This window comes from Hemitrygon akajei, chromosome 3 (genome assembly GCF_048418815.1).
Source record: "Hemitrygon akajei chromosome 3, sHemAka1.3, whole genome shotgun sequence".
NCBI classification, from domain to species: domain Eukaryota; kingdom Metazoa; phylum Chordata; class Chondrichthyes; order Myliobatiformes; family Dasyatidae; genus Hemitrygon; species Hemitrygon akajei.
The window spans coordinates 195210214-195279183 of record NC_133126.1 but is presented as its reverse complement, the minus strand read 5'-3'; the positions used below and the strand labels follow the sequence as shown (position 1 = coordinate 195279183).

At 44.4% G+C, this 68970-nt stretch overlaps 2 protein-coding genes and 1 pseudogene across 2 annotated transcripts; 1 reads left to right on the top strand and 2 right to left on the bottom strand.

The window, feature by feature from the left end:
• Positions 1–19874: 19874 nt before the first annotated feature.
• On the bottom strand, positions 19875–27689 carry LOC140724629 (extracellular calcium-sensing receptor-like; the record flags this gene model as incomplete). The annotated part of the gene is made up of 5 exons (XM_073039052.1): positions 19875–20776; positions 20870–20993; positions 21887–22114; positions 24401–25234; positions 27408–27689. Coding segments are annotated over 5 exons (2370 nt in total), but the record flags the coding sequence as incomplete, so codon positions are not given.
• A 28-nt stretch (positions 27690–27717) lies between these two features.
• LOC140724628 (E3 ubiquitin-protein ligase SIAH1-like) lies at positions 27718–32502 on the bottom strand (annotated as a pseudogene).
• Positions 32503–33115: 613 nt separating this feature from the next.
• On the top strand, positions 33116–57520 carry LOC140724627 (vomeronasal type-2 receptor 1-like). Its single transcript, XM_073039051.1, has 8 exons — positions 33116–33579; positions 40681–40972; positions 41165–41998; positions 42829–43000; positions 45588–46480; positions 48819–48892; positions 49006–49213; positions 57140–57520. The coding sequence occupies exons 1-8, from the start codon at positions 33116–33118 to the stop codon at positions 57518–57520; spliced, it is 3318 nt and encodes a 1105-aa protein (XP_072895152.1).
• Positions 57521–68970: the final 11450 nt, after the last annotated feature.

Here is a 68970-nt window from a genome sequence, read left to right as displayed (position 1 = left end):
GGGTCGAGCTGTTTATTTCTGGGTTGTATCTAACTCTTTGACTGGCAGAAGGCATATAATTGGAATAAATGAACACCGCTTTATTTGGATGCTAGTGACTAGTGATGACCCCCAGGAATCGGCGCAAGGTCCACCACTTTCCACATTAAATGTTAATGATGCGTATTAAGGAATTGACGGTTCTGTGGTCAAGTTTTCGAAAGATACTAAGATTTACAGAGTGGCATGTAGTGTTGAAGAAGCGGGGAGCGTTGAAAACGACCTGGATAGGTTAGGAGAATGCACTGATGAACAGTAGTTATAACACGGTGTTTCGACGAGTATGAAGGTGTATACTATATCGTACACGGAGGCGATTTCTGCAGTTGCAGATGGGAACGGACTTGGGCGTCCTCGTGTAGTAATTTTTAAAGATTAACTTGTAATTGAGTTAATAAGGAGGAAGACCGTTATAGTGTTCGTATTCTCTTAAAAAGGGATAGAATAGAGAAAATAGAAAAAAAATCTAGAGCTGAGGCTTTGTGTTGCAATACTCGGACAACGTTTGGAGTATTGTTTGGGCCTCAATCAGAGAAAAGTTGTTCTGCCATTAAAATAAATAAAATGAGAAGAAGTATTGCATTGAAATTATTGAAAGGCTAGATCGGAGGACATGGAACAGATGCCTCCATTAGTAGGGGAGTCTAAGTATGTAAACTACTGTCTCACAATAAAAGTGCATCCCTTTAAATAGGGTTACGGCTACATTATTTTATCAAAGTCGGCTGTGGGTGGGAAAGCATTGGGTATTTTTAGGCGAAATTATAAAGGGCATCGAAGGTTGGGATTCTGCAGTTCCCAATACTCCCTTGTAATACTGATGTGGTAAGAGACTGGCAGCGATGCTTTGGACACTGAGCACACAGTGGAGTTACTACTATTACTACTTATTTCTTGGGCTCATTCTAGACACAACCCACAATCATGAAGGCCTCAGTTCTCCCGTTTCATTCTGGAACTTAGTCGCAACTAGTTTCCATCTATCTGCAACGTCTTCTGGCTGAAAATATATGCTACCACTCAAGAAATTTGCTATTGCATTCTCGCTCATTCTACATATCAGATGTGCATCATGGGGACCTCAGCTATGTCTGGCGTTTAAAGGCTAGGTTAAGCTGTCACTATTTCAACTGCAATATAGTATTGACTGTTGACCTTAACTCCCACCTGGTTATGGCCTTCTTCTTATTGTTTACTGGAACAGCACGTTCTTGGTAACTATAACGCTATATTGTGCACTAAACTGCTTTCCCTAGTGCAGATTAAATGCACAGTTGCAATGTATTGAACCCTTTGGAACGCCCCACTGAACCCGCCTTTGCTCACTTCCCACCTCCAATTTACAAAAACAATCTCACTCGCTCTGTAGCACCCCAGTCCATTCATACCTGCACACATATTCACGGATAGACTATCCCCTGTGAATGCAAAAGGAGTAACACCATTCCCTAAATTTCCTCCATCACCACCATCCAGGGCCCTGAACAGCCCTTTCAGGAGCCTTTCACATGCATATCTCATGGAGTTTTTAATTGCATCCAGCACTCCTGTTGTGGCATTCTCTACATCGGTGAGATCGAAGGCAGACTGGGTGACCCATATACCAAGTACCTTCATTCCATCCATCTTGGTCATCAGAAGTTCACGACTGAGAGCCATTTTAAATACCCTCCCACAAGCATCTCGCTCTGTTCTATGGTAAACGGTACTCAAAACAAACTGGAAGAACAACACATCATATTCAACCTTGGTAATCTACAACCCAGTAGCACTAACACTGAATTTTCTACATTCTTCTCTGTCCTGTCGTCTCTCCTCCTGGTGTCCGGGCCCCTAACAAAATGTACCTCCTTCCCCAACAGCCTCATCTTCTCACTACCCATTCACACCTACCAATGGCACGCCTCCCTTCAGTTTATTTCTGCCTACACCACTTCCTTGTAATAATAGCAGTTCCACTAATATATGCCACTCGCAGCAGCCAATCGCAGAACGGACGAAGATCACACAGGTTCTCAAAATGAGTAGCTAAGACATCGACTCGCTACAGATTGGTGTATGCAGCGGCGCCCGATCAGTGAATGGAATTGTTGAGCAAAGCCGAATTAAAATAAAGCAGGTTCATTGTTGGAATGGTCATTGTTGGAGTGAATAGAGTTAGAGAGGGGCTTTTGAGGCTACAGTGAGATAAAGCGAAAGTCGTTTTCCTCACAGTTTATTTTTTTGTTTTCCTGCTTAATATTTACTCAGTTAGATCAGCACTGAGGAGTTGCAGGTTACGTGCTCTTGCGGAATATGGGACGGAAGCGAAACGTCCAGTAACCCTGACGACTAAAGCTCCGTGAGAGGCATCCAACTGCAACTTCTAACACTCCGAGTTGGCCTTGGAACTGGAGGAACTCTTTATAATTCGGAAAGCTGAGGGAATGACAGGTGGGATAAAGATATAGCTACATCCAAGGTGCAGGACACAAGAAACAGGGAGGCAATAAGGAAGGGTAAAGTTATAACTCCAAGGCTCTGTACCCTTGGGGCCACCCCTCTCAGCTTTGGATACTCTTGTCGAAGATGACCTACCAGAGGAAAGTCACAGCAGTCAGCTCTCTGTAACTGGGGCTGGCGCTGTAACTCAGAAGGACAGAGGGAGAAGAAGCGAGCTGCAGTCATAGAGAATTATGTAGTTAGAGGAACAGAAAGAAGGTTTTGTGGCCGAAGAGATTCCCAGGTCATATGTTGTTTTCCGGGTGCCATGTTTCGTGACAAACCGTATCGAGTACTCAGCATGTTTCGATCGGGGAAGGGAGGTGAATAGACAGAGGTCGAGGTCTATGTATGTATCAATGAAAAGCTATGAGAGTGACGATTTTCAGAATATTGCCATCAGGAAATTAAGTGCTAATATATACGGCAGGGCCTGCAGAGTAATGATTTCAGGACGGCTACAAGTGCCACGAGCTAGTGAGGTCCAACCAGGGTCCTATGTTGGTTCTACATTACCACTCAGCTCTGAAACTCAATCCCACGATTGATGAAGACCAATGCACCGTAAGCCTTCTTAACCACAGAGTCAACCTGTGTAGCATCTTTGAGTGCCCTATGGGCTCGGACCTCAAGAGCCCTCTGAGCCTCCAGACCGCCAAAAGTCTTACCATTAATATATATTCTGCCATCATAGTTCCCCTATCAAAATGAACCACCTCGCAATTATCTGGGTTGATCTCCGTCTGCCACTTCTCATCCCAGTTTTGCATACTATCAATGTCCCGTTGTAAACGCTGGAAGCCCTCCACACTATCCACAAGACCCCAAACTGTGTGACATCAGTAAATTTACTAACACATCCCTTCACATTCTTGTCCAGGTCATTTATAAAAATCACAAAGTGTAGGCGTCCCAGAACAGATCCCTGAGCCACACCAGTGGTCACCGGCCTCCATGCGGAATATGACCCGTCTGCAACCACGCTTTACCTTCTGTGGGCAAGCCAGTTCTGGATCCACAAAGCAATGTCGCTTTGAATCCCATGTCTCCTTAATTTCACAATAAGCCTTGCATGGGGTACCTTATCAAAGGCCTTGCTAAAATCCGTATACACGACATACGCGGCTCTTCCTTCATCAATGTTCTTAGTCACATCCTCAAAAAATTCAGTCAGATTCGTGAGGCACGACCTGCCTTTGACAAACCCATGCTGACAATTCCAAATCATATTATCCCTCTCCAAATGTTTATAAATCCTGCCTCTCAGGATCCTCTCTTTCAAATTGCCAACCACTGAAGTAAGACTCACTGGCCTATAATTTCCTGGGCTATCCCTATTCCCTTTCTTGAATAAGGGGACAACATCGGCAACCTTCCAATCCTCCGGAACCTCTCCCGTCCTCAGTGATGAGGCAAACACCATTGCGAGAGGCTCAGCAATGTCTTCCCTTGCTTCCCACAGTAGCCTGGGGAAAATCCCGTCAGGTCCAGGTGATTCATCCAACTTGATGGTTTCCAAACCCTCCAGCACATCCTCTGTCTTATTGTCTACATTCTCAAGCTTTTCATTCCACTGCAATTCATCCCTACAATCGCCAAGATCCTTTTCCGTAGTGAATACTGAAGCAAAGTATTCATTAATGACGTCCGCTATTTCCTTCGGTTCCATACACACATTTTCATTGTCACACTTAATTGGTCCTACTCTCTCACGTCTTATCCTCTTGCTCTAAACATAATTGTAGAATGACTTGGGGTCTCCTTTAATCCTGTGTGCCAAGGCCTTCTCATGGCCCCTTCTGGCTCTCCAAATTTCATTCCTAAACTCTTTTCTGCCAGTCTTACGATATTCTAGATTCATATCATTCCCTAGTGTTTTGAACCTTTCGTAAGTTCTTCTTTTCTTCTTCTCTAGACAGACAACAGCCTTTGTGCACCACGGATCATGTACCCTACCAACCTATCCATGTCCAATTGGAATGTACCTACTCAGAACCCCAAGCAAATATCCCCTGAACATTTGCCACATTTCTTCGGTACTTTTCCCTGAGAACATCTGTTTCCAATGTGTGCTTCCAAGCTCCAGCCTTATGGCCTCATAGTTCCACTAACTGCAATTAAACGTTTCCCTCACTTGTCTGCCCCTATCCCTCTGCAATGCTATGGTAAAGGAGACAGAATTGTGGTCACTGTATCCAAAGTGTTGACACCTGAGAGATCTGACACCTGAACAGGTTCATTTCCCAATCCTAGATCAAGTACAGCTCTCCTCTCGTAGGCTTCTCTACATATTGTGTTAAACAACCTTCCTGAACACACCTAACCACTCACCACATCTAAACCCATCACTCTAGGGTGATGCCAGTCAATATTTGGGAAATTAAAATGTCGCATCAAAACGACCCTGTTATTATTACTCCTTTCCAGAATATGTCTCCTTATCTGCTCTTTGATGTCCTTGTTACTATTGGGTGGTCAATGAAAAACACCCAGTAGAGTTATTGGCCCCTTCTTATACCTATCTTCCACCCACAGAGACTCCATAGACAACCCTTCCGTGATCCCCCCTTTTCTGTAGCCGTGACACTATCTCTGATCAACAGTGCCAAGCCCCCGCCTCTTTTGGTTCTCTCCATATCCGTTCTGAAACATCTAAAGCTGTTGCAATGTGTGGCAGGAACGGACCCAAGTGCAGGACACAGGCACCTTGAGCAGGTTAGGATTCATATGCGGACCTGACCATTGACTTAGACACCGAGCCTGGACTTGGACTTGAACACCGAGAGACAGAACCAAACAACGACAGACAATGTGTATCGCGGCTTGCAGCAGAGACAAATGGCCTTTAATTTTCAGCCGGACAAAAGACGATAAAAAGAAACAACGACAGACAAATTGTATCACGGCTTACAGCTGGACGGCATGCTCTCGACTCGACACAGAAACTACGGATGGCTGGCTCTCGACTCAACCCAGGAACTGCGAATGGCAGGCTCTCGACTCGACTCGACTCGGCTCGACTCATTCTCGGCGGCGCAGGTTCAGCATAGCCGCACTGCTGAGGTGACAAACCAGCAGCGAGTAGTTGTAAGCCGGAGTTTATATGCTGCCGGTTCGAATACGGATCAGGTGCCCTAATCAAGCAGCCCATTGGAACACAGAGAAAAGTAAATTAACCGAAATGAAGAGTCAGCCGACCGGACCGTGACAAAAGCCTGGCACTTTAAGTAGCCATTCCTGCTCCTGCACCATTCAAGTCTGTAATGGTCACAACATCATAGATCCAAGTGCTGATCCACACTCTAAGCTTATCCGCTTTATTCATGATTCTCCTCGCATTAACATACACACATCTCAAACCATCGTATTGAGCGCGTCCCTTCTATATCACCCGGCTAGACTCCCTTTCGAACTGCCTCTAAACTTTCGCTATCACCTGTCAACTTCCCTTTCCTCGGTCACATCACTTCGGCCCCCACCCCCCGCAGTTCTATTTTAAACTCTCCTCAATAGCCTTAGCAAACCTTCCCGGTCGGCATCAAGTGCAACTTTTCCTTTTGTACAGGTCACACCTGCCCCAGAAGAGGCACCAGTGATCCAGAAATCTGAATCACTGCCCCCTGTTCCAATCCCTCAGCCACGGAATTATCCTCCACCTCATTCTATTCCTGTACTCCCTGTCACATGGCAACGGCGGTAATCCCGAGGTAGGTGTCTTTGAGGTCCTGCTTTTCTACTTCTTTACCAACTTCCTGTAGTCTTTTGTTCAGGACCTCCTCCCTTTTCCTACCTATGTCTTTGGTGGCAGTATGTACCACGACCTCTGGCTGTTCTCCATCCCACTTCAAGATATCGTGGAGCGATCAGAAGCATTTCGGACCCTGGCACCTGGGAGGCAAACTACCATCCGCGTTTCGTTCCTGTGTCCACAAAATCGCCTATCTAACCCCCTAACCATAGAGTCCCCTATCAGCGCTGCCATCCTCTTCTTTTTCCTAGCTTTCTGAGTCGCAGGGCCAGACTCTGTGCCAGAGGCGTGACCACTGTTGCTTCCCTCAGGTAGGCCGCCCCCTCCCAACAGTACTCAAGCAGGAATACTTATTGTTAAGGGCGACAACGACTGGGGTACTCTCTAGTACCTGCTTCTTTCCCTTCCGTCTCTTGACTGTTACCCACCTCCCTGTCTCCTGTGGCTCCGGCAAGACCACCTGCCTGTAGCTTCTCGCTATCAACTCCTCACTCTTCCCGAACAGACGAAGGTCACCGAGCTGCAGCTCCAATTCCCCAACGCGGTCTCGATGAAACTTCAGCTCGACGCACCTGGTGCAGATGCGGCCGTCCAGGAGGCCGAGCGTCTCGAGAACGTCCCACATCTGACACCGAGCACAGAAAACCGGCCTCACACACATACTGCCTGTCTTTATTTTAAACAGATTACCTACCTGGCCTCGACCCTTTATCGCCGAAGCTCCATTGAGTCAAAGCTTTCCTACTCTGTCTCCCACTACCCTGTCGGCCGTGCTGTAAATATGTCTTCCTTTTAAACTCTTCCCGCTGTTCTCACTGGCCGACCTCCATGAGCTTACGCAGTTGTGCCCGGTTAAAACTTTTGAAGAAATAACCGTCGACTTTTCAACTCCGCTCGCTTTTAAATTCTTCCCCATGTTTTCACTGGGCGACCTCCACGCGTTGAATAAACTTCTCTTTGAAGCGACGGAAGTTGAGAGAGGCCATGAGAGTTACTTATCGTGTGGATAGTCAAAGGTTTTTTCCTAGCGGTGAAATGGCTAACACAGAGGGCACATTTTTAAGTTGCTTGGAAGTAGGTACAGAGGAGATGACAGGGGTAAGTGTTTTACGCACAGAGTGGTGAGTGCGTGGAATGAGCTGCCGTCGACGGAGGTGGAGGCGGATACGCTAGGGTCTTTTAAGTCACTCCTGTATATGTACATGGAGCCTAGAAAATTAGAGGGCTGTAGGTAATCCTAGGTGATTTCTAAAGTACGTACATGTTTAGCACATTTAGGCCGAGGGGCCTGTAATGTGCTTCAGGTTTTCTATGTTTCTATGTTTCTAAAACTGTTCACAATCCTAAAGTTCCTCACTAGTATCATCTGCCAAACAAAGCCATTTGTTCTATCATCTAAATCATTGATATATAGCATAAGAAGAATCGGTTCCAACACCGACCTCTGTGGAACACAACTAGTCACTGGCAGCCAAGGGTCTTATTTATCCCACTCGCTGCTTCCTACCAATCAGCCAATGTTCTGGCCATGTCAGGTACTTTCCTGTAGTACCACGGGCTCTTAACTTAGTAAGCAGTCTCACCTGTGGCACATTGCCAAAAGCCTTCTGAAAGACAAAAGATGCAACATCTGTTGCATCTCCTTTACCTATCCTACTTGTATTTTCCTCTGGGAATTTCACCAGACTCGTCAGGCTGTATTTTACCTGAAGGAAACCATGCTGACTTTGTACTATCCTGTCCTGGGTCAACAAGTGCTCGATCACTTCATCGTATATAATTGACTTGAACAACTTCCCAACCACTAAGGGTCTATTATTTACTATCTTCTGCCTTCCTTATTTCTTAAAGAGTGGAGTACCATTTGCAATTTTCCAGTTCTCTGGCACCATGCCAGAGTCTAATGATTTTTGAAAGATCATTTCTAATCCAATCACAATCTTAACGCTACCTCTTTCAGAGACTTGGAGTGCAGATTCTCAGGTCCAGGTGACTTATGTACCTTTAGGGCTTTCAGCTTTTTGAGAAACTTCTTTCTCGCAACAGTACGTGCACCCACTTCTCTTTCATCACAGACCACAACATCCGACATACTGCTAATGTCTTCCACAGCGAAGACTGACGCAGAATACACGTTTAGATCACCAGCCCTCTCCTTGAGCCCGTTATTATTTTTCTTGCCTCATTTTCCAGCGGTCCCATATCCACTCTTATTTCTCTCTTATTTTTAACATATTGGAAAAAAATGCTATGCAATGTGATATTGCTTGCTTTCGTATTTCATCTTTCCCCTTCCAATGGTTTATAGTTTTTTTTAAAAAAAAATCTTCCCAATCCTGTATTTTGCAACTAATTTTTGCTTTCTTGTATGCACTTTCTTTTGCTTTTACAGTAGTTCTGACTTCCCCTATGAGTCACGATTATCCTATTTTTCTATTTTAGTATTTCTCCATTTCTGGAATACGAATGACCTGCACCTTCCTCATTTTTCCCAGAAACACACGCCTTTACTGCTCTACCGCCATTCCTGCCAGCAGCTCCTTCCAAATTACTTCAGGCAAATGCTCTCTCATACCATGTAATCACTCTTACTCCATTGAAATACTGCTAAATCATACCTCAGCAAATTTCAAGTTGAAGAAAATTATATTGTAATCACTGTTTCCGAAGGTTTCTTTTACCTTAAGCTTCCTCCTGAATCTCCCCGGGTTATTTACATAACACCCAATCCAGAATAACTGTTCCCATAGCAGGCTCAACGACAAACTACTCTAAAAAGCTATCTCTTCGGCATCCAAAAAATCCACTTTCTTGAGATCTATTACCAACGTGATTTGCCCAATCAACCTGCATATTAAAATCCCCGATGACTACCATAATATTGTCCTTTTGACTGGCCTTTTCTACTTCCTGTTGTAACCTCCTGCCCACCAGCCAGCCATTGCAGGGAGGCCTGTTTTTTAACTGCCATCAACGTCTTTTTTATCCTTGCAGCTTCCACACTCAACCCACAGGGACTCAGCACCTTCCGATCCTATGTCACGTCTTTCTACTGATTTGATGCCATTCTTTACCAGGAGAGCCACACTATCCCCTCTGCCTACCTTCCCATTCCTCTGATATTCAGCCAACTGCAACCATCTTTCAGCCACGATTCGGTAATGACCACAGCATCATACCCAAGAATCTGTACTATTGCAAAAAGATCATCCCCTTAATTCTTATACTACGCGCTTTTAGATACAAATACAAATACCGTATTGCTAGCTTGTCTGATTCTGCATCGTTAATGATTTGATGCTCAGCTCGTTGACTGCAACTAAGTCCCATCACCTGACTGCTCTTCCTGACAATCTGACTGCATGCTATTTTTCCTTTCTTGCCATCAGTCCCATCCTGACGCCCTTCACTCCGTTTCACACACCCGCCATGTTAGTTTAAACCCTCGACATCAGCTCTAACAAGCCTGCCCTCGAGAATATTAGTCCCCTCGAAATCAGGTCCAACCCGTTTTTTTTTTTAACACATCAAGGCTCCCCCGGGGAGTCATCCCCACAAAAGTGTCTAAAGCGGCATACTTGTTATTCAGGGGAACAGCCACATGGGAGCTCTGGTCAAACTTCCCATTTCCAATTCTCCTTCGAGTCACACAGCTACGCGCTTCCTGCAGCTTCGGGGTGACGACTTCCCTGCAGCTTTGATGAATTATATTCTCGCTGTCCCTTACAAGCCGAAGGTCATCTAGCTACTCCTCCAGATCCCTAACACGGTCTTCAAGCGGCTGCAACCAGATGCACTTCACGCAGATTCCGTTCCCCCGGAGGCTCTGTGTCTCCCTGTTCTACAACATGCAGCACGAAGTGCACACCGCTGCCATTTCAATGTTACAGAAAGAGAAGGGAAACAAAGGAAACCTTAACAGGCGCTTTACACAGAGCAGACGCGTCTTCCAAAACAAGCCCTCTTTTTAATTAAACCTTTTTAAATAACCACCGCCGACCTGCGAGAAATACCTCTTGGTTGACGTCCCTATTTGGGCACGTACAATGGACAAACGCCTGCAAAGGGTATCCTTTCTAAGTAACTGCATCCGACCTGCGTAAAATACCTCTTAGTAGAGCTCTATTGACGCCGCTGATAGGCCACGTACAATGGACAAATGAATTCGAAGCCCCATTTTTGAATGACCGCTGCCGACCTGCTAGAAATACCTGCTGGTAAAGCTCTGTTGACGCCGCTGATAGGCTAAGTATTGCGATTACGACTGGGGCCGACAGCCTCCCAACTCTGCGGAAGTATCCTCTGCTCCTATTACAATGACAAAAACAAGCTGATTTGACCTTTATCAGCAAAAGACACCTTTACGAGAATGAAGTGTATACTGACCAACGCTAAACTAGGCGTGAGAACCCGCTTCAGAGTACTGAACTATTACCTGTATCCAGTTATGTTATATGGCTGAGAATGTTGGACAACACCTAGTTGCATGAGGAAACGAATTGAAGCAACAGAGAGGTGTTTTTTTGAGGAAGATCCAAAGAATATCATGGAGGAAACGAATATCAAACAAGTATGTCATGAACAGAGCAAGCACAAAAAAAAGAAATAACGTATGAGATCATCAAATGGCAAAGTAACTTCATTGGACATGTAATTAGGAAATAGGAATTAGAATGCACTGTAATTATGGGAAAGATTGAAGTCAAGAAAGCAAGAGGAAGGCAAAGGCAAATGATGATGGAGACAGCAGCCAGCGAACCGGAAATAAATACCAATGAATTCATCAACTTGACACGAAACAGGAGTGTGTGTGCCATGGCAGTCAAAGCTCAATCTGGGCATGGCAGCTGATGATGATGATGACGATGATAGCACATCTCTCTGCATGCAAGTAAATGTACAAGGAATAGTACAGCAATGCAGAATGATATTCCAAAGCATAACTTAATCCTTACAGTCATGTTAAAAAAATATAACATGACGTTGCACAAGACCGAAAATGAAACCAACCGAAAGACCATAACAATGCTGTTAAAAAAACAAAGAACATACCACTCATTGAAGCACTGATGAAATAGAGGTACGTCAAAAACTGCTCCACAACCTGACGGTAATAATAAATGCAAAGATGGAAAGAACCACAGAATGCTGATGACGAAGCTGACATTATTACCTAATATTTCATATCACAATAATAGAATATGTGAGCACTGGCTGCTGCAAAGACGTGACTGAGGACGAACCCAAGAGCAGGACACAAGCATGGAGGCGCTAGTGCAGTCGCGAACGTGGAGCAGATGCCCAGGAGAGTCTTCACTCGGAAACAAGGATGACGTAGAATATCCAGAGAATGGTGCAGAGCTAGGAACAAACAGTCCTAGAGGATCAGGAAACGAGGTTTACACACACTAGAATTGACCAACGAACTGGCAACTCATTGCTGTGACTCCAGGGTTCTTATCATGCATTCACTGAAGGAAACCAGGTGTGCTGTAATTAGTGGAACTGGGAACAATTGGAAATCAAACGAGGGGATACATGCCCAATCAAGGAGATAATATCAAGATGGGGGATTGCCAGACGGGACCATGACACAGCCTACCCCCTCCAGTCAATAATGCAGGCTTGTCCGGATGGTACTGATGAAAGTCCTGGATGAGAGAAAGGTCCAGGATAAAGGAGCGGGGAACCCAAGAACGCTCTGTTTGGCGGTATCCTTCCTAGTCGAAGAGATATTGGAGGCCCCTGTCCCGAGAGCGCACATCCAGTAGCCGCCGGAATGTGTGTGCCGAGTGGTTGCCGATGACTCGGGCGGGTGGACGGGCTTCGGTCGGAGGACACAAGGGACTGACGGAAAATAGTTTTAATTGGGAGACGTGAAAAGTAGGGTGGATGTGCATAGACTTGGGCAGCTTAAGTCGTACTGCTGTGGGGCTGATGATACTTTCGAATTCAAATGGTCTCAGGAAGGGAGTGGCGAGTTTATAAGGTTCGTTTTGGAGAGGAATGTCTTCGGACCATAGCCACACCTAATGTACAGGTCGATACTCAGCTGTCGGAGTCCGATGGCGATCGGCAGTCCTCCGGTTGCGATCGGCTGATCGGAGCAGAGCCGTGAGTGTGTCGTCCCAAACCTTGGGGCGCCGATCGATATGGGCCTGAAAAGACCATAGAACTATAGAAGCATAAAACATTACAGCACAGACCCCAGACGATAAGTGAGAGAAAACTTGAATCGGCTAAAAAATAATGCCCGACGGGCCTGGCGGGAGTTCAATCGTTTGGCGGTCTGAATATATCCACGGTTCTTATGATCAGTCCAAACAATAAGCGGTTTTTACGCCCCCTGCAGTCAGTGCCTCTATTCCTCCAACACTAGCTGGACCGTCAGTAGCTCCCGGTTTCCCACATCGCAATTCCCTTCGGCGAGGGACAGCCGGCGAGAAAAGAAGGCACAGGGCTAAAGCTTCTCGTCCGGACTTGATCGTTAGGACAAAACTGCTCCCACCACGGAGTCGGAGGTGTCAACCTCTACAATGAATTGGCGAGAGGGGTCCGGTTGGACCTGGATGGAAGCCGTCCTGAAACGCCTCTTCAGTTCAGTGAATCCTGAATCTGCCTCGGAGTCCCAAAGAAAAGGTGTTGGTGAGGTAGGTCCGGTAAGGGGCAACGGCAGCCGACTGCAATCCCTGATAAACCGGCGATAAAAGTTTTCAAACCAGAAAAGCCGCTGAGGTTCCTTGCGGGTCGTGGGGCTGGGCCATTCTTCCACCGCTCGGATCTTCTCAGGATCAGCCCTCAATTTCCCATTCTCGGTGATGTAGCCCAGGAACCTGACCGAGGGGACGTGGAATTCACACTTCTTCGCCTCCAGAAATAACTTGTTCTCCCACAGTCTCTGTAAGACTGTACGGACATGATGATTGTGTTTCTGGAGGCTGCTAGAAAATATTAAGATGTCTAGTAGACGAACGCGAAGCGGCTCATAAAGTCCCTCAGCACATCATTGATTGGGGCTGGGAAAACGGCGGTGGCATTGGTGAGTCAAAACAGCACGACTAAATATTCGAAGATGGTGAATTAAGTGCCGCCTTCTGCTAGTCTCCCTCCCTTATCCTGACTAGATGGTAAGGTCTACGAAGATCCAACTTCGAGAAGATCGTGGCCCCCTGAAGTGGTTCAAACGCTAAGTTAATGAGGTGCGGTGTGTACTTGTTTTTAATGGTGATGTTGTTAAGTCCTCAGTAATCGATACAGGGAAGAAAATTGCGCCCACCGGGGAAGATGAGGGTCGGATAATGCCCGCCGCGAGGGAATCACTAGTGCATTTCTATATGCCCCCTCTCTCAGGTCGGGCCAATCTATATAGGCGACAGATGGGGAACGAGGCCCCGGGGAGAACTGTAGAACCATAGAACATTACAGCAGAGAAACCGGCCTGTTGGCCCATCTTGGCTGTGCCGAATAATTGTTCTGCCTAGTCCCACTGACCTGCACCTGGACAATATCCCTCCATACACCTCTCATCCAATTGCCTGTCCAAGTTTTTCATAAATGTTCAAAATGAGCCCGCATTTACACCTTCATCTGGCACTTCATTCCACACACCCACCACTCTCTCTGTGAAGAAGCCTCCCCTAATATTCCCTTTAAACTTTTCCCCTTCACCCTTAACCAATGTCCTCTGTTTTTTTTTTCTCTCCTAGCCATAGTGGGAAAAGCCTGCTTGCATTTATTTTATCTATACCCATCATAATTTTATATACATCTATCAAATCTCCCCTCATTCTTCTACGCTCCAGGGAATAAAGTCCTAACCTATTCAAACATTCTCTGTAACTCAGTTTCGCAAGTCTGGGCAACATCCTTGTAAATCTTCTGTGCACTCTTTCAACCTTATTAATATCCTTCCTGTAATTCGATGACCAAAACTGCACACAATACTCCAAATGTGGCCTCACCAATGCCTTATACAACCTCACCATATTGTTCCAACTCATATACTCAATATTTTGTTTAATAAAGGTCAATGTACCAAAAGCTGTCTTTTCTACCTTATCTACCTGTGACGCTACTTTTAGGGAACTTTGTATCTGTATTCCCAGATCCCTCTGTTCTATAGCATTCCTCAGTACCCTACCATTTACCTTGTATGTTCTATCTTGGTTTTTCCTTCGAAAGTACAATACCTCACGCTAGTCTGCATTAAACTCCATCAGCCATTTTTCACCCTATTTTTTCCAGCTGGTCCAAATCCCTCTGCAAGCTTTGAAAGCCTTCCTCACTGTCCACTACACCTCTAATCTTTGTATCATCAGCAAATTTGGAGGTCGATAGCGCAACCATATGGGCGCTGTGGAGGCAGGGAAAGAGCCCATTGTTTGCTGTATAGCTGTTCCAGGTCGTGGAATTCTGTGGGAAAGTCGAGGCTTTCCATCTCAGGTGAGGTCGCGGTAGTCTCCATAGGGGATGGAGCCGCGTGCAAGCAGGTGGCGTGGCAAACAGTAGACCAGTCGATGTGGGGATGTACTGGTTCAACCAGGAGCATCCCAGAACTATAGGGGCTATATGTCAATGGATTAGATTAAATCGTACCTTCTCTCGACGGTTCCTGGACAGAATCAAGGTAAGGGGTGGAATATAGTGGGTGACCCGAGCCGGAAGTTTTCCGTCCAGTGCTAGGGCCTTCAGAGGGGTACTTAACAGTTCCCGAAGAATTCCGGCCCGGGAGGCTATGTCCTCGTCCAACAGAATTCCCTCGGCACCGGAGTCCACTAAGTCAGATAGTGCCAGAGTCTGTTGCTGATAGTTCACGGTAGGCAGGATCTGCATCCGGGTTTAGGGAACTGAAGGCAGTGTCGTCTGTCTAACCAGAACAGTCGGAGCGGGCGGGGAATAGTGGCCGGGAGAAGATGGTGAGGTAGGTCGTGGGATGACATGAGGAGCGGGGCGATCGGTCTTTTTCTCTCAGATGCTCTCGAAGTCGATTATCTAGCCTAGTGGCAAGAGAGACCAAAGATTCCAGGCTGTCTGCGTCATCCCTCGCTGCCAATTCATTTTTATCTTGTCTGAGAGACCCTGTAAAAAAACACTTCCCGTAGTGCCTCGTCATTCCATCCAGAGTCGGCCGCTAATGTTCGGAACACTATGGAGCATTCAGCTACGCTTCGCGAACCCTGACAGAGTGTCAGGAGGCGCTTAGAGGCGTCCTTACCGCGAAGGAGCTATTCAAAATCTATCCTCATTTCGGAGACGAACGAGGAGAGGGAGGAACAGATCTCTGGACGTTTGTTCCAGATCGTGGTGCCCCATACTAAGGCATCCCCTCGTAACAGCCCCATGGTGTACGCAGTTTTCGATTTTTCCGAGGTGTACGTACGTGGCTGTTGCTCAAAAACCAAAGAGCATTGTAGTAAGAAGTCCCGGCACTTCCCTCGGTTCCCAGCGTAGGGTCCCGGTTCGGCTACGTAAGGCTCTCGAGATGATTGGGTTGCTGATCCAAATGGCACTGCCTTCCCAGGCTGTGTGGTTTGGTCAGACTTGTTTCTTGGAAGGGATGGAGTAAGGTGACCGGAAACCCAGTCAACCTGCTCACTTACCTTCTTTCCATCCTCGGACAGGGCACGAAGATTTTCCATGACTTCTCTGAGCAGTTGATCATGTAAGCCCAGTAGGGAGCCCTGACTGACGAGGGCCTGTTGCACGGGGTCCGTGTCGGCTGGGTTCATTCTAGGCCAGTTCGTTCTGTTGCAAGGACGTGACTGAGGACGAACCCAAGTGCAAGACACATGCACGGAGATAGGGTCGAGATCCGCGAGCACAGTCGCGAACGTGGAGCAGATAACCAGGAGAGTCTTCACTCGGAGACAAGGATCAATTAGAATATCCAGGGAATGGTGAAGAGCTAGGAACTAACAGTCCTAAGGGATCGGGAAACGAGGTTTACACACACGAGAACTGACCAATGAATTAGCAGCTCATTGCTGTGACGGCAGGGTTCTTATCCTGCATTCACTGACGGAAACCAGGTGTGCTGTAATTAATGGAACTGGGAACAATTGGAAATCACACGAGGGGATTAAAGCCCAGTCAAGGAGATAATAGCAAGATGGGGGATTCCCACACGGGACCATGACACTGGCCCAACAAAAATATCCTATACATTAAAACAAAACACGTCATCTAAATTGGTAAATATTGTTAGCATTCGCATGAATACTACTTTACCACAACAGTTATGAAAACTTGAAGTATTTTAAGGAGTACACATAGTAATATACTGTGCAGCATTGATGGCAGTCCAGTGCAATGGCTCCGAATTAGAGGTACACAGTAGAAACTTAAAATAGAGTGATGACATAAGAGCACCGAAAAGACAGAAGAGATTAAGAAGAAAAACTGAAACATTAACAACAAAAGTAGCGCGCCTAACTGAACATAAAATGGAAAACCTGAGGAATAAAGTTAAGAGAAAAGGTGAGGATATATAAGGCCCATACAACATTAGACAAACCAACAAAAGTAAAACAAAATCTACATGAAATTCGCCCACAGTGTTGTGTCGCACGTAGCCCTTTATTTTTCCTAAATTCCATTTACCTATCTAAGAGTCTCTTAAAAGACCCTATTGCAACAGCCTTTAACACCACCGGTGGTAGTGCGTTCAAGGCACCCACCATTCTCTGTGTGAAAAACCTACTTCTGACATCCCCCGTGTATCTACTTCCAAGCACCTTAAAACAGTGTGCTAGCCATTTCGGTACTGAGAAAAGCCTCTGGCTATCCACACGATCAATGTCTCTCATTATCGCATACACATGTATCAGGTCAGCTCTCAGTCTCCTTCGCTCTAAGCAGAAAAGGCCAAGTTCACTCTACGTATTCTCATCAGGTATACTCTCCAATCCAGGCAACATCCTTCTGAATTTCTTTTGCACTCTTTCTACAGTATCCACACCCTTCCTGTAATGAGGTGACAGAAACTAAACTGAGTACTCCAAGTGGGGTGTAACTATGATCTTATATAGCTCTAACATTACCTTACGGCTCTTTAACTCAGTCCCGATGCTGATGAATGTCAAAACACCAGACACCCTCTTCACAAAAACTGTCAACCTGTGCAGCAGCTTTGAGTGTCCTATGGATACGGACCCCATTATCTCGCTGATCTTCCACACTGCAAGAGTCTTACCATGAATATTGTATTCTGTCTTCAAATTTGACCTGCAAATATGAACCACTTCATACTTATTTGAATTGAGCTCCATCTGCCACTTCTCAGCCCAGTTCTGCATCCTCTTAATGTCCCGCTGTCACCCATGATAATCCTTCAGACTATCCACAATACAGCCAACTTTTTTTGTCATTAACATACTTACTAACCAGCCTTTCAATTTCCTCATCCTGGTCAGGATAAGAAGCACAAAGAGCAGCGGTTCCAAAACAGATCCTGCAGAACACTGCTGGTCTCTGTCTTACTTGCAGAATATGAACCATCTATAAACGACGCTTTCCCTTCTGTGGACAAGCTGATTCTGGAACCACATAGCAAAGTCCAAGTGGATCCCATGCCTCCTTAATTTGTGAATATTTTCATAGGAAAACTTATCAAATGCCTTACTGAAATCCATATACACTACATCCACTGTTCTACATTAATCGGCATGTTTTGTTAAATCCTCAAAGTATTTTATTAAGCTCGTAAGGCGTGACCTGCAAAGCCTCTCTTTTAATGTTCGCTTGGAATTCCCTTGTTAGCCATGGTTGTGTCATTTGGCCTTTAGACTATATTTTTCTCTTTGGGATGTATACATCCTTTTCCTTCCGAGTTGCTTCCATAAATTCCAGCCATTGCTATCCTGCTGTCATTCTTGCCAGTGTTCGTTCCCAATGAATACTAGTCAACACTTATTTCATGCCTCATTAATCCCTATGTAATGCACTGTAATACTGATATGTATGTCTTTGAGTGTGTCGAGCTACAATTGATTCGATAACCTATTTTCGTCAAATTTAGTAATTAGAGGGCAGGTTTAGAGGAAGACAACTATAAAGTAGACCGAGAGAGTCCCTCTTGTTTATTTCGAAAATGCCGGTTTGGTTCATTTTCGTTTGTTGATAGATAATGATTATAGTACGCAAGCTTTATCATATTTTATAGGAATTTCACAAATATTGAGTGTAGTTTATGGATATCCCGAGGAAGGTGGGGCCTGTACAGAACAGACGGTTTGCACTTGAACTGGAGGAGGTCTATTATCCTGGCGGGACGGTTTGCAATGCTGCACGGTGGGGTTTAAACTAGAGTTGCAGGGGTATGGGAACCAAGAGCGCCAGAACAGTTAGGAGAGAGGCAGTAGAGGTAAGTGTTGGTAAGACCTCAGACAAAGTTAGGAATCGAAAAGTTGGAGCATGCGGCAGAATTCTTTCAGCATATTCTCTGTGGTGCTTTGGATTTCCAGCATCTGCAGACTTTCTCGTGTTTATGATTAGTCATAATCTGTCGCTTTGTGATTTCGTCCAGAGTGATTACGATAATAAAACACTTCGGTGCAAAATTACAAAGCAGAAATCCAAATCCCGAGTCCCGGAAGGAAAATACTTCACTCCTATTTCCCGGGAGGGCTCACGAAGGCCGGATTAAGCATTAAAACTGACTGCTCCAGCTAAATAGATCACGTTTTGTCCTGTCCCTGTATCGCCATGATACTCCGGGCTCCCATTGCCATCACTCTTTCCACGCGTCCAATCTATCCATCCACACACCAGCCTCATCATTCCCAGTTCCCTTTCCCTCCTACCTTCCCTTCATTTATTCCATGCTTCAGCATTTTATCCTGATAGATTCCATCATACTCTTCCCGTTAAACCTCCCACTTTACTCCTCCCAGCCTCTGACACCATTCTCACTCTCCACAATTCCACCTGCCTTTCACGCGTGAATCTTGTTAATCCTTCCCTTGATCCCTTTCTTGTACTCTCACACAGGCTATCTTCCTTCCGTCTTTTTGGTTAGTAGCTGAAGCGACACAACTGTACATTTCTCTCCCAGATCAGTTCGATTTCATCACTTCATCCAGCGTTTTATCTGTTGATCTAAATTCGTCTGATAGATATTTACTAAAGCAATTCTAGGCGTGACGGATTTCAGTGACAAGTTTAGATTGGCGAAGATGGAATTCAGCTCCTTGGAGCAAAGCAGATCAAGAAAAGTTCTGTAACAGCATAATATCATCTATGGTGGAGAAAGGGGAAGCTTACAGAGGCTACATACATCACCAAAAGATCCTAGTTGAGACATGTGTTACTGATCTTGACCAGGCAGAGAACTGGTGCATTCAATACTCGGACACGATTGTTGTTGTCTTGAAACGGAATACATGAACATACAAATCAAAACAGTGGCACACTAAATCGTTTATTGATTAAAATTGTCACTAACTCTCGCGAAGAAATTGATTGTATCCTGTGCAAAATTGTATTCATTGTAAACTACTTATTTCCAACTGTAAGTAAACGCGTCATTAAATTCAGAGTCAATTGTTGCAATCATAAACGCGTTATCAAACCACAAGACATATTGATGTATATCTTTTAAACTTTCCGCTCATCCTACTTTACCCATAATGTACTTCTTCGTGTTTTTTTCCGGAAAGATTACGATAATAAAACACTTCGGTGCAAAAATGCAAAACAACAATCCAAAACTGGAGGCCAGGATGGCAAACACTTCAACCGCCACCGTGTATTTCCCAGGAGAACTCACAGAGGCCGGAATAAAAGTGACCCAAACCGCACAAAAGATGAGCATGCTGAACGTTATACATTTTGCCTCGTTAAAGTTATCTGGCAGCTTCCGTGCAAGAAAGGCCAAGACAAAACAGATACACGATAACAGGGCGATATATCCCGACGCCGAGTAGAAGGCTGCAGATGATCCTGTGTCACATTCTAAAATTATCGTCTCGCGGTAATACTTGAGGTTGATCACTGGGAAAGGAGGCTCACTGAGCAGCCAAAGCACACATATTAAACATTGCACGGCCGCCAGGACGAAGACACTTATCCTCTGTTGTCTGGGACCAAACCATTTCATCCAGTTATTGCTGGGATGATTTGCCTTAAATGCCGTCAGCACCAGGATCGTTTTAACCAGAACACATGAGATACACAGAACAAACGAGACACCAAATGCTGTGCGGCGTAATACACAAGACCATACTGACGGTTTGCCAATAAATGTGACCGAGCACAAGAAACAGCAGCTTAACGCAAATAGAAGGAGGAAACTCAGCTCAGAATTGTTAGCTTTAACCAGAGGTGTGTCTCGATGTCGAAAGAAGATACCCGCTGTGAGACCAGATATGCACACTCCTACCAGAGAGATAATCATTAATACAATGCCCAGGATTTCGTTAAAAGACAAATACTCTATATTCTTTGGGATGCATTGATCTTTCCGTTCGTTGGGCCAAAACATCGGAGGACACTTGATGCATTCTGTAGAGTCTAATAAAAACAAATTCCGTCATTACAAGGTTGAGAAAGATGTGTTAAGAAAATTAGTGCAATTGCCATACTCCAACATATATTACCGCTCACCAGAAGTGTTACTAATTTCTCCATCCGCACAGGAAGTGCAATCGAAACAACAGATAGGTTGTCCTTTCCTGGCCGCTTTTCTTGTTCCAGGGGAACAACTTTCAGAGCACACTGCCCGGGGAATCTTAAAGAAAGGAACACAGGTAATATTTTATTTCCTATTTCGAATGGGGTCAGTTGCCCTGCTACTGAGTGGAGCTCCTCTGTGACCCAGACTGGGGTAGCAATATGGATTTGTACTTTTTTTCATTAAAATTCTGTGTAAAGAAGCTCGTAATTGTGTAACAGTCTTATGTTGCAAATGATCAACCTGTTTTCTAATTCAAAGGAAACTCCGTAGAAAATTCCCAAGCTTTTCCGTGTTCGTGTATATTATTTTCAGAAAATATTTTATCTGTTCACGGCTACTTTACTATTATTAGAAGAAGGATGTCAAATGTTAGCCAGTGCAAGATAGAACTGAGAGCTGAGAAAGAGAGAGGATCCAATTATGGCCGATCTGATGGACAGCAATTTGTGTGTCTGAGTCGGTGTCGCCAATCTGTACCATTCAGGGGTTTCACATCCTCCCCGAGTCTAAATGATCCACTGGTTCGTGGCATCACAAAGTTGGAAAGCACCACTGTTGCCCACAACCAGATGTTCAGGTACCAATAACTGCAAAGGAAGACGGAAGGTGTGGCGAGAGAGCCAATTAGGGAAAAAGAATTCCTCGCTTTCTTTTCAGTATCAACCTAGATCTGTAACTTGAGTAACTATTTCTTGCAAGCTTGTGCAATTTAAGTTTGAAGTAAGTAAAAATAGTTTAAAGTTTTACCAAATACATTTAATGTCATTATATTGACGCTTCGCTGGAATTTAATCCACCTGATCAACGTGGTGACGAGTTTCAAATAGACTCCCAGCCCCTTTATTGTTTTGATAGCATTATTTTTATTCGTTATACTATCCATTATAACATGGATAATTAAGATTTAACAGTTAACTAAATTGGCCGCTTTTAATAAGTAACCATACCTCACGCTTACCACCGCTCCAGACAATGTGACGTGTGTTCAACTCAAGTTCTTCACCCGGAGGCGCTGATCCATTGTAATATCCAACTTTCCGAACTTCCAGGCTACCGTCCGAATTCATTTGCCAGTTTACAATGTCATAAGCGGCTGTTGGATTTCCTTTTTCATCAAAATGCACCTTCTCCCCAACTTGCGTTATGAAGTAAATTGATTTCATGTAATAGAGGAGCTAAAAATAAATTTCAAGAGAATTTCTAACGGTTATTATCGAGAAGAAACGATATTGTCTTTAAAAAAACTATCACCAAATAACCATATCTGTGACATGAATTAGCAAGTTTGTTTCTACTGAGAATGACCGAGTGATGCAACACAGACAAACTGTCTACGATCCAAAATGCCATGCTAATCATAACACTCACCCTGCTAGTCCGAGGTACCTGCGTTCGTCCCATATTTATAGCAGGACTCTCCATCCATGTAACTCTGAAAAAGCTGCTTAGATCTTGCCATTTCATCTGCCTCGAACACTTCCTCAGTCAACTTATCCCAGTTACTCACTACCCTCTATGCAAACTATTTGTCGGTCACTTGTCATTAATTTTTTTCCCCATTTTAACCTCAGGCAAGATATCACAGTCCTTGACAAAGGACCAATGCATTGCGTCTTAACTACACACACACACACACACACACACACACACACACACACACACACACACACACACACACACACACACACACACACACACACACACACACACACACACACACACACACACACACACACACACACACACACACACACACACAGAGAGAGTTCCGTACGGACTCCAGCTTTAAAAGAAACTTTACTTTAGAGGGCAGAGCAAACCGGAAAGAAGACAATATCTGCGACGTCACCAATAAGTTAGATAACTACATAATAGTTGACCGGCTCCTAGATACCATTCATAACTAATCAATGCCAACATGCCTAAAGGCTGCTTCACCGTCCTGTTGACAAGCGCAGCCACTATATGCGAAAGTGCATGTTAATATCTCTCTATTCTACAACACTCGCAATTGCCTTGCCATTCACTGTTTAAGTAATATCCTGGTATGAATGTCCAAAATGCATAACCTATATTGAAAGATGTCTTAATAAGGGTTTCTCTTTAAGCATTTCAAAACTGAACATTGTTCCTTCTTTCATGATATGGAAAGAACTACTGTTCCTTTAGCTGTCCAGACCTTAAATCTAGCATCCAGGTTATTCGGCGTAAAATCACAGTCATATGCACACTATTTAAGAATTACCATATTTCTCTCTAGTTTATATTCGTTTATAGTAGTTTTCCATATTTTAAGAGTCCATTTCATCCATGTTATCAGTAGTATTTATTTAACTTTCTGTGTTGTTATCAGCCAAAATTGCCTGTATGGGGATAAAAGGTATCTTCCCTTCAATATATCGGCATTCGGCTTTTACCGGTATTTGCAGATGCGACATTATGCTAATAGGAGGGTGAAAAATTTAACCGAGGCAAGTACATGTTAGATAGAACTATTTAGAAAAGCATATAATTCAGATAATGGTAGTAGAATCATTTCAAGCGTGTTTAAGGGTCCGTCAAATCTTAAAACACACTCGACTTCATACATTAAAACAAAATGGGAGAAGGGAGTAGGGATAACTATATCTGAGGAAGAATGGACAATAATATGGAGGCATCAATGGAAGTGTACCAATTCACAGAAATGGAGGGAGTTTGGGTGGAATGACCTGATAAAATATTTTATTACACCCTCACAGAAATCTCATTATGATAGTAACCTCCCTGTTTGCTGGAGAAATTGTGGAAATCAAAATGCAAACCATTACCATATTTTCTGAAATATCCCCGTTAACAAAGACTATTGAAGTGGGATAGTCAATGCCCTACAAGACATTTTTAAGTGTGAATACCCTTAGAAAGTAAGACCATATATTTTGGGTATATATCTCAAGAATGGTTGAAAAGAAATAAATATTTAATGAATATACTGCTGGTGGCTTGCAAAATTACCCTTACCAGGAAGTGGTTATCACAGGAGAGCCCATCTTTAAACACAAGGACGGGAATTACAAAGGACATTTACAAAATAGAGAAGATAACAGCATCTGTCAATGATAAATTGAAATAATTTGATTCAGACTGGGAAAAAATGCTTTAACTACATAACTCTGCATAGACTGATTTTATTCTCACAAATCAATGATTATATTCTTTTTAAAAAATTATCACTACCTACTTGTATATAGTTTTCCTTTACTTTGTTCTTTCTTTTTCTTTCTTTTCTATAAATGTATACCTCAGATAAATACTGTATGGAGATTTGTGGCAAACATTAATATATGATTAGACATACAGTATCTGAAATACACTTTATGGAAATGTTTGTATGATGCTGAATTTCAATTAAAGAAAAATAAATTGCAAAATAAAGAAAGATGTCTTAAAATGGATGAAGTGTAATGGTATCGGTTCCATACCTGCCATGGTTGAAAGGTTGAAAATCGTGCACATGTGTTGTTCACGAATGGCCCTTTTCCTCTTTCACATGAAAACATGTCATGAAGCGCATGAGCAAAAGCGTACACCGCTTTATATACATTATAAGAGTTCCCGTCCAAGGTCATGTCGGTATACGCGTTGTTGATTTGATACAAACTCTCACTTCCGCTACACAACGTGAGAGGGCCAAATGAACTGACTGCGTCCGTCTGGTTTTCCAAACTTAGAGTACACTTGAAGGTGGTTTCCCAGAACTCCCTTACCAATGAATTACCGGGAAATCTAGAAGGATGGACTGTGAGCAGGAAGTCTCTCATCCCTGAAACTTCTACCGCAGGCAGTGCAGTCCCGATTGCTGCGGCAGAGAAGTGCCGCCCTCTATCTACATTTACGAAGTCCGCTGTAATCCAACCCTCGCTACCCACCCACTGCACGCCACTGAGGTTTTGTCGTAGAACCTCCTCAAATAAAATGCGCATTTCCCCAAGTGAAGCAAAGGCTACCACGACCTTTGTGGTAGCTTTTTTGATCACTTGCACTATCCTGGTGATCTTCTCTGCCGGGTCCGTTCTGTGAAATGATTCGGAAAAGGCAATGCAAACCCCAAACTCATGAGTAGCTTCTACAAATGCTCTCATCCCCGAATTGCCATAGTCATCGTCGCTGTTAATTGTTCCAATCCAAGTCCATCCAAACCTCTGAACCACATGTGCCAGCGCCTTGGACTGATGCTCGTCACTTGGAATAGTTCGATGAAAAGTTGGATATTCGTTCCTGTCGCTGAGACAGACACACGTTGAAAGGTAACTGACCTGCATTAAATTAGACAGTTGGTCTTTAAGTTAATGTGCGAGTTTTGACAGTTAAAATATTTCACTTTGCTTTCAGCGGTCACTATTTTAAGTACACCCGCTCTCTAATGCAAACATCTAATTAGCCAATAATGCGGCAAGAACCTTCTGTACAAAAACATACAGACATAGAATTATGGTAAAGTATTCGACATACACATGCCCTTCGTCCTACCTAGTCCATTCCGAAAGCACTTAAACTGCCTACTACTGTCGAACTGCACCGTGACAGTAACCCTACCTTCCCCTACCATCCATGCACCTACCCAAACTTCGCTTAAACGTTCAAATTCCGCTCGAAGCCAACGCTTGCGTTGGCAGTTCATCCACACTCTGACGATGCTCTTGAGTGAAGACGTTTCCCCTGCTGTTCCCTTTAAACCTTTCAACTTCCAACATTAACACGTGACCTGTGATTGAGGTCGCAGCCAACCACAGTTGCATATTCTACTCGTAATTTTGAGTACCTCTATTCTCTATGTTCGATGAAATAAGGCCACAACCAATTCCTTCTTTCCTTGAAGCATACCCGGATTCACCCAGGTAAATTTTCTCTGTACTCATCAAACCTTATGTGTACATCTCCACATCTCTGTGTATCCTTACTGCAGGTAAGTGAAGAAAAGTGCACACAATACTCCAAATTAGTCCTCGGCAACATCCTATACAACTCCTACAAACCATCGCATATTCTCCACTCAATACTTTGATCTTTGAAGGCCAATATCCCAGAAGGTTTCTTTACCAACCTCTCTAACTATGACGCCGCTTTCAAAGAATTCCCAAAACCCCTTGTTCTACACACTTTTCAATACTGTAATGTTCACTATGATCAGAAATGCAACACGTTACACTTCTGCATTAAATTCCATCCGTCAGTCTTCAGCCCATGTTTCCACTTTATGCAGATCCAACTGATGGCCTTCCTTGCTACTCACTACATCCCAGATCTTGGTTTTATCCGCAAATTTGCTGATTGAGTTGTTTACATTATTATTCAGCTCATTGTTACAGATAACAGACAACAGCAGACCCCGCGCAGATCACTATGGCACTCCAATAGTCATAGGTCTCAATGTCTAATCCAGTTTACTACGTCATCTTGAATGTCGGGCAACTGAACCTTCTTGATCTACCTCCCATGAGCGACCTTGTCAAATGGTTGACAAATGTTCAGGTAACCAACATCCACAGATTTCTCTTCATACGCTTTCCTGGTATCTTCCTCGAAAAACTCCACACGATTCATCAGACAGGACCTACCACGCACGAAGCCATTCTGACTATCCTTAATCACTCCATGTCTATCCAAATACTTAAATTTCCGGTCCTCTATAATACTTTTCAACAACTTTTCCACAACTGTTGTCAGACACAACGGCCTATAATTTCCTGGTTTATGTTTAGAGCCTTTCATAAACAGCGGAACAACATTAACTAGCCTCCTGTCCTCTGGTACCTCTTCTGTCGTTAAGCACGATTTAAATGTCTTTACTAGTACACTCTCCCCTCCCGCACAGGGTCCGAGGGAACGTCTGCTAGGCGCTGGGGATTAATCCACACGATTTTCCTTCAGGACAGAAACACCCTTCTTCTCTACACTCTGTTTACGATCCATAAAGTGGTTGCCACTTTGCCGCACCACTATCGACCCTGTGTTTGTCTTCCTGAGAAAATGCAAGGCAAAAGATATATTTAAGATTTCCCTGCCGATTGGCTGGTATTTCCCCGCACAACAGGCTCTGCACTTTACAAAGAATGGTCCGAAAAGCAAAATACATCCAGTGAGCGGCAGTATATTGGGCGAAACTGCCTGATAATTGGACATGTCAGAGTAGAAAGGTCTGGTTTGCAGGTAGGAAGGGAAAAGTTAAGCAAATAACTACGCGTTTCAACAGTTATGTATTAAAGTGCATCTCTGAAAGCACAAGTCTAACAACAGCAGAAGACCACGAATATGCACTGTCATACTTTGCTATGTATATTAGGTACATAAATTGGCCACTGACGGTAATTCGAATAAAATAAGTGCAAACACCACAAGGTGGTTAGTAATAAAAATTAAGATCGGTATCATTCAGGATACATTTGAGTTTACTTCTCCTGACTACAATTATTTTTAAACAATTCTCACCAGCGGTATTCTGAAAGGTCCGGCAGTCCTCGCAATGGCCATGGACACCGAAGACCCAGCGCCACCAACGATCCCAGGGATATTCAGAGGCCCGTCACACACTTGCTTAACGTATGTTTCCTCCTGACCATTCACCAGAGCCAATACAACCTTTGTTGAAATATCGGGGGAGTTGCAGTCATCGTGAATCCTGTAGCCTAGTGTGATGTTCGGGAGGAGTTTCTCATCTCTGTTTATTTCTTCAATTGTAAATATCATTGTCTGCAACATGCGGAATCCTAGTAAATTAAAACTGAAAATCAACCAAAGATTAGCATTGGAGTTGGAGTTGGTTTGTTATATTTACCGCGATGTAGTCAGAGAAGATGCTTCTGTTTTCCTTGAAATATTCATTTCAATGATATTGTTCATAGTACAGTAATAGGATAGTAGCCACACAGTTCTCCTTCCTACCAATATTCCGCAGAGCAACTAGAGACACAACTATGTGTATTTAAATCGTATACCATTCAATATGACAAAAACAAGTTCAGCAAAAAATCATCACACCTTCGAAATTGAAACAATAAAGCTTAACCACTGATCGGTCACACCAAAAATGAACTGACCTTTTACATCGGGTTTCTTCTGTTCGGTTGGTAAATAAATTTATCTGCTGGATACTGCGAAAGTGCACACTGAACATCCCTCCTAGTACAACGTCCCCATCTTTAGATATGTTGGGGAGCTGGATTCTTTCTCGAAGCCTGCAACTTAGCGTATCTAAACCCAGTGTAAAAGATGACCCTACCAGGACTCCGAACAGAAAATGAAACATTGCAGTAATGAAGTAGCGACTACTGACTGAATACTGCAGCTTGTATTCCTATATATTTGTCATACGATGACTCAGTTTAATACACAAGAGGATACCCACAGCAGGGAACAATACCTGCAAGAAATTAATCAACGTCTCAAATGAGTATAACTAATTTTACGAAATTGCGATATATACAATGTGCTAATTAAAACGACATCATCTAAACTGGAAGATAAATGCAGAGCGGCAGATTAAATATACCCAACAATTGAACGCATCAAATAATGACTTTGTCTAATAACGATAATTCTTTATTAACACTGTGGACTTAAACAAATCCAAGATTAACCAGGCAGTTTCAAGTGATCACTTTGGTATTTACTTTCACAAATAAGACCATAAGACATAGAGGTACAATTGGCCATTCAGCACATCAAGCCAGTTCCGCCATCACATCATGGTTGAGCCCAGATCACACTCAACCCCATACACCTGAATTCTCGCCATATCCTTCGATGCACTAACAAATCAGAAAACGATAATCTTCGGCCTAACATATTCGCACGGACATGGCCTCCACCTCAGTCTAGACCAAAGCATTCCAGAGGTCTACTACTCTTTAGCTATTAAAAATATAATTCCTTACCTCTGTCCTAAAGGGTCCGCTCTCATGTTTAAGACCGTGCCCCCTAAGTCTAGAAACCCCCACCACAGAAAGCCCCCTCTACACATTCACATTATCTAGATATTCAACATTCGACAGGTCTTAATTAGATCTCCCCACCTTCTATTAAATTCCAGTGAGTGCAGGGCCAAAACTGCCAAGTGGCCCTCATATGTTAACACAAAATACTCTGCGGATGCCGGGGTCAAAGCAACACGTACAACACGCTGGAGGAACTCAGCAGGTCGGGCAGCATCCGTGGAAACGAACAGTCAGCGTTTGGGACCGACATCCTGACGAAGCGTCTCGGCCCGAAACGTAGACTTCGTTTCCACGGATGCTGCACATCCTGCTGAGTTCCTCCAGCATGTTGGGCGTGGTCCTCATATGCTAACCCCTCCATTCCAGGAATCATGCTCGTGAACCTCCTCTGAACTATCTCCAATCACAGCGCACCCTTTCTGAGGTATGGGGCCAAAACTATTGACAATACTGCAAGTGCGGCCTGCCTAGTGTCTTATAAAGCCTCAGCAAGATCTCTTTGCTCTTACATTATATTCCGCTTGAAATAAATGACAACAATGCTTTTGCCCTCTTTACCACAAACACAACCTGTAAATTAACCTTCCGAGAATTTTGCACGAGGACTCCTAAGTCCCTCTGAAACTTCTCCCCATTTATATAAAAGTCTGCACAATTGGTTTAAGCTGTTTTTTTTGCGTTTTTACTTACCGCTGTCCTTTGTGAACTTCTTTCACTATGGGACATAGCTATCCTGCGCTTTATCAACTATTCGCAGAAACTTCAGCCATCTCAGCACTGCCGTCAGCCCCGCCAATACTCTCCTCCAGTAGACCTTGGCAAGCTCCTCTCTCATGACTCTGTAATTTCCTTTATTCTATTACAATACTGATACATGTTACTTACGGTTCTTCCTCTCGAATTGCAGTATCGATTCAATCATCTTATTATCACTGCCTCCAAAAAGGGTTCCTTTACATTAAGTTCCCTCATAAGCTATGGCATATTGTAAAACATCCAATCTAAGATAGAACTTCCCCGAGTAGGCTCAAGCACAAGCTGATCTAAAAAGTAGGCATACAACAAATTCCCTCTCTTGCGATCAAACACTATCCTCATTTTCCCAAACCCCTTCCAAATTAATGCCCGCCATTACAATTGTGTCACCACCCTTATTACACGCCGTTTCCAATTCCCTTTACAATCTCTACCCCATATTTTGGCTATATTTGGATGCCTATACACTATACTATACTGTATTTTTACCCTTTCAGTTTCTTAACTCCACCCATAAAGATTCAACATTCTCTGACACTATGTCACCTCTTTATAAATATGTAATTATAACCTTTATCAACAGAGCCACACTACTGCCTCTGCCTTTCTGCTTGTCCTTCCGATACAATGTATGACCTTTGATGGTGTGCTCCTAGCTCCCAGCTCCTAATCAGACGAGGGGATTAAGGCCCCATTAAGGAGGTAATAGCAAGATGGGGGGTTGCCAGACCGGACCATGACAGTTAAGACTATTAGAGAGAGTTTAAATTAGAATTGCTTGGGGGTTGTAACCGATCTGAAGTGATGGAGGAATTTTCTGCAAAGAACTGTGCAATGCTACTGTGGAAAACTAGGCAGTCACTATTCGTAATTCTATGGCAATGCCCTGGTGAATCGATCGAGGAGTTGTTTCCCAAGTCAATCGCCGTCTGTGGCCATTCAGCCCAAGTCTGTAAGCAAAGGTTTCAGCTTTTTTCCGTGTTCCAATTAACTGTACTATGGCAAAAAAAAACTGCTGGCGGCCATCGTACTTCTCTTGATTTTTCAAGACCAACATAAAATGCAAGCCAAAACGCTGCTGCATCATAACCCAACATACTATACTTGGAAGTTTTATGTCTATGGCCAGGAAAACTATTACCTCACCCTGCAAGCTTGTAATTGACTTGTGTTGATGCATCAGGAGTGGCATTCCAGCATCCAATGAAACCTGCCATTTACAGGAGGCACCAGGGCAAGGACACGGGTATGGTCTGATCTCATAGAGTTCATAATGGTCTGCTTTCTCTGTATGTGGTAGTGTTATTTCACAACCTGAAGAGGCATACGTACAGGGAAACATTATAGAGTTAGCCATATTTTCCATGGTCAAGTTACGAATGGAGCTCAAAGGGCCCCTGCCGATGAAACAGCATGTGAGCTTAGGACGACATTTGCAGCAGACAAGGTGGCCACTCTAGCACAGAAGAATTGGTGGGAGCAGATAGTCAAAGCAAGCTGGACACTCAAAAAGACTTGCTAAATCACTATTGGAAGCTGTGGTTCATGTCAATGCAGGTGTGGGGATACACGTTGATGGATCTGTCGGGAGTACTGTGGCAGTCTGACGACTTCTTTCTGCACCACAAGGCAAAGAGAAATTGCACCTTATTTTTAGGAATGCCCTGTCAATCGCCCTAACCACGCAGAGCAGGTACGCACCCTAATCGGCTCCCACTCGGCTCGGCGCCTTTTGTCCAGAGAGAAAACAACCGCCGCCGTTTTTCAAGCCCTAATCACTGATGTGCTGAGGGCCTTTAATAATCACTTTGTGTTCATCTACCTAGATGATATCTTGATATTTTCTATCAGCCCCGAGAAACACATTCACCATGTCCGCCTCGTCCTCCAGAGACTGTGGGATAGCAAGATTTTTGTGAAGGCGGAGAAATGTGAGTTCCACGTCCCTTCGGTCAGCTTCCTGGGCTACACCATCGAGAGCGGGCAGGTGAGGGTAGATCTCGAGAAGATCTGGGCGGTGGAAGAATGGCCCACAAGCAACTTCAGCGGTTTTTGGGATTTACAAATAGCGGTTTTTATCGCCTATTTATCAGGGATTACAGTCGAATCCGGGGTAGGGGCAGTCCTGTCCCGACGATCATGTCCGGACGGAAAGTTTCATTCCTGTGCCTTCTTTTCTAGCCGACTATTCCCCGCCGAGCGGAATTACGACGTGGGGAAACGGGAACTACTGGCGTCAAGCTAGCATTGGAGGAGTGGAAGCAATAGCTGGAGGGGGCAGAACACCCGTTTATTGTTTGGACTGATCGTAAGAACCTGGTATATATTCACAACGCCAAACGTTTGAACTCCCTGCAGGCCCGTTGGAATTATTTTTTTGGACGGTTCAAGTTTTCCATCACATACCGTCCAGTATCCAAGAACGGAAAGCCGGACGCGCTCTCCCGCCAATACAACTCCAAGGAGGACCCCAGAGACTTTCCTCCCACCATCCTGTGTGGTGGCAACATTCACTTGGGAGATTTAGTCCATAGTACAGGAAGCTTAACTGGATGACCCTGACCCCGGCAATGGACCCGCCGATCGCCTTTTTGTGCCTAATTCCGTCAGATCTCAGGTTTTCCGGTGGGGGCACACATCTCATTACGCCTGCCACCCCGGTAGTCATCGGACACTGTCTCTCATGAAAAGGCACTTTTGCTGGCCTTCCATGGAGCCGGATACCTGTTCCTATGTCTCTGCATGTTGTGTCTGTGCCCATGGAAAAGCCTCCCACCGTTACCTGCGGGAGTCCTTCGTCCCCTCCCTGTCGCTGGTCTTCGTTGGTCGCACATCGCCCTAGATTCCGTCACCTGTCTTCCCCCTTCACAGGGAAACACCACCGTGCTCACCGTGGTAGACCGGTTCTCCAAGAAAGTGCACTTTGTAGCTCTCCCTAAACTTCTTTCTGCTCAGGAAACCGCAGACTTCTCGTCCGCCATGTCTTCCGCCTCCACAGAACCTCCGCGGACATCGTCTCCGATCGAGGTCCCCAATTCATCTCGCAGGTATGGAAGGCCTTCTGTCAAGCTTTAGGTGCCCCGGTCAGCCTGTCATCCGGCTTCCACACACAGACGAACGGGCAAACGGAACGGATCAACCAGGACGTGGAGAAGACGCTACGTTGTATAACAACCAGCAACCCGTCTACCTGGAGTTGAGTACACTCACAACTCTCTGGTTAGTACTGCCATCGGAAGGTCTCCGTTTGAGTGCTTCCTTGGGTCGCAACCCCCACTGTTCCCCGCGCAAGAAGAGGAGATTGCAGTGCCGTCTGTTCAGGCCCAATTCGATCAGTGCCGCATGTTTTGGGAGTACACACGGAGTACCCTGCACAGATCAGCAGATCGCCATAGGATGATTGCCGATCGATAGCGGACTCCTGCGCCTTTGTATCAACCTGGGCAGATGATGTGCCTTTCATCCAAAGACATCCCTCTCAAAAACGAACCTAAGAAATTCACCCCTCGCTTCCTGGGAACTTTCGAGGTCGAAGGTATCATCAACCCCACAGCAGTCCGACTTAAGTTACCAAGATCTATGCACATCCACCCTACCTTTCATGTTTCCCAATTAAAAACACTCTCTGTCATCCCCTTGTGTCCTCCGACCGAAATCCCTGCACCACCCGGATCATCGACAACCATCCGGCATACACTGTCCGGCGGCTACTGGATGTGTGCCATCGGGGAAGGGGCCTCCAATTCCTGTTCGACTGGGAAGTGTGCAGCCCAGAGGAGCGTTTCTGGGTTCCACGCTCCTTCATTCTGGACCCCCCCCTCATCCAAGATTTCCATCGGGAATATCCGGACGAGCCTGGAGGAACGCCTGGAGGCTCCAGTTAAGGGGGTGTACTGTCATGGACCTGTCTGGTAATTCCTCATCTTGCTATTACATCCTTATTGGGCCTTAATCCCTCATCTGATTTCCAATCATTCCCAGCTCCACTAATTACAGCACACCTGGTTCCCGTTATCGAACAAAGGATAAAACTCTTGTGTCACAGCCATGGTTTGCCAGTTCATTGGTCGACTCTAGTGTGAGTAAAACTCGTTTCCTCATTCCTTAGAAATGTCAGTTCTAAGCTCCGTATCATTTCCTGAATACTCCGCGTAAACCTTATCTCTGTGTACAGACTCTCCTGGATACTGATTCCCATTTCGCGACGGTGCTAACGCCTTATGACTCTGCCTCCGCGCCTGTGTCCTGCACTTGTGCTCGTCCTCAGCCTCGTCCTTGCACCAATTGCAAGCCTTCCCGACAGGATATTGGTCTCCCTGGAATTCAAGTGAAACCCGTCCTTTTTGTACAGGTCATACCTCCCCAGAACAGGTCCCAATCATCCAGAAATCTGAATGCCGGCCGCATGCTTCAATCCCTCAGCCACGCATTTATCTTCCACTTCATTCTCTTCCTATGCCCACTGTCACGTGGCACAGGCAATAATTCCGAGATTACTACCTTTGAAGTACTGCTTCTCAACTTCTTTCCGAACTCCCTGTAATCTTTCTTCAGGACCTCCTCCCTTTTCCTACCTATGTCGTTGATATCAATATGTACCAAGACTTCTGGCTGTTCTCCTTCCCACTTCAAAGTATCGTGGACGCGATCAGGAACATCCCGGACCCTGGCACCTGGGAAGCAAACTATCATCCGCGTTTCTTTCCTGCGTCCACATAATCGCCTATCTGACCCCCTAACTATAGAGTCCCCAATCACTTCTGCCAACTTCTTCCTTTCTCTACCCATCCGAGCCACAAGGCCAGACTCTGTGCCAGAAGCTAAACCACTGTTGCTTCCTCCAGTTGAGCCGTCCACCCCCCCCCCCAACAGTACTCAAGCAGGTATATTGATTGTTAAGGGTGACGAACACTGAGACCTCTCTAGTACCTGCTTCTTGCCTCTCCTGACTGTTACCCACTTCGCTGTGTCCTGTGGTCCCGGGGTGACCACCTACCAATAGCTCCTCTCTATCACCTCCTCACTCTCGCTGACCAGAAGCAGGTCATCGAGCTGCAGCTCCAGTTCCCTAACACGGTCTCTAAGAAGCTGCAGCTCGACGCACCTGGTGCAGATGTGGTCGTCCGGGAGGCCGGGAGTCCCTCGGACCTCCTACATCTGACACCTAGCACAGAAAACAGGCCTCACACGCATACCCTCTGTCTTAGTTTTAAACAGATAACCTACCTGCCCTCGACCTTTTATCGCCTGTCCCGTTGAGCCAAAGCCTTCCTATTCTGCCTCCCACTACTCCATTGCCCGCTCGACCGACGCCCGCTCTGTAAATATGTCTCTCTTTTAAACTCTTACCGCTGTTGTCACTGACCGACCTCTGCGCGCTTGCGCAGTCTTAACCAGTTCAAACCGCTCAAGAAATAGCCGTCACCTTTTCTTAACTCTGCTCGGTTTTAAACTCTTCCTGCTGCCCTCACTGACCGAGCTCCACGCGCTTGCGCAGTCGCGCCCCCTTGAAACAGCTGAAGATATAAAATAGAAGTTTTCTATTTCAATTATTATTTTCTGAACACACTTTAAATGTTTATACTTACTGTACTATACCTAGAAGAACAACGTCAAAACATAAGTACTGCAAGATTTAATTGAGAACTGAGAAAGTAAGAGGAACAAGATTAGCAGATTTATTGCAGAGATATTCACAGTATGTATAAAGCCGGTGTGCTCAATCTTTCCGTCTCAGGAGACTCGCATTCCCACTGAAATTGATTGATCGATTGAAACGACGTCAACACAAAGGGTGCATTTGCGATAGTGCCCAGAACTAGCTGTTCGCTGACAACTGCCCACAAAGAAAGGCCGAAGAAGAGAAACCACCTGGAGCAACACCTTGTGAAAAGATCATTGAGTTCTCCAGCACTATATCGTACTTTTTCAAGCTCCATCTGTATTATGATAAACATTTCTTGCAATATTCTAATACAGCCAAAGTTTGCATACGTTAAATTAAATTTAATACGTTATCGTTTCCTGTTCCGGTCAATTAGTCGCTCTAAAGCAGAATGTATTCTCTGATATTAATCCAATTAACCAATGGGATCACCAGGTTCAAGTAGACAGGCAGTCCCTCTACTGAGTTTCTAAGAGCGTTATGTTATTCCATCTGTTTTTAATTATATTATCTTACCGTTATAGTATGGATAACAATGATTAAACAGTAAACGACATTGGCCACTTTCAATAGACGAACATACCTGACGCTTACTAGCGCTCCAGTTTATTTGATATGTGTTCAGCACTATTTCTTTTCCCGGGGACGCTAATTCATTCTGATATCCAACTGTCCGAACTTCATTGCTACCGTCCGTATTGATTTGCCAATTCATAAGACCATAAGCGGCTGTTGTATTGCGTTTTTGATCGCAATGCACTTTCTCCCCGATTGTTGTTCTGAAGTAAGTAAATTTAGTCTAAGCGAAGAGCTAAACATAAAGTGCAAGAGATTTCTTTAAGATTCTTGTATATTAAATGCAGCAGATTGCCTCATGTTTCGTGCACTGAAGAAAATATTTTGCTTTCAAGTATTTGTTGTCCAATGAGAAGTATTTGAGGCAGGACCTGAAAGGTTTGCATCTCCTTGGCGTCATAGGCCAAGGCAGCAGGCACAAAGCGCGTTCCGTACAAGAGGACCGAGCCAGCCAAGGTATTCTCGTTGCTAGTCCCTGATGCCTGATTTCAGAGCAGTATTCTCCTGAATATTCCATGTAACTATCTAAGTTGTTCTTGAATATTGCAATTGTATCTGCCTGAATAACTTTCTCGGGCAGTTCTTTCCAGGTACGCAATGTTCCATGTGACAAGCAGTTAACCCTTACATCTCAGCAACGACTTACATGTGCAAAAATTTTGACCCTTCTCCTAAACTGTATCCCCTGACTGTTGAAGTCTAGCATGCTAAACAGCTGTTTCATCACACTGTATACATTCGCGGAAACTATCAGCAAAATTACACTTTTACTTCAAGGGCAGATCGAGGACGACTGCAGAAGCCTGTGGACGTCAGCAAGAGAGACTGGCGCGAATAATTTAAATGGAGACAGATTTTTCTTCACTGGTTTGATCGAGGAACGACTGCGCAAGCTCGTGGACGTCTGCCAGTTAGACCTGCATGAAATGGACTCCCCGCTATTCTGGGGCTGTGTCCTCTGGTCTAAGATACTCCCATCACGGGAAACACTCATTCCATATCTACTCTATCAAGGCCTTTCACCATTCGATAGGTTTCAATTAGATCAGCATTCATCTTAATTCCATGGAGTACAGGCCGAAAACTATCAAACGATCTTCATATGACAACGCGTTAAATCCTGCAATCATTTTCATGAACATCTTTTGAACCCTCTCCAGCTTCAATACATCCTTTCAAAGATAAGAGACCAAAACCCTTCAAAATTGTGTAAGTGAGGATTCACCAGTGTTTTTTAAAGTTTCAACTTTATATCCTAACTTTTATATTCTGGTCCTCTTGAATTGAACGCCAACATCACATTTGCGTTCCTTACCACAGACACAACGTGCTAATTGACATTTTGGAATCCTGCGCAAGGACTCCCAAATCTCTTTGTGCCTCCGATTTTTGTATTTTCTCTCTCTTTGGAAAATAGTCAACACTTTCATTTCTTGTATCACAGCGCATGACCATACACTTCCCGACATCCTATTCCATCTGCCGCTTCTTTGCCCATGCTCCTAAACTGTCTAAGTTTAGGAGCCTCCTTATTCGCTGAGAACTACCTGCCCCTTCACGGATCTTCGTATCGTCTACAAACCTTGCAGAAAAATCCTATCAATTCCATCACTGAAATCACTAACATTTAACCTAAAACGAATCTGTCCCAGCACAGATGCCGGTGGAACATTACTAGCCAGCAGATCCCAACCAGAAAATGCTGCCTTTATTCCCACTCTTTATTTCCTGCCAATTAGCCACTGTTTTATCCACGCTAGAATCTTACCTGTAAAATCATGCGCCCATACCCTGTTAAACAGGATGAGGGAGCTTATTAAACGCCTTTTTAAAATCCAAGTACACAACATCAACTATACATCCTTTGCCTATCCTAGGTGTTATTCCTCCTAAGAAATCAAGCAGATTTGTCAGGAAAGATTTTCCATTGACTAAAACATAATGACTGCCACCTATTTAATAATGTGCCTCCAAGTGCTCCGAAACCACATCCTTAACAATAGAATCGAACTTCGTGCCAACGATTTTGGTCAGAGTAACTGGCTTATACTTTCCTTTCCTTTCTTTTGGCTCTCTCCCTGCTTGAAGAGTGGAGTGATATTTACAATTTTCCAAGCTTTCAGAACCATTTCACAATCTGCCTTTTCCATCCCCTGTTGAAAATAGTGGACTGCATACTTCCGACTGTTTGGGGATTACTTAGCTCTATCCCTAACGATTCAACACCTTCAGATCATATGCCATCTCTTCCTAATAGATAGATAGATAGATAGATACTTTATTCATCCCCATGGGGAAATTCAACTTTTTTTCCAATGTCCCATACACTTGTTGTAGCAAAACTAATTACATACAATACTTAACTCAGTAAAAAGAAATATGATATGCATCTAAATCACTATCTCAAAAAGCATTAATAATAGCTTTTTAAAAAGTTCTTAAGTCCTGGCGGTTGAATTGTAAAGCCTAATGGCATTGGGGAGTATTGACCTCTTCATCCTGTCTGAAGAGCATTGCATCGATAGTAACCTGTCGCTGAAACTGCTTCTCTGTCTCTGGATGGTGCTATGTAGAGGATTTAATTTAATTTATATGATTTAATTTATATGTTACGAACAGAGGCACGTCACCCCTCTGCCTTTCTGCTCATCCTTTCGATAAAATATGCATCCTTGAATATTAAACCAACCCTCAACCCAGCTATAACCGTCTTTCAGCCATGATATGGTTACTTACAGCATCATATTTCCCAATCTGTAATTGTGCTGCAAGTTTATTGATCTTATTCCAATTATTGAAGGTGTTCAAACATAATACCTTCAGTCCTGCATTCATCCTTTCCGATTTTCTCCACCTTTTACGTTGTGACACATCATGTTAGCTGTATTTTTTTCCTCTCCTTGCCTCTCCTTGTGAGGCGTTTCAGTACACATTGGCTCTGATTGTAACCCAACTCGCTAATTTTCAAAACTATCACACCGGTTCTCATGCCCCTGCAAAATTACTTCAAATCCACCCGATCAACTGTCCCCAACATGCCCTCAAAAATTTTGGGTCCTCTCTGGTTTAGGTGTGAACTATCCATTTTGTACAGGTCATACTTTCTTCAGAATATATCCCAATGATCCATCAATCATACCCCTGTTCATTGCACCCGTTCCTGAGCCACGCACTCAGCAGTCAAAGCATCCTATTCTAACCCTCACTGGCACGTGGCACAGGCAGTAATCCAGAGGTTACTTCCCTGGAGGTCCTGTATCTGAGCTTCCTACCTAGCTCCTTAAAACCTCTCTTCAGAACTCTTCACCGTGTCCACCTTTGTCACTAGTGCCAATATGTGCCAAGTCTTCTGGCTGATCACCCTCACCCTTGAGAATTCCGTGGACCCGATCTGAGACATCCCTGATTCTGGTTCCAGGAAATCAATGTACGTGTTTTCTATCTCTCCCACAGAACCACGTGTCTGCTCCTCTGACAAAAGGATCTTCTAAGAACACTGCACTGCCCTACATTTCTTTTACGTTTCTCTTGTGAATGTTGTTTACGTGATGCTGCGTGCCTGTGATGCTGCTGCAAGTAAATTTCACTTATGCTTAAATGTACCTGCACATTTGAGAATGATCTAGCCGCTGGCGTTGACATTAACAATATTTTCTTCCGCTACAACAATTTGTAATGCCCCTCCTTTATCTGTTGGCCCGTTTCATCTTTATATAAGTATCGAAACAAGTTGCGGGATCGTTTTCTCCCGATATCTGCCCACTTGTTCAGTTCTTCAGACTCGCCACTGAGAACGGAGTACATATTTTGACATCACCTCCTGCTCTGCGTTCGAACTTACATTTAAAGTGTGTAGTGCGTTGCTATCTACTGATATCTTATTACTGTTACCCGGCAATTCGGAGTATTTTTCCTTTATTTGATTTGACAATGCTGAACTTTGTCTCTGATATACTGCATATTTCCCACATTGTTTGCCTACCAGTTTAATTAAACAATGAACCATTTGCTAATCACCTGATAATTAAAACAAAAATAGCAGTATTCATTTGGGTCTTTACCAATTTCTACAAAGCGCAGTTTTCCACTGAGAGTATCATCGTCAGTACTTAAAATAATTGCGTGACACTTATATAGCGATTCTGAACAGGAGTCTGCAGTCACTAGTCGCCGATTTCATTAATGCTATGTTGCAGCTGATGTTCAGAGTCTTAGTAGTGTGGTCTTTTGCACTGGGTTCGGGTGAACTAACCTGCAGGCTTCGGGAAAGTGTCCAGCTCCCCAATATCTCTAAGGATGGGGATGTCGTTCTCGGGGGAATATTCCCTGTGCACTTTAGCAGTATTCATCAGATAAATTTATTCACCAAACAAAAAGAAGAAAAAGGTTGTAAAAGGTGAGTTTATTTCAGATATGAAGGCATGCAGTTCTGATTAATGTTTCTCAGTTAATGTTTCTCAGTTTTACATTCTGGTAAGCGTAGTTCCTTTTTGGAGACACATCGGGTTGAAGATGTCGAATATCGCTAAAAGGGGCAAACTCTGAAAGGAGTTCAGCATTTGTGGAGGGAAATGGACAGTCGACGTTTCCAGACTGTTCACTCTGATTTCTAAAGAGACTGTCTTGCTAAAAGTGCAAATTCTGGGGCTGGTTTAAATTTCATTATTAACTTGTACGGTGCTAAACAAATTGAAGGATTTCTTGATAGAAATTATTGGAGTGCTTAGAGTTCAGAGCTCTTCCCTCACCTTCATCTGTGGTTTATTTTCAGTTTTGATCTAATGGCCTTCCGCATGTTACAGACCATGATTTTTACAATTGAGGAAATAAACAGGGATAAGCGACTCCTCCCGAACATTACACTGGGCTATAAGATTCACGATGACTGTGACTCCCCCGAGATTGCAACAAAGGTTACTCTGGCTCTGCTGAACGGTCAAGAGAAAACATACGCCAGTCCAGTGTGTGACGGGCCTCTCGATATCTCTGGGATCGTTGGTGGCGCTGGATCCTCGGTGTCCATCGCTGTTGCAAGAACGACCGGTCCTTTTAGAATACCACTGGTGAGATCTGTTTACAACTGTTGTGGTCACTGTGGTGTACAGGGAATTGATAGTTTATCGGGGATGATGCGCTAGTTTTAACACTAATACCTTTCCGTATTTAAAATTCTGTCTCTCCTATTAATGAAGAATATTTGACAGTGTAACACCCGCACATTAATCCACACACCTAATGTCTGATTGAAACTGCAGGTCAGCTACTTTTCAACGTGCATGTGTCTCAATGACAAGACCGAATATCCAACTTTTCATCGAACTATCCCAAGTGACGAACATCAGTCCAAAGCGCTGGGGTATCTGGTTCAGATGTTTGGATGGACATGGATTGGAACCATTAACAGCGACGATGACTATGGCAACTCCGGAATAAAGGCCTTTATAGAAACTGCTGTGGATTTCGGTGTCTGCATTGCCTTCTCGGAATCATTTCACAGAACGGACCCCGGACAGAAAATCACCAGGATAGTGCAATTGATCAAAGAGACGACAGCAAAGGTCGTGGTAGCCTTTGCTGGACCTGGCGAAATGCGCATTTTATTTGAGGAGGTTTTACGACAAAACCTTAGCGGTTTGCAGTGGGTGGGCAGTGAGGCGTGGATTACAGCGGATATCGCTGGTAAAGATAGGGGACGGCGCTTCCTTGTCGGGGCCATCGGGACTACGGTGCGTGCAGTGGAAGTTCCAGAGGTGCGGGACTTCCTACTCAAAGTCCATCCTTCCAGTTTTCCTGGCAATCCACTGGTGAGGGAGTTCTGGGAAACCACGTTCAGGTGTACTCTAAGTTTAGAAAACGAGACAAACATAGTAGGTTCACCTGGGCGGCTCCCGCAGTGCAGTGGAAATGAGAGCTTGCATCAAATCAGCAACACTTACACTGATTTGACCATGGACGGGAGCTCTTACATTGTATATAAAGCGGTCTACTCTTTTGCTCATGCGCTTCACGATATGTTTTCATGTGAAAAAGGCAAAGGACCATTCGTGAACAACACATGTGCACTTCTTTCAACTTTTCAACCATGGCAGGTAGGGTGCTGATTCAGTTTCACTGCATCTGTTGTAAGATATCTTTCAATGTTGCTGATGCAGTTTGGACATTCAGACCAGTGTTGCATTTATACAGGTAAATGTTAGGGGACCGACCAGCGTTGTGGAGCAGAAAGAGACCTTCCAGTGGAAATGATAAGTTTTATTATGGTGGCCGGGGAATTGTACTGTGTGGTGTGGGGCCGTTTAATACTCTAGCCTTCATTAATTGGAAATTGAGTTTAAGAGTAATGACACTATTTTGTCTCATGAGGCCGCATTCGGAGTATTCTCCCCAGCTTCGGTCAGCCTGTTAAAAGCAGACTGTAAATCTGGAGTGGCTAGATAACTGTATGAACGGTATGGATAAGGTGAAATGATTTCGTCCTTTCTCAAGGGTTCAGGAGTCCAGTACCAGAGGGCAACGATACAAGGTAAAAGAGGTGAAATGCAAAGAGACCTGAGAGACCACCGCTCAGCACAGAGGGTAGTTAATACCTGGAATGAGTTGCTTAATGAGGTGGCCGAGTCGAGTATCATTGGAGATTTAAGAGGCATTTGGATAGGTACACGAATGAGGTGTCCTGGAGGCATGCAGGGCGACCACAGGAATCTGCGACGAGCAGAGTAGATCTCTGGTCAACATGTACCTAATGAGCCGAAACAGTGGTGCGTTACTCCATCACTTTAAATATTGACACTCCTGTCATTTCTCGACTGAGTCATGTTATTTCTTCAAATGAAAAACTTTCTTTCTGTGCAAGATACGAGGCAATTTGTTCGATTCAGTATGTAAAAACTTACATAAAAATATTCTGCTTTATTTTCAGCTCCTCCATTACCTGTCGTCAATTTTCTTCACAACGAAAGTCGGGGAGAAGGTGTATTTTGACGAAAAAGGCAATCCAACGGCCTTGTATGATTTTGTAAACTGGCAAATGAATGCGAAGGGTAGCATTAAATTTCGACGAGTTGGATATTACAATGGATCAGCGCCTTCCGGTAAAAAAGTTGTACTGAACCCAGATCACATTTTCTGGAGTGGTGGTAAACGTGAGGTAGGGTTCCCAATGGAAAGTGAGCAACATTGTTAAATCATAATTATCCTCTTTAAAGTTGTAAGAAATTTTATCTAATGCTACCAGTAAAATTTTTTTAAATGATATTAGGGATTCAGGGACACTTTGTAAAGTGCCTGGGAGACGATTTCAACCCAGTTAGTAATTTTCTATCGTGTCAGATGATGATAGGTAACTTGTGCGTGAGAGTTTTTAAAGTGGATAATCGTTTGAACTGGGGCAGTTTCAATCTATCGATCTCAAACTTTGGAGTCCAGTGATACTAACACGCGTTATTACAAGGGTTTTCCCTCGTGATAGTGGATGATAATGACATCTTCTGTATGTTGTCATGCATGCCCTTCGCTCTCCACGGAGCGTTGAGGTACCGCAATCTTAGCCGTTGGATCTCACTGTAGATCTTATTCTCCCAGCCCGCTGGAGCTGCCTTTGCACCTTGGAACAGGCATACCCATATTTCACCACGGCATGAGGACGCTGGCTACTCTCACGTGGTTTAGCCCACCTGTCGAAGTGGTGTACGTGGGTATGAAAGCTGCCTCATGGAAAATGTTAGTTACTTTGAGCCGCAGGTGAGAGCTGAGTGTTCGAAGGTGACTAAAGGTGAGTGACCCGTCCTGGAATGTACACAACAGGCCCTGTTAACAAAGGTTCTACTGCTGCCTGGATACATGGATATAACTCAAAAACACAATTACCATATAGATTATGTGAGTTATTATCAGAGATTACCTTCAGTGCTAGTGGAACACTGATGGAATTACCTGGAGTTGGTGACTTTTTAAAGCAAATGTAAGCTACATAAGAAGCTTGCAGGAAATATTGACTCATTTAACAGACGGAATTTAAAAATGGAAAAGAAAGCAGTGCTGCCATGGGATCAGTGAATCGTTAGTCACAGGGGAAAAGTGAGACCCCTGGGAGGGAGAAATTAGAGGCAGCGGCAATGGCATGCAAAGTGTTGTTCATCAACTGTCCATACCCGGTTCCTCTCGGTCGCTATATCCTCAATACATCTGGCATACATTGCTATTTGACAACGTTCCCCTAAGAACAAAAATGCAGCTGTATCAATACAAATGTTTTCAGAAAAAATAGGAGACGTTGGAAAGTTTCCAGGGAATTTACGTGTGATGAAGAAAATGGAAGGAAAGTTGCAGCAACATGTCAACCAATAGCATTAGCTTCCCTGCACAGACGTTGGAATAAAAACAGAAACATCATCACCGCACCAAGCAGTCAACACACTATGAAAGTTTATCATTAATCACCGAGGAGATTTAACCTGCTCGAGGCCATGCAAACCTTAACAGTAGGAAAATTACATTTCTTACATTTAGAACATAGAACGTGCAGCATCGGAGGAACAGACGACGTTGTTCCGATTTCCTAACGTCCTCCAATATCAATCTGTCTCTTCCCTCGTACATAGCCGAAAAAATCTCCATTTTCCTTTTATCAATGTGACTATCTAAGAGCCATTTGTTTGCCTCTAATGTATCGGCCTCTACCCACTCTTCCGGCAGTGCTTTCCAGGAACTGACCATTCTCCATACATAAGAGATACCTCTGATATCTCACCTAGAATTTCCTCCACTCGGCCTAACAGTGTTCTCTAGGATTAGTCTTTGCTACGCTGAAATTTGGCGCTGGCCGTACATTCCATTCAGTATATGCCCAATCATGCGCTCCAAAGAGAGAAGACGTTTCTTGTTCAACATTTCCTCACACGTCATGTGACAGTTTGTGACACGACATTTAGACAGTATCCTGATAAATCTCCTTTGGACCTTCTCTAAAGCATCCATATATTTCCTATAATGAGGAGGTCGGAACTAAACACAATATTCCATGTATGATACATCCAAACCTTTAAAGAACTGCAACAATAACTCGTGCGCAAAAATAACAACAACAAAGAAATTTTAGGTAAAGTCAAGAAAAACGAAGCTTCTGTGAGTCTAGTTGTCTCCTCAAATTTCGGCACATTTTTTTTTAGTTTATTCGTAAGTGCCCAAGGACGTGATGTTGTATTTAAGTATTACATTGTACGCCAAGCTTGTCGCACACAGAATATTCGAATGAGCGAAAAGATGAGTGGGAATTATTTTTTTTAAGTGCCGTCGTAATTATTCTAGAACGAAAACGTAAAAACGCTCAAGGAGAACTAGATAACTTGTCAAATAACTTGTTTTTGTCAACGCAATTGGTTGCAGAATAGTTCCACACAGCTGGACGTATATCGACGCATAAGGTGTACAAACAATAAATTATTGCCTGTGTTTCATTCTTTAAGATTCCCCGGGCAGTCTGTTCTGAAAAATGTCCTCCTGGAACACGAAAAACGGCCAGGCAAGGACAACCAATTTGTTGTTTTGATTGCACGTCTTGTCCGGATGGAGAAATTAGTAACATTACAGGTGAATGGAACTGCATGTTTAGGTTCTGACAATTTTCCGCAAGGTTTTCTGAAGTGTCATCCTTACCAATGATTTGATTATTTTTCGCAGCCTCCACAGACTGCATCAAGTGTCCTCCACTGTTCTGGTCCAACAAACAGAAAGATAAATGCATCCCGAAGAAAACTGTGTATCTGGCTTTTACCGATGTCCTGGGCATGGTGCTGGTGATTCCTGCTCTGGTTGGAGTGTGCATGTCTGCACTCGTAGCGGTTCTCTTCTTTAAACATCGAGAAACACCTTTGGTTAAAGCTAACAATTCCGAGCTGAGCTTCCTCCTTTTATTTGCGTTAAGCTGCTGTTTCTTGTGCTCGGTCTCATTCATCGGCGAACCATCAGAATGGTCTTGTATGTTACGCCACACAGCATTTGGTGTCTCATTTGTCCTGTGTATCTCCTGTGTTCTGGTCAAAACGATCCTGGTGCTGTCGGCATTTAAGGCAACTCATCCCAGCAGTAATTGGATGAAATGGTTTCGTCAAAGACAGCAGAGGATAAGTGTCTTCCTCTTGGCATCCGGGCAGGGTCTTATATGTGCAGTTTGGTTGCTTATTGGGCCTCCTTTCCCTGTGATCAACACTAAATATTACCGCGAGACGATTATTTTAGAATGCGATACAGGATCGTCTGCAGGTTTCTACTTGGCGTCGAGTTATATCGGCGTGTTATCATGCATTTGTTTTGTCCTGGCCTTTCTCGCACGGAAGCTGCCGGATAACTTTAACGAGGCAAAATGTATTACGTTCAGCATGCTCATCTTTTGTGCGGTTTGGGTTACTTTTATTCCGGTCTCCTTGAGTTCTCCTGTGAAATACACAGTGGCGGTTGAAGTGTTTGCCATTCTGGCGTCCAGTTTTGGTTTGCTGCTTTGCATTTTTGCACCGAAGTGTTTTATTATCCTCGTAACTCCGGAGAGAAACACAAAGAAGCATATCATGGGTAAAGTGGGATGAAATGATGCTTTAACAGATGAGGATCAATATATCATCACGCGTAAAACCGCATGTTTATTTTTCAAGGAGCAGACCTAGAACATCAAAAAGCCAGTCACTTGTCAGACTGAATTAAATGGTTTAATATGAGTTCATCATCTTGTACTGGAAACATTGCTTTTATTTCCGGGAGTTAGTCAACTGTATGTAATCAATAAACGATTTTATGCGAATGTTTTGATTTGTGCATTTATGCATTTGACGTTGGTATAGATACTAAGAACAGTTTCTCAAAATTGACTGTAACTGATCCTGGTTCACTTGGATTTTTAAACTTTTGAAACTTCTCCTGTCAGCCAGGGTTCCCCTCCTCCCTTTAGAATATTTCTTCATCTTTTTAATGCATTAATGGAGAATGTGTGGAGCAGGTTAAGACCTACAAGTATCTGGGAGTACAGTTAGACGAGAAGCTAGACTGGACTGCCAACACAGATGCCTTGTGCAGGAAGGCACAGAGTCGACTGTACTTCCTTAGAAGGTTGGCGTCATTCAATGTCTGTAGTGAGATGCTGAAGATGTTCTATAGGTCAGTTGTGGAGAGCGCCCTCTTCTTTGTGGTGGCGTGTTGGGGAGGAAGCATTAAGAAGAGGGACGCCTCACGTCTTAATAAGCTGGTAAGGAAGGCGGGCTCTGTCGTGGGCAAAGTGCTGGAGAGTTTAACATCGGTAGCTGAGCGAAGGGCGCTGAGTAGGCTACGGTCAATTATGGAAAACTCTGAACATCCTCTACATAGCACCATCCAGAGACAGAGAAGCAGTTTCAGCGACAGGTTACTATCGATGCAATGCTCCTCAGACAGGATGAAGAGGTCAATACTCCCCAATGCCATTAGGCTTTACAATTCAACCGCCAGGACTTAAGAACTTTTTAAAAGCTATTATTAATGCTTTTTGAGATAGTGATTTAGATGCATATCATATTTTTTACTGAGTTAAGTATTGTATGTAATTAGTTTTGCTACAACAAGTGTATGGGACATTGGAAAAAAAAAAGTTTAATTTCCCCATGGGGATGAATAAAGTATCTATCTATCTATTTATCTGAGCCTACCCAATTTCTCCCAGAAACTCCAGCCATTACCAATTCTACCGCCATTCCAGACAGGTTTTCTTCCAGTTAACGTTGGCCTGCTCCTCTCCTATGCTTCTGCAATTCCATTTAAAGGACTGCAAGATTTATGCATCTGACTTTGTCTTCTCCGGCTCAATTTTAGTGTGTACTCTATCATATAATGATCGCACCCTCTTAATGGTTCCTTCACTAATTCCCCTTATCAAATCTTGTTCATTAACCATCCCCCAATCAAGAAATACACGTCTTCTCGTGGGTTCAACCAAATGCTGTTCTAAAAATCCATTTCATAGGCATTCTACAAATTCCCTTTCTTGGGATCCAGCACCAGCCTGCTTTTGCAAAACAACCTGCATATTGAAATCCCAATGACTGTCATGAAATTGCCCTTTTCAGAAGATTTTTCTCATTTTCTGTCCTTGTAATTTCTAACCCACATCCTGGCAACCGTTCGTAAGTCTGTATATAACCCCTAACATGGTGATTTTACCCTCTGTAGTGTCTTAACCCCATCCACACGGGATCTACATCATCCAGCCCCATGTAATCATGTCATCATGTCATCTCTTTCTAAAAATTTAATTTCTGTTTTTTCTGGGGGGGGGCGAGGGTTTCCCAGCAGCGCGGCCTACCTGACTGTCCTTTCAATACAATGAGTGCCTTCTGATGTTAAACTCAGAACTATGATTACTTTGCAGTCATGATTCATTGATTACATAACGTCATATCTCCCAATCTCTAAATACCTTCCAAACCAGCTACGTGATTCTATATTCTACGAGCAATCTCACTACACACTGCATCTCCAAGCTGCTCCATCCTGGAACCTACTTTTCCAGTTTTAATGTCCTCTGACAAATCAGTGTAAACGCTCCCCAACAGTTCCAGCAAAATTGCCAACAAGGATATTGAACGCCCTTATGTTCAAGGGTAACATAGGAACTTCCCTAGAAGAGATCCCAATAATCTAGAATTCTGAAACCCATACCTGTGCATCATTTCCTTGGAGACATACATTCATTTGCCAAATCATCCAACTCTTCCCTCCGTTGGCCCGTGGTACAGTTGGCTATCCAGATTTTAGTACCCTGGAAGTCCTGCTTTTCAGATTTCTGCCTAACCCACTCTATTGTCCAGTCCGGACTTCCTCCCTTTTCGTACCTATGGCGTTGATAACAACATGTCTGATAACTTCTGGCAGTTTACCCTCCTCCTTTAGAATGATGTGCACCCGAAATGTGACAACCCTGGCACTGGCACCTCGGAGGCAAAACACCATTCCGGTGTCTCGAGGTACGTCTCCTTACAGGTAGGTACAAAGCAAATACCCAATAGAACACATTATAGATGAAGACCATCTAACACCTATGCGCAAAAAATTTAAAAAGTGAGCACAAAACATTCAGAACTAAAGTTCACCGAAGTGAGAACATGGTCACGAAGCCGGTCATCACAGCAGCCGATCTAAGAGCCCGTTACTTGCAGACTACAGACTCAGTTCAGCGCAAAGACGAGCAATCTTCGCCGAGCAGCGAGCTGATACCCGACCGTCCTTCGTCTCCGGCTCTGAAATTCCTACGTCTTCAATCTGGCTCTAAATTTGCCAAACATCGGGTCGTTCCCGGACCCGGGTTCTGCCGGGGTTACGTTGTCGTGCCCATACCTCCGACGGGTAGATTTGGCCCACACCGGCTTTCCCAATCTGTCACGAGGCTTAAGTCGGACAAACATCGACACGGTCCTCGCCAATTCAATTCAGCCACGCCTCCGATCTGTCGTATCTAAGGGGCTCCAAGTCCGCTCCAGCAACGGCGGTCCTTCATTACTCGTTACTTCCCCACAGGTCCTGGCCCCGCTGCCTCGCTTCGGCCCGTGGAGCCACGTTACAACCACCATTACTTTGTGGGCATCACTGAGTCCTAGGTGAAAGATAATTACTGCTGGGAATTCAGAAATCAAACATGCTCATCGAATCGAAAGGACAGGCAGGCATGTAGAGCGCGTGGGATGGTGTCGCTGGTGAAATATGGAAACATATTATTTTATAGAAGTGTCGTAAGTGCAGAATACGTAGAGTACTTTTATATAGGGTTAAGAAACTGCATTGCCCAGAAAGACCCTGCTGAGAGTTATATATAAGCTTCCAAACGGTAGCCAAAGTTACGTGTAAAAATTTCAACAAGAGAAAAACTAAGTAATTAGGGCAATGTTACGATAGTCATGGGAAAATCTTGATTTGCAGATAAATTAGGAAAATTAGGTTGATGTTTGATCTCAAGTGACGAAATTTGTAGAATTCCTACGAGATAGCTTTTCAGAGCAGCTTGCACATGAACCAATTAAGGATAAATCAATTCTGCATTGGGTGATTGGAACGAATCAGATTTGATTAAGGAACATAAGTGAAGACATCATTAGTAGGGAGTGCTCTAAATATGAAAGGATAACGTTTCATTCACGGGATCGTTTCGGTAAACCTCTAGCAAAACGTCTCCAATGCCATAAACTCTTTTCAAACCTGCTCACAATATTCAAATGCGGTCTTAACATTGCTTTATGAAGGCTTATTGTTACATCATTTCTTCTATTTTCTTCCCTTTTCGAGATGAATACCAGCAATTCACTGATCTTCCTCAGTACCAACTCTACAAGTCAAACTTCAGAAAATGTTGCAGCAGGGCGCCGAATTCCACGTGCACATCAGTTTTCTGAATTCGCATCCTTCCCCCCAACCCCATGTTTTGAAAATACTCTATAGCGTATACTCTGTGTTCTATTTGGTATTTCTCCACCAACTCGCCATATCTGCCCAAGTCGTTTTACAGACTCTGCTTCTTCAACACCACATACCGCGCCGTACGTCTACCTTTGAATTGTTTGAAAAAGTTATTACAAAGCTATCAATTCGGTCATGCAGATCATTTACATAGAAAGTGAAAACAGTAGATCCAGCAACTACACCTCCGCAATGTCACTAATAACCGTCAGTCAACCAGAAATGATTTATTCCCACTATATGACCCTGCTGCTTTGCCGCGCTTAGAATCATAGAGTCATAAAATGCTATAGCAAAGAAACAGGCCCTTTGGGCCATCTAATCTTGTGCGAACTATCGATCGACATAATCATATCGCCCTACATACACCTTCCATCAGTATATCTATTATAATTTCTAATAATTGTTGAAATGAATTCCCCATCTACCACTTCGGCTGGCAGTCATTCCCAGTATCTCACCACACCATGAGCGAAGATGATCTCCCACATGTTCCCTTTAAACAGTTCAGCTGTCACCCTTAACGATGACCTATTCTCATCCAACCTCAGTTGGAAAAAACCTGCTTGAATTTAGCCCATCACTGCTCCTTAAATTCTACATACCACTATCAATCTTATAACTCGGGTCCTCAAGATCTGGCCACCTATTTTTGGATTTATCTGCACCATTTCGAACGTATTTATACATTTCTCATAGGTAGATGACCAGAACTTCACAAGGTACTCCAAATTAGGCTTTACCGACGGTTTGCACGACTTCGACATAACATCCCAACTCCTGCACCCAGTCCTATGAATTATGAAGGCCAATGAGTCAAACACTCTCTTTACGACCCCGTCTATCTGTGACGCCGCTTTTAAGGCAACATAAATCTACATCACGAGATCCCTCTGCTCTACTGTACTCCTCAGTGTTCTGTCCCCACCCCCAACATATAGATCCCGATGTACAAGACATCAAACTTGTCTCATTTGCCACATTCCAACACATTCTTCTAGATGCTGCCGATGCTGTAGCAAACTTTAATAACTTTCTTCACTCTCCGCTATGTTCCTAAATGGTGTTGTCCCCAAATTGGATGATCCAATTTACTACAGTAGATAACAAACAACAGGGAACCAAGCACCAAACCCTGCGGTACGCCATTAGCCCGAGGACTCCAATCAGAGCGGCAACCATCCAATTCGACCCTCTGGTTCTACCTCTAATGCAATTTATCACTGCACCCTGAATGCCTAACTACTGAACTTTCTTGACCAATCTCAACTGCAAGACATTGTGAAAGCCTTGCTAAAATTAATGTAGATAACATTCAAGGTCTGGCCTTCATCAACTTTCCAGGTAACATCCTCGAAAAACTCAAAGAAAAATTGGTTAGACACGACCTACCGCGCAGTGTTGACTATCACGAATCCATCCCTGTTTAATCAAATAAGATCCGCTGGAATATTCTCCAATAGCTTAGGCATTACTGATGTCAGGCTCACTGGCCTAGAATTTGTATAACCTTTCTTAAACAATAGAACAGCATTTGCGATCCTCGAAAACTCCAAAATGTCACCCATTGCTAAAGACGTTTTAAATATCACTGCTTGGATTGCATTTTCTGCATTTGCCTCCACATACTCCAATAGAAGAGATCAGAACAAAATACCATAAGGTATAGGAGCAGAATTAAGCTACTGGACTCATGGAATCTGCTCTGTTATTCCATTATGCCTAATTTAGTGTTCCTCTCAGTCATACTCCACTGCCTTGACCGCGTTGCATTAGCACCCAGATTACTTGGAAAACTGTTAAACTCTTCTTTAAATATACTCAATTACTTGACCTGCATAGTTGCCTGTTGCAATGATCTTCAAAGATACTGTATTGTCTGGCTGAAGAAATACCTCTTCATCTCTATTCTAAATGGACATCCCTCTGTCCTGAGACTGTGCCTGACATTGTTAGATCTTGAGAATTTACCCACCTTAATTTGCCGGAAGGGAGCTAATACTGCATCTTCACTAACCTGTCTACGGTGCATGACCTCACTACTACTATAACTGACTTTATTTAGATTGTGCGAACGTCTCCCTATAAATATCGCTAAAAAAAAACAGAGAATCATTTGGAACCTCGCCAGTCTCTACAACTGCATCCATAGATAAGGATTCTCATCTTCAAGCCGACCAATGTGGTAATTTTGTTCTTACTCAATCTGTCGAAGCCCATTGGAGTATCCTTCACCTCGTCTGCTATAGCAACCTCAAGCCTTCCTTTAGGCTCCACGACTTCCATCTTAAATATTCTCTCTATTTCTTATTCCTAATGTTGCTCATCCGTTCCTTCCTGCCTATGTCTACAATGAACGCCATTCTTCTTCTTAACCACAGCCTCAGCTTCTCTCGAAAACCAGGGCTACCTAAATGTGTTATCCTTGCCTTTGATAGGTAAATACGACATGAATTGTATACTATTAAAATTTAAATATTTAAGTCTTCCCCGTTACCAAGCATACCTTTGACAGAAGACTAACCTACGCTTGCCAGATCCTTTCTGATATCATCAAGATTGTCTTTTCTCCAATTTATAAACACAAACCGAGGCCTAGTCCTATCCCTCTCCATAATTCTCTTGAGACTAATGGAATTATTATGACCAGATTAAAAAGGTATCCCTACCAACCTCTGGCACCTCACCTGTGACATTCCCTAAAAGAAGACGTAGTAGCGCATACTCTCCAGTTGGTGCGTAAATGTATTGATTAAGAAAACATTCTTAACTACATTTGAGAAACTATTTTACATCCAGTTTTTTACAGTATGGGACCCACTATCAATATATGGAGAGTTACCACACCCTTACGCTTCATGCAAAAGTATACGAACTTCCTCCGATTATTTTTTTCTTTTAAGACCCCCCGAATATTGGATAGTCACTTTCATATTCTTCATTTCCACACATACGGCCTCAGTAGGGGAGCACTCCAGTCTATGCTATCTGAGCACTGCTGTGACATGTTCCCAGAATAGGAATGCTAAACTTTCTTTAATCTCTCTCGCTCTTTCCATTCCTGACTTACCATGTGGGTTTAATATGCTCCTTTCCCATCTACCTGTTCCAGTCTTTGGTTCCTATCCCCGTTTTCTACTGTAAACACCCCTGTGAAGGATTAGAAATCCTTTCCTGGACGATATTAGTTCCTCTTTAGTTCAAGTAAAACGGCTCGCACTTTACAGGACGCACCTTCCCTGGAAGAGTCCAATCTCCAGAAATCTGAAGACATCCCTCCTGCACCATTTCCTTATCCAGGTGTTACACTGTATTATCTGAACTCTCTTTGCGGGACCTTGTTACCTTTCCTACCTATGTCATTGGTATGGACGTGGAAAAAAATATCTGACTGTTTACCCTCCCGTTTAAGAATAAAGTGGATCCGACCCGAGCTGCCCTTACCCTGGCACACAGAGGGCCAGATACCATCTGGGAATCTCGTTTCAGTCCATAGCACTTCCTCATAGTTTTACTAACCATTGAATCCTATATTACTGGAACTTGATTCTTCTCCACCTTCCGAGGCAGAGAGAGAAACTCCATACCAAAGACTAGACCTCTGTCTTCCACATGTATTCAAAGTGGTTTACCGAAGGACCTGTTTCTGTGCTGTGTTATAGAGAGGGACGGCTATAGGCTACTCGTCAGTGAATGCAGATCCCTTCTCTCCTTCTTGACGGTCAGCCACTTTCCTGTGTCCATTCTCGGTGTCAACACCTCGCGGTATCCATGGTTGACGAATCCTTCATTTTCCCGAATGAAACTGCAAGTCGATGCACCTTTTGCTGATGTAGTCGCCTGGAACACCAGAGCTCCCATGGTTTCCTATATTGCACCAAATAGCATTCCACTCTCCTACCTAGCCTTCACATTTTTTCAACTGAGGATGAGTTGAAAAGAAAGACCAGAAAAAAGACAGACAGAAATAAGTGAAGGAATATATAGATGATAGATAGATAGCCAAATTGATAGACATAGAGAGAGAGAGAAAAAGAGAGAAGGAATGAAACAAAGAAAAGAATGGAAGAGAGAAAGCTAAGAGAGATTACCTAATTATGCACAAATGCCCCGACTGCCTCGCAATTTTTTTCATATCTTTATAACATTAGGCACAACCCAACGTCTCTCAGTGTTCTTGGCGTGTTGAAGACCCTGTCTGCTACCAACCATTCTTTTAAAATCTCTCTTCCACTCTGCACAACCTTGACAAATGCCTTCTGAAAATCCATGTACACGATATCCATTGATTCTCCTTTGTCTATCCTGACTGGTATTTTCTCTGAGAAATCGAACTAATTTCCCAGACGTGATTTGCCTTTAAGAGATGCATACGGACTTCGGCCTGTTTTATCATGGGCTTCCAAATAGATAGATAGATAGATAGATAGATAGATAGATACTTTATTCATCCCCATGGGGAAATTCAACATTTTTTCCAATGTCCCATACACTTGTTGTACATACAATACTTAACTCAGTAATAATATGATATGCATCTAAATCACTAACTCAAAAAGCATTAATAATAGCTTTAAAAAAAAAAAAAAAGTTCTTAAGTCCTGGCAGTTGAATTGTAAAGCCTAATGGCATTGGGGAGTATTGACCTCTTCATCCTGTCTGAGGAGCATTGCATCGACAGTAACCTGTCGCTGAAACTGCTTCTCTGTCTCTGGATGGTGCTATGTAGAGGATGTTCAGGGTTTTCCATAATTGACGGATAATAAGGCAGTCTAGCTTCTCGTCTAACTGTACTCCCAGATACTTGTAGGTCTTAACCTGCTCCACACATTCTCCATTAATGATCACTGGCTCCATATGAGGCCTAGATCTCCTAAAGTCCACCACCATCTCCTTGGTCTTGGTGACATTGAGACCCAGGTAGTTTGAGTTGCACCATATCACAAAGTCCTGTATCAGTTTCCTATACTCCTCCTCCTGTCCATTCCTGACACACCCCACTATGGCCGTGTCATCAGCGAACTTCTGCACATGGCAGGACTCCGAGTTATATTGGAAGTCAGATGTGTACAGGGTGAACAGGACCGGAGAGAGTACGGTTCCCTGTGGCGCTCCTGTGCTGCTAACCACTGTGTCAGACCTACAGTCTCCCAACCGCACATACTGAGGTCTATCTGTCAAGTAGTCCACTATCCAATCCACCATGTGATAGTCTACTCCCATCTCCGTTAGTTTGTGCTTTAAGATCTTGGGCTGGATGGTGTTAAAGGCACTAGAGAAGTCAAGGAATGTAATCCTCACAGCACAACTGACCCCATCTAGGTGAGAGAGTGATTTGTGCAGCAAATACGTGATAGCATCCTCCACTCCCACCTTCTCCTTATACGCAAACTGAAGCGGATCCCGGGCGTGCCTGGTTTGTGGCCTCAGATTCTGTATTATCAGCCGCTCCATGGTCTTCATCACGTGCGACGTCAAGGCAACAGGTCTGAAGTCATTCAACTCCTTTGGTTGTGGTTTCTTCGGTACCGGGACAATACAAGATGTTTTCCACTGTCTGGGTACTCTTCTCTGATCTAGACTCATGTTGAAGATGCGCTGTAGTGGTTCTCCCAGTTCAGTTGCACAGGCCCTCAGTAATCGTGGGGAAACTCCATCCGGTCCAGCCGCCTTGCTGGTACAGATCTTCCTCAGTTGACCTTCCACCTGTGCAGCCGTAAACCTGGGCGTGGGCCAGGTCTCCTGTGAGTGGATATTTTCCTGTGAGGGAAGTAAGCCTGGTGTGGAGTTCTGCAGTGAGGGTGAGATTGTGCTGTCGAACCTATTGAAGAAGTTGTTCAGCTGGTTCGCTTTCTCCACATCTCCACTTATGTTTGCCCCCCGCTTTGCACCACATCCGGTGATGATCTTCATCCCATCCCACACCTCCTTCATGCTTTTTTCCTGCAGCTTTTGTTCTAACTTTCTCCTATACTGCTCCTTTGCCCCCCTTATCTGTACTCTGAGTTCCTTCTGAACTCTTTTAAGCTCCAACCGATCACCATCTTTAAAGGCCCTCTTCTTCTGGTTTAGGAGGCCTTTGATGTGACTAGTGATCCAGGGCTTATTATTGGGATAGCAGCGAACAGTTCTAACAGGAACAACCGCATCCACACAAAAATTAATATAGTCCGTTGTGCATTCAGTGACCTCCTCAACGCCCCCACAGAGCCCCCCTTGCAGTACATCCCAGTTAGTAGTACCGAAGCAATCTCTCAGGGCCTGTTCAGCTTCAGGAGTCCACTTTCTAAAAGAGCGTGTGGTAGTGGGATGCCTCATCACAATTGATTTATATCTTGACTGTAACAAAACCAGGTTGTGATCAGCTTTCCCCAGTGCAGGCAGCGAATATGCCGAGTGTCATCCTTCATAATAGGCACTATAACCTTGTCATACGCTGTAGTCATGCTAAGTTGCTTTAACTCTCCTGCTGTTGTGTTGACCACCCTTCATGAAAGGATAAATCACGTTTGCAATGTTCCAGTCACCGGGTTTTGATATGGCCCAAGAGCGGAGCGAGAGACATTGAAGCGGGTCGACAGTTCACGGAATTGATGCGAACAGAGTTAGAGGCAAAAGAAAACAATAAATGCTAGGGCAAACAGGACCGTTAGCTTAAACTCTCAAAGGAAAAAATAAACGAGCACTGCGGCAGAGAGGAATAACTAAATATTAAAAAAACGCTAGTTTTCGGATTCAGTTGATTCGACAGTCCCATTTCTCAGACAAGGCCGAATGCAAGCAGGCAGCGGAGCGTTGCTGTGCTGGGCTCAAGCCTTGACAAGCAATACGACGAAATGAATAAAAAGAATAGAGTGAAATACCATTACAATGAAATAATAATGAGCCGACACGTGCTTATTCACGACCACAATTGTATCTGCTGCGCTACCGAATCCGTGGCTGTGACAGACATCCCGTCTCAAGGCGCAGTCCATGAGGTGCCGCAGACATGTATCAGCTGGAAGTCCCGAATGAAAGACTTGTCCAAGATGTCCTTCGCCGGGATCCAAGTGCGTTCTTCTCGAGCATACCCTTCTCAATGCACAAAGTACTGGACCTTAACACATACCCGGCAAGATGCCAGGAGACGCCACACCATATAGGCAAGGGAACCATCTACCAGGCACAAAGGAGGGAGAGGTGGGATAAATGGGGCCAGGGGAGAGGTAGTAACCTGCTTGAGCTGGGAAACATGGAATATTGGATGGATCTTCAGTGATGTTGGTAGGCATAATCTATATTACACTTTGCTGGAAGTCCTTTCCACTGCAATTTGCGGCTCTCGACTTTTCGGCGAAGATCCCTTGAAGCCAAACAGACCTCCTCTCATGGCTTGAATGGCCTTACCTGTCGAGGGAGCCGAATCAGCTTGCAGGGAATGTTGCTTCTGGGCGTGCAGCTGATAAGTCCTGGCTGGTCTCCAGGTGCACTTGCAGCCTTGGATCAATTGTTCAGCAGCAGAACCTCCTTCGCCAATCTCCTGATCAGAGAAAATGTGGCGCTGCACTGGAATCACTTCCGGCATTCAAAGGGAAACATACTGTGGAGGATGATTGGCGGTTATTGTGGGCGATCTCTGCCCAAACCAAATGGGAGCTCCACGATGTGGGGTTGGAAGAGGCAAGGCAGCGCAAGGTTGTTTCTAACGGCTGGTTCACTCTGTCAGTCTGGCCATTGGATTGGGGATGATAACCAGATGAGAGGTTGGCCGTGGCTCCTACGAGACAGCAGAAAGCCTTCCAAAAGCGGGTCGGGAACTATGGTCAACGATCAGACACGATGTTTTGAGGAACGGTATGGAGCCTTAACGCATGTTGAACTATGCGTGTGGTGATCTAACGAGCCAATGTGAGCTTGAGGAGGGCAATGAAGTGGGCAGCCTTGGAAAATCGATCCACAATGACCAGAATCGTGGTGTTTCCATTAGACGGGGGCAGCGGAGTGATGAAAACAACTGAGAGGTGGGTCTAGGAGCGGTGGGACACAGACAGTGGACACAACAGTCCCGCGGGATGCTGGCGTGATATCTTGTTCGAGCGCAGTTGGGACAAGCAGATACAAAGTTGTGGACATCCCGCGACGGGAGGAGCATCCCATTCCAAAATTTTGGAACGCTTCGCAGCAGGAAGAAACAGCCGTTTGGGAAGTCCCTCATCCGGGCCTGTGTTCGGCTGTGGGCAGCCGTCACCTCTGCCTCTATTGCCCAGATGACAGGGACAGCAATACATGAGCGAGGAAGAATCGGCTCTGGATCGGGATTGTCCACAAATTCGTCGAACTTCCAGGAGAACACATCAGCCTTTCTATTCTTGCTGCCGGGACTTTAGTTGAGGATGAAATTAAACCGTGTGAAGCAGAGAGCCCACTGAGTTTGACGAGAGTTGATTATCTTTGCACCCTGAATGTAGGAGAGGTTATTGTAATCTGCCCAGACCAAGAATGGATGCTATACCCCCTCCAGCCAGTGTTGCTATTCCTGCAACGCCTCCTTGACAGGCATAAATTACCGATTCCCAACATCATAATTCCTCTCTGTCGGAAACCTGCTACGAGAAGATGGCGCAAGGGTGCGGCCGACTATCTGCAGATGAGCGCTGAGAGAGAGCAGCTCCAGTGCCCATAAAAGATTCATCCACCTCGACAATGATGGCTGTGATGTGGGCATTTCAGCAATGGGGCAGTGGTGAAACGTCGCTGTAGCTCCAAAAATGCTTGGCCCGCACCGTCCGTCCAGTGGAGTCTACTAGGTCAGTGCATTTATAGGAGCCGTGATAGATCCGAAATTGCGGATGAAGTGGTGATAAAAATTCGCACACCCCATGAAGTGCCGTACCTGTTTGACTATAGGTGTTTTAGCCCACTCAACAAACGCCTCAACTTTACTAGGGTCTATTTGAACACTGGGTGGCTTAAGTATATAGGCCAAAAACGACACCTGACCTTTATGGAATTCACATTTTTCAGGCTTGTTCTCAAGAAGCCGTCTGCCAACTCTCCGGACATGCAGGGCATGCTCCTGATGAGAACAGGAATTGATAAGGATGTCATATAAATACGCAAACACAAACTGGTTCAAAGTTCCCCTGATCAAATCGTCAACCAAGGTCTGGAATACAGCGGGAGCCCCTGCCAAGTGGAATCACCAGATACTCATAGTGGCCATTCTCTTATGTGAACCAGATTTTAAGCATTGAGCAGCTCAATTTTGGAAAATATGTTTGTTCTCTGGAGATGTCTAAACGCCGACGCCAGTAGCGGAATAGTGTAGCAGTTCCTCCCAGTGATGTTGTTCAAGGACTCGATGCAAGAACGGAGCCTGACATTTCTCTTGCTCACAAAAAAGAAACCCGGTCCTGCTGGCGATGTTGACGGACGGATAAACCCCTTGGCCAATTCCTCCTTGATGGATTCTTCATGGACACCGTTTCAGGACGAGAGAGGGAAAAGATTCGGCCCCGTGGAGGGCTAGTACCTGGTTGGAGGTTTATGAAACAGTCGTACGGCCGATGTGGGGGCAGGGTGGTGGCCTTTCTTTTAATGAAAAATACAAGAAGATCCGCATATTTAGCCGGAATTCGAGGCAGAGAAACATCCTTAGTTGACACGGTAGGGGATTCATGGAACGGAGTTTGAGCTCGACCCAGACAGGTAGACAATCATGCTGGTCCCCATTCATGGAGTTCTTTCAGAGACCAATCGATCCGTGGATTATGTCGGGAGGAGCAGAGGAGACCAAGTACCAGGGGCAGTTGAGGCGAATCAACCAGATGAAAGATAATTCTTCATGCTGTTTGTCTTTCAGTACCAGTTGGATGGGATCGATAGAAAGGCTGATTTGGCCGGTGCCCAGAGGTCAACATTCCAGCGCCTTGTTCTTTTCTCATAATACCTGAGTTGGAACTCCCAGTCTTTGACTAGAGAGATGTCTGTGAGATTCCCAGATGCAGCGAAGTCGATAAATCTCTTAAATTTATATGTCTGCGAGCATTACACAATTAGGGAAAGCTCACTGAAGAAAGAACCGACACGTTAGAATTCCCCACTCTGCTGACGGGTATTCTCCTTTCCTGGACGTTTCAAACTTGCCGCCCGGAAGTGTCCTGGATCGCCAAAATTGAGTCTGGAAATCTGTTCTCTTCCACCGTTCTTGTTCCTCCTGAGACAGGTGCATGCATCCTAATTGAACAAGCTCCTCCATGGACCTGGTGCTGGGTGGTAAGGAACGGTGAGAGGGCAGAGAAAGATGGAGATCAGATGGCGCGTCGGAAACTTAAAACATTCTTTCACTGCGCCATTCTGTTAGCTGGTCGTCAAATGGATTAGCCAGATTAATCAGGTCATCTATACTATCCTGCTCGTCCTGGACAGCGATCTGATGTCGGATCCCAGAGTTACGTCCTCGCTGGAAGGCGTATTTTTAAACGCGTAGGCTCGCACTGTTCCACAGCCTGGGAGCAGGTCCAAGAGTCGGTAGGAAGCTTCATGTTCCCGTACTGGAAGATCAAATACCCCTCCGTAACTCGCCACCAAATTTCGGAACGACTAGTCTGTGGGGCATCCTTGCTCCCATAAAGTGTTCAACAGGCTGAAGATTGGCCTTGTACACCAGTTTTCGTCCATCATCACAAAACGATCTGGCTGGACTTGGAATATCAGGTCGCATTGGGTGTTAAAATTCCCTCAACCATCGAAATCACCAGAATATCTGCCTGATGGTGCAAAACTTTGTTCCTGTACGGACACGGGTGTCTGTTCGGTCCGAATGCGGGAGTCAGCTCAGGTCCAGGTGCGGCAGAGATTCCAGGGACAGTAGAAAACGAGGACCTTCAACATGCTTTGAGTGGGACTGAGGCAGCCAGAGGCTGCTGAATGCGTTGGCGAGAATGTTACCAGCTGACAGCTCACGCTGAATATCCACAGCAAGTTCGTGGCTGGTGGCCGTGAGCGCGGAAGTTGCAGACACCAAACTGTATGCCTGCAGGCATAATGCTTTCACAGATGTAATGATAAAAGTAACTGCTAAGACACAGATATATTTCAGGCTCCTGACCATGTACAGGCATTTTTGAGCTACCTTGGCGCTCTTATCGGAGTGATTGGAGCAGGACAGGGTATTGATGATGTTGTCAGATAAGAACTTGATACTCTCAATCCTCTCAACCTCAACACCTGCGCCGCCACATCCCATTCCGGTAGTAAATGTCCAGTTCTTTAATTTTGCTGCAGTTGAGCGACAGGTAACTGTCATGACACACTGTTACCAAACGCTCTATCTCCTTAATGTATTCAGAGTCTTTGTTACATAGAACATAGAATAATACAGCACAGTACAGGCCCTTCGGCCCACAAAGCTGTGCCGACCCTTAAACCTGCCTCCCATATAATCGCCCACATTAAATTCCTCCATATACCTGTCTAGTAGTCTCTTAAATTTCACTAGTGTATCTGCCTCCACCACTAGCTCAGGCATGGCATTCCACACACCAACAACTCTCTGAGTAACAAACCTTCCTCTAATATTCCCCTTGACCTTCCCACCCCTTACCTTAAAACCATGTCCTCTTGTATTAAGCAGTGGTGCCCTTGGGAAGAGGCGTTGGCTGTTCTGTCTATCAATTCCTCTTAATATCTTACATGCCTCATTCATGTCTCCTTTCATCCTCTTTCTCTCCAAAGAGTAAAGTCCTAGCTCCCTTAATCTCTGATCATAATGCATACTCCCTAAACCAGGCGACATCCTGGTAAATCTCCTCTGTACTCTTCCAATGCTTCCACAACCTTCCTATAGTGAGGCGAACAGAACTGGACAAAGTACTCCAACTGTGGCCTAACCAGAGTTTTATAGAGCTACAACTTTACCTCGCGACACTTAAACTCTACCCTCGACTTATGAAAGCTAACAACCCATAAGCTTTCTTAACTACCCTATCTACCTGTGAGGCGGCTGTTAGGAATCTGAACGTGTACCGTCAGATCCCTCTGCTCCTCCACACTACCAAGTATCCTGCTATTTACTTTGTACTCTGCCTTGGAATTTGTCCTTCCAAAGTGTACCACCTCACACTTCTCCGGGTTGAACTCCGTCTGCCACTTCTCAGCCCACTTCTGCATCCTATCAATGTTTCTATGCAATCTCCGACAATCCTCTACACTATACACAATACCACCAACCTTTGTGTCGTCTGAAAACTTGCCAACCCACACTTCTACCCACACATCCAGGTCGTTAATAAAAACTCTCGAAAAGTAGAGGTCTCAGAAACGATCCTTGTGGGACACCACTAGTCATAATCCTCCAATCCGAATGTACTCCCTCCACCACGACCCCTTGCTTTCTGCGGGCAAGCAAATTCTGAATCCATCTTGCCAAACTTCCCTGGATCCCAGACCTTCTGACTTTTGGAATAAGCCTACCGTAGTATGGAACCTTATCAAATGCCTTACTAAAATCCATATAGATAACATCTACTACACTACCCTCATCCATATGCCTAGTCACCTCCTCAAAGAACACTATCGGGCTTTTTCGGCACGATCTGCCCTTCATAAAGCCATGCTGACTGTTCCTGATCCGACCATGATTCTCTAAATGCCTATAGATCCTATCTCTTAGAAACTTTTCCAACTGTTTCCCCACCACAGACGTAAGACTCTCTAGTCTGTAATTGCCCGGACTACTATCTTTTTTGAACAAGGGGACAACATTCGCCTCCCTCCAGTACTCCGGTACCATTCCCGTGGACAACGAGGACATAAAGATCCTAGCCAGAGGCTCATCAATCTTTTCCCTCTACTCGTAGAACAGCCTGGGGTCCGGGAGCTCACCCGTACTAATGTTTTTTTTTAGCAATTCAACACCTTCTCTCCCTTAATATCAACATGCTCCAGAACTTCAATGTCACTCATATTGTCCTCACCGTCATCAAGTTCCCTCCCATTAGTGAATACAGAAAATAAATATAGATTGAGGACATCGCTCACTTCCACAGCCTTCAGGCACATGTTCTCACCTTTATCTACCCTCAGTCCTGCCCTCACTCCTGTCAGCCTTTTGTTCTTCGCATAATTGAAGAATACCTGGGGGATTTCCTTCAGCCTACTCGCCAAGGTCTTCTCATGCCCTGTTCTTGTTCTCCTCAGCCTTTTCTTAAGCTCCTTTCTTGCTACACTATATTCCGCAATAGACCCATCTGATTCCTTGCTTCCTAAATTTAATGTATGCAGCCTTCTTCCACGTGACTAGATTTTCCACTTCACTTGTCACCCATGCTTCCTTCACCTTACCATTCTTTGTCTTCCTCACCGAGACAAATTTATCTCTGACATTCTGCAAGAGATCCCTAAAGATCGACCACGTGTCCATAGTACATTTCCCTGCAGAAACATCATCCCAATTCACACCGGCAAGTTCTAGCCTTACAGCCTCGTAATTTGTCACTCCCCAACTAAAAATGTTCCTTTCCTCGCTGATTCTATCCTTTTCCATGATAATGCTAAAGGTTAGGGAGCGGTGATCACTGTCCCCCAGATGCTCACTCACTGAGAAATGTGCGTTCTGACGCAGTTCATTACCTAATACTAGATCTTGAATGGCATTTCCCCTAGTCGGCCTGTCAACATACTGTGACAGGAATCCGTCCTGGACACACTTAACAAACTCTGCCCCGTCTGAACCATTGGAATTAATCAAGTGCCACTCAATATTAGGGAAGTTAGAGTCACCCATAATAACAACCCTGTTATTTTTGCACCTTTCCAAAACCTGCCTCCCAATCTTTTGCTCGGTATCTCTGCTGCTGCCAGGGAGCCTATAGAATACTCCCAATAGAGTAACTGCTCCCTTCCTGTCCCTTACTTCCACCCATACTGACTCAAAAGAGGATGCTGCTACATGACCCACACTTTTTTGTAGCTATGATAGTGTCCCTGACCAGTAATGCCACCCCTACTCCCATTCCCTCCCCCATCCTTTTTAGAGCACTGAAAACCAGGAATATTGAGAATCCATTCCTGCCCTGGTGCCAGCCAAGTCTCTGTAATGACCACTACATTATAATTCCATGTATGTATCCAAGCTCTCAGTTCATCACCTTTGTTCCTAATGCTTCTTGCATTGAAGTACACGCACTTTAGCCGTTCTACCTTACTACATTTACACCCTTTATTCTGCTTTTCTTTCCTCAAAGCCTCTTTTTATGTTAGATCTGACTTTATTCCATGCACTATATTTGCAGTTCTCGCATGACGTTTATCCTCCTCCACCTCACTATTTGCTTTAACACTCTGGTTCCCCTCTCCCTGAAAATCTAGTTTAACCCCCCCCCCCCACCCAGGCAACACTAGCAAACCTTCCTGCAAGGATGTTAGTCCCCCTCATGTTCAGATGCAACCCGTCCCGTCGGAACAGGTCCCACTTTCCTTGGACAAGGCCCAATTGTCCAGAAACATATAGCTCTCCCTCCTGCACCAACTCCTTAGCCACGTATTTAGCTGCATTATCTTCTTATTTCTAGCCTCACTAGCACGTGGCATTGGTATCAATCCTGAGATTGCAACCCTGGAGGTCCTGTCGTTAAACTTTGCAAGTAACTCCCTAAACTTTCTTTGCAGGACCTCTTCCTTCTTCCTATCCACGTCATTGGTACCTGCATGGACCACGACATCTGGCTGCTCACTTTCCCTGTTGAGAACACGGAGAACTCGATCCGAAATATCGTGGACCCTGTCACCAGGGAGGAAACAGACCATCGGGATTCTCGATCTCACCCATTGAACCTCCTATCTGTCCCCCTAACTATAGAATCACCTGTCACTGCTGCTCTCCTCTTTTCCCTCTTTCCCTTCTGAGCTGAGAGTCTAATCTCGGTGCCAGAGTCGTGACAACTGCAACTTGTCCCTGGTAGGTCGTCCCCTTGTGGAATGTGTGAGTTCGGAATAATTATAGCGAAGGTGTTGCTGCCCAATTTTAGTGGTTGAAGTCTAAGGATCAGTTACAGAGAGAGTCATTTTCTCTCAGAGCCTGATGTTTGGTGATATATTCGCTTGGAATTTTAATATTGAGGGCAAAATCTTGTCAGGCATGCAGAAGCATTCACCTCCCAGTCTCCACCCAGCTAACGGGTATCAGCTGCCAATCGTTTCCAACTCATTACCCTATTTAAACCGAGCTCTCATCCACAGCTCCTTCACAGAGAGAAATAGCCACCTCCTAGCAGTTGCTCCTAGCTTTCAGTTATTTTACTGATCTGTTGTGTTAAATATCTATTCTCGCTGGATGTATGGCCCATCGACGCTTGTTAATTTGCAGTTCATTATTAAGGTGGTCGCTTACCGCTATATCGTTTTATCGACACAGCCTCAGTATTAAGGAATTCCCTTACATTACAAAGACTCACCGGTCATTAAGCCTAAAATGGCTGCCTGTGGAGTATTGTTCAACAGGGGAAACAAAATGTAAGTACATGTACATGTGTTCACTATGACAGGTACTCAAGAAGACTGTTGCCAGAGTGGCCTTCATAAGCCGGACAATGTGTACTTGAGATGTGATATTATGTTCATCATCATCATCAGGTACCATGTCCAGTTTGAGCTTTGACTGCCATGGCCCACACACCTGGTTCGGGTCAAGTGGATCAATTGATTGGTATTCATTTCCAGTTCTCTAGCTGCTGTCTCCATCATCATTTGTCTTTGCCTTCCAATTACTTTCTTCCCTTCAATCTTTCCCATAATTACCGTGCATTCTAACTTCTCTTTCCTAATCACATGTCCAAAGAAGTTACGTTGCCTTTTCATGATCTCATACATTATTTCTCTTTTTGTGCTTGCTCTGTTCATGACATTCTCGTTAGATATTCGTTTCGTCCATGATATTCTTTGCATCCTCCTCAAAAACCACATCTCTGCTGCTTCAATTCGTGTCCTCATGTTACTAGATATTGTCCAGCATTCTGAACTATATAACATAGCTGGATAAACGTAACATTTCAGTACTCTGAGGCGGGTTGTCATGCCTAGTTTAATGTTGGCCAGTATATTCTTCATTCTTGTAAAACAGTATTTTGCCATTCCTATTCTTGTTACAGTGTGCGACTAGAGGTGACTGGAAGCGGACCCAAGAGCAGGAGACAGGCACGGAGACATGACACGGAGAAGGACTTGGACTCGGAGCCAGGACTTAGAATTGACTTGGACTGGGACTTGACTGGACTCGGAGCCTTGACTTCACTGGACTCGGAGCCTTAACTTGGACAGGACACTCGGAGCCTTGGCTTGGATTGGACACTCGGAACCTTGACTTGGACTGGGACTCAGAGCCTTGTCTCGGACTGGGGCTCGGAGCCAACAAAACAAAACAACGACAGAGCACTCGCATACCGGCTCGGAGCCGCGGAAAAACGGCCGGGCCCCCTCAGCAGGAAACGAGGTGACAAAAACAAACAATGACAGACCACTCGCATCCCGGCCTAAAGCAGCGGTAAAAACGGCCGGTCCTGCTCAGCTGGAAACGAGGCGACAAAAACAAAGAACGACGGACCACTCGCATCCCGGATCAGAGCAGCGGCGAAAAGGCCCGACCCACTCAGCTGGACACGAGACGACAAAAACAAACAACGACAGACAAAACGTATTTTGACAGGGAGAAGTTCGTAAAGACGGTCCCTTATTTTTGGCGGCTCAGAAGACGGTTCCTTAATCTCGACGGCTCGGAAAATCCATTCCCGCCCTGACTCAGGGACTAACCATTCTCTTGACTCGAAGCAGGAACAGAGGATGACAGGCTCTCGATTCGACCACGGAACTGCGACCGGCAGGTTCTTGATTCGGCTCATTCTCGGCAGCTGGAACGAGCACGGCCGCACCGCTGAGGTGATGAACCAGTAGCGAGTAGATGTAAGCCGGCGCTTATATGCTGACCAGTTCGAATAAAGATTAGGTGCCCCAATCAAGGAACCGAGTGGAACGCGAGGAAAAGGAAATTAACTAAACCAAGGAGTTAACCGACCTACCGTGACAATTATTCTTTTGATGTCAATGTCGCACCTGCCAGCTGGTGTCACCCAGCTCCCTAAGTTGCAAAATTTCTGTACTTGTTTTATGTATTCCCCGTTTACTCTCAGCCTGCAGATAGGATTCTCCTTCTTTTTGGATATCACCATACATTCTGTCCTTTTGCGATTGATATCTAGACCCATTTTTGCACTTTCTTCAACAACTATATCAATTAACTTTTGCAGTTCTTCCTCCGTACTTGCAATTAACACAGTGTCATCCACATATCTGAAATTATTGATGTTTTACCGCCAACTTTGATTCCCAAGATTTCTCTTATTTCTTTGCAATATTTTTACACATTAAAACAAATCAGGAGAGAAAACACACTCTTGTCTAACGCCTCTCTTTATTTTCGTAAACTAACACTTTTCCGTCTATTCTTAGTAATATACAAGCTAAAATATGTAAACAATGTAGTTTTGTGAAAGACAAAGGTACAAAGAACGCGATATTGATGTTAAGGATTCTATCAGAACGAGCTATTCAAGTGCAAAAAGATTTGTTTCTTTGTTTTATCGACTACACAAAAGCATTTGATAAAGTGAAGCACAATAAGTGATTTGGTTTATTATAGGTATTATCTTACATTTCCCAAAACATGGGCAATGCTCTATTTGTATTATCGTGTATAATTTTGTTTACCCTGTTACAGGGCCGATACCATTAAATCCGAGAGATTGTAAAGACAATTTGTGAGTATTTTGTCACGACCTGAGGGCATGATTGTTGGGGGAGGCTGGGCAAGCTGTGCCTGTATTACCTGGAGGGCAGAAGTCAGGGGGACGCTTAATAGATGTCCATAAATTCAGAGAGGGGCGTTTACAGGGTGAATGTATTCATTCCTTTCCCCGCGCTTTCATCTAAATTCCATTGAGTAGGCCCAAAGCTACCAAACCGTCCTCATATGTTAACCTCTTCAGTTCCAAACTCATCCTCGTGAACTTCTTCTGGACTCTCTTTCATGACGATACATCCTTTCGGAGATAAGGAGTCCAAAACTGTTGGCAATACTACAAGGAGTATACTGTGGAATGTCTTACAGACCTTCAGCATTATCTCCTTGGTTTTCTATTCAACTTCCCTTGAAATAAATATCATCATTGCATTTACCTTATTTGCCGCAAGCTGAAACTGTCCGTTAACCCGCTGGGACCCTATACATTTCTCAACTTTTCAGCACCTCCTACTTTTTTCTACCTATGTCGTTGGTACTAGTATGCACCACAATTCCTGGTTGCTTTCATTCTATTTTCAGGATATTGCTGGCGCATTCAGAAACATCGCTAACCCTGGCAACAGGGAGGCAAAGTACCATTCGTGTTCCTTTCCACTTTCATAGAATCGTCTCTCTGTCCACCTAACTATAGAGTCCCCTTTTTCTGCTGCCTTTCTCTTCCGTTTCCTGCACGTCTGAACTACAGGGGCAGACTCAGTGCAGAGGTGCTTCCACCAGTACCAGTTCCACCAACCACTCCTACCCCCAAATAGTACTCAA

Bases quoted from the DNA above. Each gene is read 5' to 3' on its own strand.
- LOC140724627 (XM_073039051.1), top strand. From the start codon at position 33,116: ATGATGTGCCTTTCATCCAAAGACATCCCTCTCAAAAACGAACCTAAG. The intron at 46,481-48,818 runs GTGGGATGAAAT...CTCCTCCTTTAG, and splicing joins AGAAGCATATCATGGGTAAA to AATGATGTGCACCCGAAATG. The intron at 49,214-57,139 runs GTCGTTCCCGGA...CCCATTTCTCAG, and splicing joins CTAAATTTGCCAAACATCGG to ACAAGGCCGAATGCAAGCAG.